At 41.8% G+C, this 72,089-nt stretch overlaps 3 long non-coding RNA genes across 3 annotated transcripts; 1 reads left to right on the plus strand and 2 right to left on the minus strand.

Moving 5' to 3' along the window:
* Positions 1-18,500: 18,500 nt before the first annotated feature.
* On the plus strand, positions 18,501-47,654 carry LOC307219666. The gene is made up of 3 exons (XR_013840501.1): positions 18,501-18,588; positions 38,115-38,225; positions 47,572-47,654. It is a non-coding gene; the product is annotated as an uncharacterized lncRNA (long non-coding RNA).
* On the minus strand, positions 32,344-34,092 carry LOC307219898. Its single transcript, XR_013840651.1, has 2 exons — positions 33,130-34,092; positions 32,344-32,895 (listed from the first exon to the last, which is right to left on the minus strand). It is a non-coding gene; the product is annotated as an uncharacterized lncRNA (long non-coding RNA).
* An 8,141-nt stretch (positions 47,655-55,795) lies between the features above and the next one.
* On the minus strand, positions 55,796-61,775 carry LOC307219829. Its single transcript, XR_013840590.1, has 3 exons — positions 61,580-61,775; positions 56,546-61,369; positions 55,796-56,499 (listed from the first exon to the last, which is right to left on the minus strand). It is a non-coding gene; the product is annotated as an uncharacterized lncRNA (long non-coding RNA).
* Positions 61,776-72,089: the final 10,314 nt, after the last annotated feature.

Genomic DNA, 72,089 nt, shown 5'->3' on the forward strand with positions numbered 1-72,089 from the left:
GGAATTGTTTTTAGTGGTAAAGAGCAGATTTTGTTGTTGTTGTTGTAAAAAAGGCACTTGGATATGGAGCTTTGCATTTCAGACCTGTTCCTAGAAACGTGACACAAAAGCAAGTCTTTCATAACGTTAAGTTGTATGTCTCCTAATTTAATACACAGAGTCCTTCCATCAGATTAATTAATTAAATGGAGCAACTGGATCACAGATGGTTGGCTCCTCTCAGAATGGTAGCATTATTTAATAATTTTCAGAATATGGTGGTAATTTGATGGATTCCCACATAAACACTGATTAAAAAGACACATGTAGTGACAGTTAAAATAATTATATGAATTGGCTCTTTTTCCTTTTCTCTATGTGAGGAAGGGGCTAAAGCTCCATCCTTCAGTTTGGGACCAAATAGCTTGTTCCCAAAGTAACTGTTTTTTAACTGTTAAGCAATGGAAGAAATTATAGGAAAGATCCAAAGGCAGATCTTCTCCTGTCATGTCAAGTTTAGTCCTTAGTTTAAAGAAAAGCCAAACTCTGTTCTTGAACATTGGATCCAATCACACGTAAGATGTAACGTCGCATGAATTCCATACCTTGCTAGGTTTAGTAATTTCTGCCTAGCAATGTGAAGGGTCCCCCCCCCCAAAAAAAATCCTTTTAAAATAGTCTCACTGTTCTGGCTTCTGGGATAGCCCACAAAGCCTCCGCAGGGGAGTGGGAGGAAGGCTCCCCGCTGCCCTGTGGAGGCTTTGCGTGGCTAAGGCAGAAGGTAGAACAGCGAGAGGGAATGTTGCGCAGCGCTCCTTCTTGCTGTTCTGGCTTCTGGGATAGCCTCGCAGCCTGCATACGCTCCATAAGACGCACACACATTTCCCCTTACTTTTTAGGAGGGGAAAAGTACGTCTTATAGAGCGAAATATACGGTAGTTAAGGTTTCTACAAAACCATAAAAATGCCCCTTTATAGATTTTTTTTAAAAAAAATTATAACCTTGAGTGTATTTCAGTTTGTTTTCTTCCCTTTGCTTCCCATTCTCCTTCAAGTCTTTCCACTTTTTTAGCACGATTCCCTTACAGCCTGCCCAGAGTACATCCCAATTCTCTTTAATTAACACAAACACACATACACACACCTACATTTAGGCAAATATTGAAGCAAAAGCCTCCTGCTGTTCTTAAAAAAATCCACACTAAGGCAAACCTCTTAATTTTTCATGAATGTGAATGATCCGCAATGTGCGCAGGGTAGTTTGCTTATGCACTTAAAATTAATATTTATAGGACGTCCCCAGCTTACAGTCTTCTACTGTATATGGCAAGTAGTCATCAGAAAAATGTCACTGATTATGTACTGTAGATTGGTTCTGGGCTGCAGTGGTGGTAAAGATTAACTGTCCAATAAAGCAGAAAATTGAAGTTTAGGTTATGATGTAGGACACCTAAGCTAAGAATAGACAGTATGGCATACTAGTTAGTAGGATGTCTGACTAAGACCAGAAAAGTTCAAATTTCTGCTCAGCCATGTAGGTGACTGAGGTGAACTGGAGCTTTGCGGATATTGAATATAAATTCACCGTCCAGTCACGCTTCCTCTGAGCCTTCTCTGCTAGGAAGCTCTGACCTGGTAGGATAGCAGAGTAATGCAGCGGTCCTGAGTCCATGTGAGAAAGGGATAAATCAAGTCCAAAAGACAGATCGGTTCTTATCTCTAGCGTTTATTTACAAGCCATAAATCAGTCCATCGGAAACCTCCGCCATTCCAAAGGCATTCCTCCGTGCTTCCCAAAAGCACACAGACACAGCCTGTCCGTTGAGCTGTGTCTCTCAGCGTCTCTCGGTAGAACTGAAAGTAACTCTCACAGACAAAGCCTGTGATGTAAGGCCCTGCTTCTGGCCCCTCCCAGATGCAGGGCACCACGGAGTTTTAACCCTGTCTGTTCCAAACTCCACACCCCCTCTTGTCCTGCATCTGGGGACAATAGCCAACAACGCTTTCCCCATACACAAACCCTCACAGAACTCCTCGTGCTTCTGGAAGGTTAATGGTTTTGTGAAACCATCAGCGAGGTTCTTGGTTGAGGGACAGTATTTCAGAGCAACTAGCCCCTCACGAACGCTCTGACACACATTTTGAAAACGTATGTCCAAATGTTTGGTCCTTGCCTTGAACTGCCTTGTCTCAGCCAATTTAAGACACGGTTAATTGTCTTCATGCACCACAACGGGCAGACAATTTTCTCCACAGATTTCCTCGACCAAACACACATAGAACTCCAACTCTCTGCAAGCATCTGATAGCGCACTGAACTCAGCTTCAGTAGACGAAAGCGCTATGAGACTTTGCTTCCGGGACCTCCACCCAACTACTGAGTCCCCAAACTTCACAACTAGACCTGACACTGATTTGCGATCCTCAAGGTTAGCCCAATCTGCGTCCACAAAGCAAGTTAATTTGACTTCTCCTTGAGCTGACAACCTAAGACAAAAGTCTTTGGTATCTTGCAGGTAATGCAGCACCCACTTTATACCATTCCAGGCCTGCACACTAGGACTTGAGGCCTCTCTACTGAGCAGATTGACAGCAAACACTATATCTGGTCTGCTCCACTGTGACAGATATAACAGACTACCCAGAGCTGACTGAAAGAGCTCAGTGTTTTCGAACACCACATGTTCTACTTGCTGACACTACTTTACAAAACCAGCCTCCATGGGTGATCTGGCACCTGCACACTCAGACATCCTGAACTTCTCAAGCAACTGTTCAATCTTACCTTTCTGGCAAAGCAAGAAGCTTCCATCACTTGCTCTTGTGATCTGCACGCCTAAATAGGATTTGACATCTCCAAGCTGCTTCAGCTTGAACCGCTTTCCAAGCTCTCTAGCAAACTTTTTCACCTGTTTACCTGTCTGTGCCATGATCAAAAGGTCGTCAACAAACACCTGGATCACTTCCTGTTTTAAGCCTGACTCTTTAATGTAAAGACAACTGTCTGCAAGAGATCTCTTAAAACCTAGCTCTTCTAAGGCTTCATGTAGGCACATATTCCAATTCCTGGCAGATTGACGTAATCCATAGATGGATTTGTGCAACCACCACACGACGCCTGGCTCACTGACTTCAAACCCTGGAGGAGGAAGCATGTACAACTCCTCCTTGAGATCTGAGTTCAGGTAGGCGACATCTACATCAAAATGGTTCACCTTCCAACCTCTCTGTGCTGCTATCGCCAAAAGCATTCTCAGAGTCTCCGCTCTCGAGGTTGGCGAATATACCTCTGTGAAATGGACACCCTTTTTCTGTGTGAATCCTCGGGCCACTAATCTCGCTTTATACTGTGGTTCTCCTGCTTCTGTGGGTTTCAAACGGTAAACCCATCTGCAGCTAACAGCTTTTCCGCCCATCGGCAACTTCGTGAGAGAGAACACACCTAGAGACTCCATTGAGTTCATCTCCTTCTGCATCGCCTCATGCCATTTGCTAGCTTCTTCCTGAGGCAACTTCTGAACATCCTCAAAGGATTTAGGCTCACATCTAGCCACACCAACCCAGACACTAGTGGCTTCATACCTTTCAGGTGGCTTTCCCTTGGTTGATCTTGCTGACCTCCTCAGTGTGAATTCTGGAACTGCGCCTGATTCACCTGGATCAACCCTACTATCTTCTGTGTCTGACACATCCCCCAATGACCTGCTGCACCGTTTCGGGCGTACAGCTGGTTCTGCTGGTGAGGATGGTGCACTCCTTAGCTCAGACTTGATAGTGACCTGTGGAGGGGTCCTGGGACTCCGTTTTGGAGAGATTCGAGGCCTCTCCCTTGGAGAACCCATCTCTGGACTCTGTGGCTGTGGACTGTGCACATCAGCAACAGGTTCAGCCTCACCCTCCTGATAGAACATCTGGGTTCCCGTGAAGACGCTTCCACCCACTCTGCTCGCAAAACTCAGCACTGCCGCTAATAAGCAGCTTAGACTGGTTGCCAGTAGGGTATGCGAAACGCCACGCCTTTGAACCCGGCTCATAGCCCACAAAGATCATCTTCCTAGACCTTGGCTCACCCTTTCTGCGCATGGCTTTTGGAATGAGGACCCAAGCCTCAGAACCAAAAACATGGAGAAACCCCACCATTGGCTTCTTCTGATGCAACAAGTAATACGGTGTGTTGCCTACACTGGAATTGTACACTCGATTTTGCACAAAACATGCTGTCTTATAACTCTCAGCCCAAAAGCGCTGTGGCAAACCTGAGTCTGCCAGCATAGCATTCGCAGATTCCTGTAATGTGCAAAACTTTCTCTCTGCAACCCCGTTCTGTTGCGGAGAGTAGGGGGCCGTCAATCGATGATTGATACCCTTTTGCCTGAAAAACGATTGCAGCGCAGAACCTGTGAACTCCCCCCCGCCATCAGATTGAAAGGAAATCACCCTGGTAGAGAACTGTAGCTCTATCGCTGTGATCCAATCCCTGATCAGTGTAGCCGCTTCTGACTTGCATTTAAGCGCAAAAACCCAACTAAATTTCGAAAAATCGTCAATCAGAACCAGAACCCACTTAGATCCAGGTAAAGAAGGTGTCGGCATGGGTCCTGACAAATCTGCATGGACAAGTTCAAAGGGTTTGCTAGTTCTCCTCTCTGATCTGGGATATGGGCAAGTTGTGACTTTCGACTGCTTACAGGCTTGACAATCTAGGTATTTGCCACAAGCCTTGAACCTACACCCAATGGTGTTCTCTGCGGCTTTTCACACAAGTGACCACCCAGCATGCCCGAATTTTCTATGCCACAAATGAATACAAGCATCGTGTGGTGGAATGTTTGCACACTGCACATGGGCATCTTGAATGGACTCTCCACTAGCCCCATTTTCCACCAGTCCCATTTTCCACTAGTCCCATTTTTCCACCAGCCCCATTTTCAACAGGCATCTGCACCAGAAAGAGCCTGTCTGTTCTCTCAACACTAGATCTTCTTTCCATCCCTGTAAAAGGAACAACAAGTGTTAGAAAAACGAACATCGAAACCAGCATCATTTAAGGCTGTTACACTTAAAAGAGAGTGCGCAAGCTCTGGGACAACATAAGCTTGCACCCAACAATCCAAAAAGGAACAATATAAAAACCCAGATTCAGTCAATGGTCTCTGAGACCCATCAGCTAACGTGATATGACGTTTAGCTTTTACTGCCTTGCAGTCTCTCAGGAACTCTCGAGAGTTTACTAAAGTGTGGGTCGCTCCAGTATCGATAATTAGAGATAAAGTGTCTCTCTGGCTGTCTTCCAAAGCTGCCATGGCAATGCTCGCACCCCCACCGGGGCCTCTGCAAGTGTCAAAGTCAGTGTCCTGCCTGGTTGCCATGGACACAGCCTCCCCCCGACCAAGGCTTTTGCCTTTTCCCAGGGACACCGTCGCAGCTGTGAGATGATAAGACAAGGCGTCTTTGTTTTCCTCCTGGCCAGCAGCTTTCCCACGTCTGGCTCTGGGAACCTGCTTTGTTGACATTCCACTCCAGCTGGTGTCCTTGTCAGCCTGGGCCTCTAGCGGATGCGTCCCAGCACTGTTGGACGTCGCAGCAAAGCACAAACAACTCTTGGAGACTTTCGCTTTCTCAGAGCTCTTGGATCGGCCTGCACCCCCACTCCTGGATGCAACAGTCCTTTTTCTAGCTCCCAGCCTTTCTCCAGCACTCAGTCCATCACACAGATGTGTTGAAGCATAAAAACAGCTCCCCAAAACAGCCCCAGCTTCATCTGGGCTTCTCTTAGCCCCCTCTGGGCTTTCTGGGCGCCCCACAGCTTTCTGACATGCAGTCTTCAGTGCCTGCCACGCGACCCAGGGCTTCTTCCCTTGGAGCTCTGGCAACAGCCAAACATCAATGTTGCCCTTTAAAATGGCTAGCACCCCCTGCTCTCTCTCTAGAGCATCAGCCACGTCTGCTTTGGGCTGGGTCTGGCCTGGATCGGCTTGCGTGCATTCCCACAGCTGCTTTTCCTTCAGCCAGTGGTACATGTGCGTACTCCAGGCCTTCCAGTTGTCCCTATTCAGCCTTTCACCGGGGTAGCTGTCTTGGCTCTGCTGTGCCTGAGCAGCAGCCATCTCCTCCCCCCGGGGCTTTCAGCGTACTCACTCTGCCAGCAAGCTGGTATTCCGAAGCAGCCGTCTCTCTTGGCTCTTGGCTCCGCTCTCCAGCATCTCCCACTGCCCTTCCTGGCAGGAGATCACAGCAACTCAAAGCTGGCGTTCTCCTCCCTTCTCACACTTATCAGGAAACACGTAACTTCCATAACCTTTGCGGATATTGAATATAAATTCACCGTCCAGTCACGCTTCCTCTGAGCCTTCTCTGCTAGGAAGCTCTGACCTGGTAGGATAGCAGAGTAATGCAGCGGTCCTGAGTCCATGTGAGAAAGGGATAAATCAAGTCCAAAAGACAGATCGGTTCTTATCTCTAGCGTTTATTTACAAGCCATAAATCAGTCCATCGGAAACCTCCGCCATTCCAAAGGCATTCCTCCGTGCTTCCCAAAAGCACACAGACACAGCCTGTCCGTTGAGCTGTGTCTCTCAGCGTCTCTCGGTAGAACTGAAAGTAACTCTCACAGACAAAGCCTGTGACGTAAGGCCCTGCTTCCGGCCCCTCCCAGATGCAGGGCACCACGGAGTTTTAACCCTGTCTGTTCCAAACTCCACAGTGACTCTCTCTCATTCTACCCTATCTCACTTTGCTGTGAGGAGAAAGGGGAGGTGGGTGCCATGGGTTCTAGGATTCTGTCAGTATCTGCAATAGTTTGGCTGTCCCGAATGGAGGAGGAGGAAGGCCTTTTTAGAAATGAGTGGAAGTAATGGCCCTAGAAGCTTATTGTCCATTTCACGTGTTTTGAGATTGCCTGAGATATACTTTCAAGGGCATAGCCTTTTTTCCACATGTCTAGGACCATAGTGGCCTGCTAAAAAACTATTGTCGAAGGACTGACATAAACTTGGAGCTGATAGCCCTAGGCCTGACCGCAGTGTGCAAGGGCCAGAAGGAAGCAGAGCAAACTACAGAACAGTTCAACATCTTCTTTTCAATGATTAGATGTTTGTGGGAGTGATTTTTCCCTTTCCTTCTCTATTTGCCACCAGAAAATATTTCAACACATAGAGCTGATCCTGGGAACCACAGCTATGTCTTCTTGGTTTGATGGAATGGGTGATACGCACACATTTAATCATCCTGCAAAAACAAAAGGGAAAGAGGGAAAGAAGAAAGTCCGTATGTGTGTGTTTGCTCACTTTGGTGACTCACTAATATTAAAATAGTTATTGTATTAAGCACAAGAGAGTATGTAAGATTATAAAATAGTAAACAAATCCAATTTTGAAATAAGAGGTGTGTTGCCAACTCCTCTCCCCTCAAGTCTCATTCCCAATGGCCTCGTTTTGGCATCCTCCGTGCAACTGAGGATGAAAATAGGATGTGGTAAGCCACCTCTGCTTCTGGAGTCTCCCGGGAATAGGGTTTGTGTGGGGAACTTCTGTGAGTAGAGCCAGCTGAGATGTTCAGCTCCAATTCATGGGTCTGCCAGGAATTTGATAGAGAGGGTAAGGTGGGGTGGGCAAGTAAACCCCTTTTCTCTCTTTCAATAGTGGGAAATAGGTGAGGGTTAAATGTCAGGTGAACTCTTCTCTTCCTCACCTGCCATGCTTTGGTTGTGTCCTAATTGCAGACACTTTTTATCCACTTCTTTCCAGATTTGTTCAAGCTTTGCTGAGCCTCCAAAGGGTAAATAATTCCACAATTCCATATTATACCTCACAAGAGCATGTTTGTATTGTGTTGATTTCAGAAAATGCTCTATTGTGTGTGTATGGCGGTGTGGGGGGGGGGAGAGGGTCCAAAATATTAACAAAACAAATAGGGGAAGATATTTTCTAAATAAAATAGGTTAATTGAAATGTAAACCTTCAACCTTGCAAGCTAAACCAAAGTTTTAGTTTCATGAGCTAAAAAGATCAGAGCAAACTCTCAAATCAAGAGGGGATTTCTAGCCTAACTAGCTTACTGAATAAGCAGAGGAAAATATGAACCCCAAATGCTCAACAGCAGGCAAATTTCTGCGAAAAAAAAGTGTACAGGGCTTTGGGCATTTGAATGAGCTACGGAGCTGTCATGTAATCTAGTTTTTGCTGAATCTGTCTTGCTCAAAAATGTATCAATCTTCTTTTTTGCTTGCTAAATCAGCAGGGAAGGGGCAGGCAGACTGGTAATAGAGGTTAAAGCCTTGATATCTGCAGTTCTGAATTGTCAGGATGGTAGGGCGTTTTTTGTTTGTTTAAAAAAATATTATTAAAAGCTGAGCTGGCAGTACTGCTTACCATATGGAATTGCGAAGGCCAAGGCCTCAACTTCACACTCTGTTCATTGACCCTTATTATTCTTATCTTAACTCAATTCGTCCAGTAGCTTGTTCCTTGGGAAGTGGGGGGTACAACGGAGAATATCCACAATGTAATTTTCCAGCTACAGCTCTATACAACCCCCTGGTATCTAGTCTGCCATATACAGCAATTAATTGTCAGTAACACTGAAAGTCATGTTTTTAATACCCTGGGACTAATTCCTTATGGAGCTTGGAAACATGCCCTGTAATTTGCAAGCGATCGTGGCAGTTGGCAAACAGTGTTTGATTCACCAGTGATGCAGGCGTTTTATCAGTTACCCGCTACAGCTACAGTGAATCTCAGATGGTTTGACCTCATTAGGGCATTCCCCCAGCCAGGGTGCTTTGAAGATTGTGGCTTTCAGCTCCAAAGTATTCCATCTGGAATCTGAATGATCCACTTCAGTTATGCTCAAACTTGCCCTTCAGTATATATGCTGCTGTCAACAACGTCTGTATTCCTGAACATTTCAAGAAATGCCATTAAGCAGGGTGGCCATGTGTCCCCCTTTACAGAGGACTGCCCTCTCTTTGAAGGTGTCCTCTGTTTGAGGGCTGTCCAATCCAAGTCTGGTTTACCGATAAGGAACCATAAAAAGAAGGCTTGAAGTTGTCCATTGATGGTTAGCAGCACATGGTCTGTAGACTGAGCAGGCATACAAGTTGCCTGGTGTCTTCCCCACTATATAGCAAGATGTGTATTTCTATCAAAACTACAATAATAATTTCTAAATTTGCACCTATACATATACAATATCATATGCAAATGTTATGCAAATTGATGTCATCTTTTATCTTTTTTTGTGATGCACATTCTCCTTTGTGACAGTGCATGGCAACTTATCATTAAGTCTTATCCAGAGCAAACAAGTTAAGCCTTGTTAGTAATGGTGACATGGTTTTATGGGTTGGTTTGTAGAATATATATATATATATATATATATATATATATATATATATATATATATAAAATAGTGTGTGTGTGTGTGTGTGTGTGTGCCTACATAAGCGATTCTGACTGTTCCTGGATTACTGCTTATGTGGGCAAATGTACAAACCTGGAATTTTGAGATATAATAAGCAGTTCCATGACAAATGCAATGTTGGAAAATGCTGTGACCCAGTTCGCACATTGGATGTGTCCATCTGTGTGCCTACCGCAGGTCAGTTGGAACTGCTAAGCTGTTGGTATTGCTACAGTGCAGGGGTGCCATCTTGAACAAAACATTGGGGGGGGGGGCAAGTAAGCCCTACCCTGCATAACTGATCACATGTCATGGACACCATTTGAATGCCAGTGCCCATCAACTTTGGGGGCCCCTCAAATATTTTAGTGGAAGGGACCTCTGCCTCTAGGAGTTGGCTATTATTCTATAGTGTTAGTTCATGTTAGCTCAAGGACAGCGGGTGAGCTGGCAGAAATGTTGCTAAGGATATGAAGAAGCTTTCTGTGAACTGGATGTTTGGCTGATTATTTTGATGGGGAAGGGCTGTAGCGGAGTGGTCGAGCATCTACTTTGCAGGCAGAAGATCCCAGGTTCATTCCTCTTCATGTCTTACACAGGGCTGGGACTGTCTCCTGTCTGTAACCCCCAGAGAACTGCTGCCAGTTAATGTAGATAATACTGAGTGAGATAAACGAGTGGGCTGACTCAGCATAAGTAGTGCTGTTTTTCTAGAAAAAGAGGTGCCAGAACTCGCCGTGAGCAACTCCCTCATTCTCTTAAAATGGCAATGGTGCCCACCTGAGCGGAGCTGGAACTGAGTTCTGGTGAGTTCTGGCTGAAAAAAGCCTTGAATATTAGGTAGCTTCCTCTATTACCAAGACCATGCCTGCTATTTTGTTTTGAAGATCAATATATGTTCAAAAACCTGGCATACCCTGGCAATTACATAAATAGGTGATATATTTTTTTTTGTTCATTTTCACAGTGTTCTTACAGTGCTTTATTGCTTTAAAAAATGTCAGCATGAGAACATGTAAAGTTCATTACTCGGATTTGTGGGGATGTGGAGGGTGAAGGTGGGGGTTAAAACACTGGATTTTGTCATTATCTTTTCCTCCTTTTAAGCTCTTTAATACTTCACAATCCCTACAGCAGAATGACCTTTGCTGAGAGAGCTGGATGTCTGCCCTTGACAGAGCCTCGCAACCAGAACACTTTAATGACAGCTCAGAGATCAGCCAGGCATTGGCCAAGCCAGCAGAGAAACTCCTTCTGAACATTAGGGCAACCTCTGTGTAGCTCTGGGAGCCAACTTGAAGCCAAACCTGCGAGATGATTAATAAGAGTGAACATGCAGCAAGACTTTAAGGCAAAGGATGGGGACTGACTAAAAAAGAATTCCATATGCGGAAGGTGTTTTCTTCATGTGTGAAGGAAGTTATAGCGACGGGTGGAGAATGAATAGGGCATAGCAGAAATTAAAGTCTTAATCATGATCACTCTTACTAATGTATTACTAATGTACTAATGGTATCTGAAGAAGTGTGCATGTACACGAAAGCTCATACCAAGAACTAACTTAGTTGGTCTTTAAGGTGCTACTGGAAGGAATTTTTTTGTTTTATTTTGTTTTGACTATGGCAGACCAACACGGCTACCTATCTGTAACTTACTAATGTGGTTGATCTAATACCATATTTACTTGAATCTAATGCTAACCTTTTTAAGCCAAATTATACTGCGGAAATTAAGGTGCATATTAGATCTGATGGCACATTTACATTCACCAGCAAATACTTTTTTTGGTTTCAAGGTTCGGAAAACTGATGGTGCAATAGACACGAGTAAATATGGTAATATTGCAACTGAGAGACACCACTGCGCTCTGTGAATGGCCCTGACTGGTTCAAGAGATGACCTACCCTTCACACTTTCCCCAGACGGTAAAAGCACCATCTCTGAATGGTCTGTGGCCTGACTCAGGTCTGTGACACAAAACAGCCTTTTGTAATCAGCCTGACCTTTCATGATGCAATCTTGTGTAAAGAGGAGGTACTGCAGTTGGTAGGAGCATTATGGAACTGTGACTTTAGCTAGTCATGCTAAATTTCATTCACACCAGTGCGTGTGGTGTGACACCACATTGTTGGACTTCTCACCACTTGCCCACCATTTCCATGCATGCACACTTTTGTGGCCCCCGGGATTCACCCATGAAAACAATGGGTAAGAGCTGTATGCCTGTATCCTGCCCCAAATTTCACTCCCTGCGATCTCATTGGTTAATGAGAGTTGCAAATGGGTTTCTTTCCTGGAAGCAATTAACACAGAAATGAGTGCTAAACTTCTATTGTATTCTCCTAGAACTCCAGAAGTGGCATTTACACTTTACATTTTAAGGTAAAGCAAATTATCAGGCAAAGAAACACTGGAAAAATGGAATAAACTGCTGCCTGAATGAGGCCTGAGACATGAAAAAAGACTTTGAGAGTTATACCACAAGCAGTGGTAATGAGATGGGTACCTTCCATGTCACTTAATGGAAAAGTGTAGAGATTTGGAGAGGTCAAGTCTTGTTGCCAGACCATAACTATGTTCTCTGAGGTGCCTCTCTCTCATAGTGAGCTAGAACATTGACTTGTCACACTGCATATTCATGATTTTCTATACTGTACTGTCACAAGCTGATGATGTTAGCTGAGATACTACACACTTCCACAGTCCACCAAATCTTATCTAGTGTTATATGAGGATGCCAAAGTTTGACTTGCTATTTTCTGTTGGTCACTTTTAAAAAAACCTGTCGTTTTGGAATCCAGTTTGTCTTTTTAGAATTTGACCTGATTTGGCAGCTTTGTTCTCTATCTGTATCAAGTCAGAACAATGACAACTCCATTGTCTCAAATCTCTGTGCCGAGGGGTTATCACCTTGACTTGAAACTCCTTCAATGTGTCTGTCACAGTAGCTGAGGTAATTTTCAAGGATGTTTTCAATTTATTCAGCTGTGAGTATATTCCCAATGCTGCCTGCATTTCATAGTTTCAGAACAATTCAGCTTCAAGACTATAAATTATACAGTGAAGGTTGCCTTCATTGTGGCTGTTATTATTATTCATTTATTAAAACTTTCTACACAAGCATCTCAATGCGATGTACAATAAATGGCTGAAACAGTTAAGAACACACAAAAAATCCCAGCGGATGTGTTAAAAAATACAAAACAAAATAGACACTTGCAACAATAATTTACTAAAGCAATACTAACTGCTTAAGGAAAAGAAATAGGATGCTCTCTGACACTTTCAGATGTACTTTCCTCCAGTTCAATATTCATTGCTGTACCATCATCATCATAAATAGTCACTTCCACTATTATTGCAGCTACTACTACTACTAGTTAGTGATAGTAGTATCCCTGGAAAACAAGGTGGACATAAAGAAAAAATAGTTACGTAGCTCAGTCGGTAGAACATGAGACTCTTAATCTTGGTGTCATGGGTCTGAGCCTTACGTTGGGCAAAATATTCCTGCATTGCAGGGGGTTGGACTAGATGACCCTCGTGGTCCCTTCCAACTCTTATGATTCCATGAACCACATTCTATCCAAATGGTGCTTATTATTTATACACCTGCAGTATGTCCATGTGTACAAAATGGCCATGTGGTGAGAGACCTTGCAAAAATAAGAAACCATGTTGTGCATCTCAAGCTTTCTGCATACATTTGGGGCCCCTAAGCATGTTCACCACACACACATGGATCATGTGAAGAAGGCAAGAGTGCAACTTCTACCTCAAACTTCCACCTCAAAAGTTTTTCCATTTTGTCACTTGTGTTTAACATCACTCTTTCTCTAGTGTGAGAGCCAGTGTGGTGTAGTGGTTAAGAGCGGTAGTCTCGTAATCTGGGGAACCGGGTTCGCCTCTCCGCTCCTCCACATGCAGCTGCTGGGTGACCTTAGGCTAGTCACACTTCTTTGAAGTCTCTCAGCCCCACTCACCTCACAGAGTGTTTGTTGTGGGGGAGGAAGAGAAAGGAGAATGTTAGCCACTTTGAGACTCCTTCGGGTAATGATAAAGCGGGATATCAAATCCAAACTCCTCCTCCTCTTCTCCTCTTCCTCTAGGTGACTTAGTCATTCTCATATTAGACCTATGGCTTAAAGTTAAACACACACAAACACACACTTCTGTTTTACAAGCTTGCAGTACCTATGACGTGTGCTTTTCAACATAGCTACTAATGGTTGAGCCCAATTTCCAGCCCAATGCTCTTTCATCAGTTGGCTGTGCACTGGACCATCAGGCGGAGAAAAGTTAATGAGGGGAAAGTGGTCATAGCAATTGCCTGGTAAATGAATCATGTAACTGTTGGGTGACTAGGCATTCCCGTTTAGTTGGGCTGTCTGAACTGATTAGCCTGGAACAGGGTTTCTGTCAGCATTTTGTATCAATTGGCTAGATTTTCAGCTAGCATACTAGGCACGTGCTACTTCCTTAACTGCACAAGAGACCCTCTGAATATTAGATAATATTTTGAGTGATTGTACTATAGGCATCTGGAGAGATTCCTCCCACTCATCTTCCAGTATTCCTTTTTCAAAGTATTGGTCACATCTATACTCTACATTTGAAACACTCAAACCACTTTCCCCAAAGAATCCTGGCTTCCCTGAAATAATCCTAGGAACTGTAGTTGATTAAGAGTGCTGACATCACATAGCTACAGCACCCTTAATAAATTACAGTTCCCAGGATTCTCAATGACTGTTAAAGTGGTATAAGAATGCTTAAAATATATGGTGTGGATGTATCTTTCATCATCAGTTTAGCCTTAGGTGAATGGCTTTACTAGTTTGAAGGAATGTGGTTGCAAGCAGGGTGCAGGAGCCTTAAGACCTTTCCCCCTCTTCATTTCCTTCCTTCTCTGTACCACTGCATGCCACTCAGTAACATATCAATCATGGCTGATTGCTCTGAATATCTACAGGACATGCAAACGCTGTACATTTGCAACCATTGTTTTTCAGATGGCATGTAAACATGTAATGTTTAATGGTTGTCTCACATCAATAGAGTGATGAATGTGCTTAATTCCACAGCTCTGCAATCAGGCCTAGGTGAACACATTTACAGCCCTCTGTTAGCAATCACATTTCTCTTTTGCATTGAAGCACTGGTGTTTCCAAACACCACATTCATTCATTCATTCATTCATTCATAAATAAATAAATAAATAAATAAATAAAACATACACAATTTACAAGGGGAGATGGGGGTATTTCACTTCCTGAAACTCAAATGGTATGCTCTAAAACCCGATTATATTGCAGTCTTTTTTTCAAATTGAAGACATTTCCTACCCTGAAATCTAATTTTCACAGCCCCAACCTGATTTTCAAAGTGTTTTGTCTTTTACTTGGTGCATACAAACTCCCTGACTCACATCTCAAAATTTATTCATGTCATGAGTCCATGATTTCCTGGAAAACAAAACAGGAAAAAACCCATCACTAAAACATACTTCCTATCTATTTTTGCTGAGAAAGTTGAGTGATCACAGATGGCCAAAGCATGTCTTTCATGCCTGCAGTCCCCCACTACCCAAGCCAAAATATGGGTTGGCAGAGCCATGAGCCGAGTAAGGTGCTAAGCCAGCAGTGAGAATGGTGTATTAAAGACAGGAGAAAGCTTGCTAACTTCTCAATTGGGGAATTGTAGTGCTGAAACAGGAAGGAGGACCATGGGATTTGCAGTTTCCTCTGCTATTCAGATTTAATGGGAAAACAGGGGAAATGATACTTCCCATTCCTAGACAGGAAATTATGCTCTTGAACTCTCCCTATTCTGGATATGCCCCCATCACTGATTTGTTTGACTATATCTCATTTACATCTCATGGTTGTAGACACAGCTGAGTTGCACACGTAACAAGGAAGATGAAGAGACAGAAAAATGTGTGTGTATGTGTAAGAGAGATTGTTTATCACGTTCACACAAGAAAAAACACACCCTGTTTCTTCTTCTTTTCTTTGCACAGACTAAGTCTGACATAATTCCTCAGATATTAATTTCAGGGGAGGGGAGAACAGAAAAACAAACACCCTTCTGGCCCGTTACAAATATATTCACTGTAGGATCTGCCAAGGCAACTGCAGCTCAGGTTTAATTGTAGTTGGACAAATGGGGCTAGTATAGCAGTGAGGCAAGTGTAATAACAATAAGGCTGCTTAAATGAGATTGAATACAGCAGTGAGACTGAATTTAACCTTGCATTAGACAGTTTTAAAAGGGCCCTGGGTAATGATGCTTATAAAAGCTTCTGGACAATAATGGACACATTGGGAAAGTTCAGAGCACAAGTAGCTTTGGGGAAGTAATGCAATTCCAGCCTCTGCCTCATTGCTAATGGCTAGTTTTTGCCAAAAGCTTCACGGCCCCATAACTGAAATCAAGATGAATCAAGAGAATTACTCAGCAGCTTATAAAAAGGAAATTTAGAGAATATGACATGAACACCAAAATGGATTTTCCTCCTCCCTTCAAAATCTGGATTGGTTGCTCCCATTGGTAGCTTGAAATTAGACAGCAGGCAACTGATTCCTTCCTTCCTTCCTGAACGGACACTTTAGCACAAAGCTCACAGCAATGTGCTGCCTGGCATGGTTCTAATGCTCTGCCTTCTTTATGACATAATATAATTGATGGCATATATGCAGAACAAGTGCTAACCAACCAGATAAACAATTTGTCTTCCTGTTTACTTTGGAGTGTTGGTAAAGACTTCAAAACATCGTTCCCCGGTGCTAGCTCAGAACAAGAATGCAGATAATATTAAATGAACCAGAAGCTGTTTTGACATGTGTCTCATCCATTAGCTAAATAGCATTGCAAAGCCAGTAGCACACTGACCTTGTTTTGAGATGTTCACAATGATTCTGTCCATTGCAATGTAAGGTATCATAAAATGGCCACTCCTATTTATAAAGAAATAAGTAGTTTGGGGGACAGGAGAAGGGATATACCTCGATTGATTCCAAGATTGTTTAAAACACCCACCCACCCACCCACCCCAAAACAAAACAAAACAAAAAACAACACAAAGCTGAATTCATAATTATTTTTCTTATACTTCCATTAAATAAGAAGGGTGATGAAGGTTGGGCTTTCATGTTTTGAACCACCATTATTTCTACTAATTTGAAAACATGCTAGGCAATGCAATCCTAGATTTGAAAGCAAGTTAGGATGGCTCCTGTGCCCCGCTACAAAAGAGAGCATAGATATGCAAAAATAAATAAATGTATATGTTAATAGATAGAAATACAGTGCATCTCACTTTAGTGGGGAAGATTGTGATCAGGTGAGCTGTATGGCACTGCTTTCTCACTTTTCCCCACTTTTTTGTGCTGTTGATGGGAAATTTCAAGTCCTTTGCTCTCCTTTTTTATGGTTCTTTTATCTTAAAATTGGACTTGGACTTTCAAGAAGAGGAATCCCTCAGATGTCCTCTGAAAGTCCTTCCTCCTGTGTTCGAAGGTGTTTATTTCCTTCTAAGAGGGAAATCCTATGCCAAGATCCACCAGGATAAGTATCTGATTCCTGACTCAGCCCGGTTCAATCTGTGCTCATCCTGATGTTCAGGCAGGGCCAGCACACTCAAGAGACAAGGTGAGACGGCTGCCTTGGTTGGCAGGATACACAGGTGTGGCTGATCCAGCTTCCAAGGAATGTCTCACCTGCTGCTGCTGCGTGGTGCCCACAGGAGTGGCTGCCTCCTCTTTGGAGGCTGGGCCTGCCTCCTCCTCTGCAGAGCCCCCCAATGTTGCCTCCTCCCAACCCCTGTACCTGATGTTGATCTTTATTTCCTCCCTTTTTCTGATGTAGCTTTTCATTCCCCTCTTCTTTTCTGATAGGTAGGGGCATTCTGTGGTTTGCCTCAGGTGCCAAAATGGGCTCATCCTGTGTACTGGGCATGGTGGGGCTGGGACCAGAGAGCAAGGACTTAGGCTGGATTTTCCACTCATTCAGCTTGGTCACGTGATCTGGCAACTAGGCGTAGAACACTATTTTAAAGGCCTGCTTTTCCTCTGCCAGGGTTAGGTAGAGTAGCTGCTGTCCCACTGCTGAATGCAGTTTGGATCTGGTATAACTTTACGCCAGTTTAACTTACATCAGTGCGCCTTATGCTATCTTCTTGTGCGTGGGATTGCTCCCTAAATGTGTTTAGGATTGCAAGCAATTATTGGTGTAAGAAGCAACACTTTATTAAACTTTAGTACAAAACACTTCCATCTTGGTTAGCCTTCCAGCCTGTTCTGTCTGACTTCCTTTCTGAAGCTGGCCACACCCTTTTGTTCCTGGTCTATTTCTCCTTGTTTCTTCCAACCCATTTCTTACAGGAGCCTTCCGCTCACATAAACTTTCTTGGAGCGATAATATGGGATTGGTGACTATTTTTGAGAATAATACTACTGAAAGTTTCATATTTATAAGTCTTCTTAAAGGTATCACACTATTCTAAAACTTAATCAACTGATCAGAGGTTACTTAAATCCTGATTGAAGGTTTAAGCTGGATTTTAAAGTGGTTATGTTCCCATTATGTAAAAGAGGTTATATAATAGTGTAGATACATTTTATTATATAAATGTAATAAAAATCATGTTTGAACTTTGCTGTGTTGTTGTTGTTTAGTCATTTATTCATGTCCGACTTTTCGTGACCCCATGGACCAGAGCACACCAGGCACTCCTGTCTTCTACTGCCTCCCGCAGTTTGGTCAAACTCATGCTGGTAGCTTCGAGAACACTATCCAACCATCTCGTCCTCTGTTGTCCCCTTCTCCTTGTGCCCTCCATCTTTTCCAACATCAGGGTCTTTTCCAGGGAGTCCCTGATGTTGGGAACTTTGCTGTAGTAGGGCTTTATTGTGGCATTATCTGAGGTAGGCATATCAACAGGAATCCCAGGCATGCAATAGGTTGCTATCCAGGATAGTGGAGAATGAGTTGTACATTGGAAGCCGAATGGAATCTGTTCTGGAAGTCTGTTCGACTTCCAAAACATTCGAAAACCAAACAGGAAGCTCCTGCAGCCAATCAGAAGCCACAGAAGCCCCGTCAGATGTCCAGGTTCCCAAAGAACATTCACAAACCGGAACAATCAGTTCTGGGTTTGCAGCATTCGGGAGCCAAAACGTATGAGTTTCAGGGTGTTCGACAATCAAGGTATGACTGTACTGAAATGTGTTGCCAGAGTAGCGTGAATCAGCAGGGGTTGAGGGTATAGCCTCAGGGGAGGATCTCTTGCTTGGTGTCAAAACAGTCCAGGTATCCCATCAACCCTGAGGCCTGTAAATGTATTGTGATCTGATCCCTCTGATGGTATTTTCTCTGCCTCTTCTCGGGTTGGTGGACTTTTTCTTTACGTAGCCAGATTTTCCTCACGGCTCTCCTTTTCAGAAGAAAGCTCCTAAACATTAATCACACTAATTAATGCTATCAGTCCTTGTTAATTGTTTTGCCTGCCTGTGTCAAATAGCTAAGTGCTTGTGTCCAGACTTGATACTGTGGGGCTTGAAAAGAGATGCCTCTCGCTTAATGTAGGGTCAGGACTGAGCAATCATTCCAGACACTGTGTGATATATATTGAATAAATTGTTTTGCTGGTTTAACACATGAAATATTCAGTAGGAAGATGAACTGTAAAAACAACATGGGTGTGGGAATTCACAATGAGATGCCAGACAGGTCTGATAAGTAACTTGCAGTTCTAAAGCAGTAGGGGTGGTTACATGCACATTCATACTGAATTGCTTGGGATTCCATAGCATAATTACTTTTTTCCCTGCAAATAGAGACACACACAGATACAAACAGCCTTAAGGCACAATAATGATTTGTGTGAGAACTCCTATTAATTGAAGTCAAAACATTCCAATCAGTCATACAATCAAGCCACAGCAAAACTCAAATTTAATCTTCTTAAGTAGTTAAGAAATATTTTCATGTAGCACCTTATATTCTACTGCTTCATTGGTATGGAATAATAATAGTAAAAACAACAAAGCTTTGATGAAAACACACAATTCATTTCTGGTTGTAAATGAAAGAGCAGAAATCCTAATGGAAGCTATTGCTAAGTTAATTGTACTGGCCACAGCTGAGCATGTTGTTTTAGAAAGCAGTGTGGGCACCTTGCGGTATGAACAACAACATCAAAAACCCTGCAGGGAAATAATGCAATGCCTGGATATCCTGCCGTTTCACTGCATCCTTGTCTGCCCTGAAGGGAATTCTCATTTTCAAGTGATTCCATTTTACTTGTGGGGAGTTTGTGCCAATCTAATCATGGATGAATAACAGGCTTGAAACCTTAATATACAGTGACCATTCATCCATAAAACTGAAAATGTTAAAAGGCACCCTCTGAAACAACTGCGCTCAAGAATTCAAATACCTCAGTGTCCAAATGTAAGTGATGCCAGGAGCACATCTAATAAGGCTGATAAAATGTAGTTTGACGCTTTTAAATAGATGAAGCAGTTGCGAGACAACACACAGATTGGCTCAGTGGATAACAGTTCTCTGTGGAAATTGTCTGTGCACAGGCTCTGAGCATTATCATAACAGCCACCCCCAAGTTATAAATAAGCACTGGATGAAGAACAAGGGGCTTTAAATGAAATACTGGCTGGTTCTTTGGGGAGATTTATGCCAAGGTTGCCCAAGGCATTTTTGCACCTTGTGTGAAATACTTAAAAGATGATAAAGAAAATTAGACTTGTAACAAGGTATTGTATCCCCACTAGAGCAGTGCATAAGTGGCCTCTAAATTTTTTTCCACCATATTTGTGGGCAGAGAAGTTAGGGGACTGAATTTCTTTGCTGGAGAGTGAGAATTTTCTCCACAGGTTCCAAGGATGGAGGCTTACCACTTGCACAGTCTTCTGCTTTAATCCCTCCCCCCCCCAATGTTGGCAGCCCAAACACTGTTTTCCATCCTCCAGAATGTCCCAGACCTTCCTGGGCATTGGGTGTGGGAGGGTGAGTAATGGTGGCCTCCACAAAAAAAGTTTGAGAGTATTAAAGGAGAAAACACCTGCAAAGTGGCCTCCTTTTTCTAGGAAAATCTTTTTATCCAGGCTCATGTACAGGCTATCTTCTGTGGTGGTCCCACTGTCTTTCTGTTGCCTCAGTCAATTTGAATGTGCTATGGCTGTGGGCATGGACTACTCAAGCACTCTTAGCCCACCTTCATAACCTCAAATTTAGTAAGGTCTGAGAATGGGGCCATAGCTCAGTGGAAGATAATCTGCTTTGCTTGCAGAAGGTCCCAGGTTCAATGCCTTCCATCTCCAGGTAAGGTTGAGAGAGAGACTTGCCTGAAGCCCTGGGGAGTAGCTGCCAATCAAACATGGGCAATGGTCTGACTTAGTATAAGGCAGCTTTCTATGTTCCTGTGTATCCATGCAGAGCAAACAGCACACCTAGCTCAACTGCAAAAGTGATGGCACCCAGGGAAAAGCAGACCAGCCAACCAGATTATTTTCGTTTTCAGATTAGCATCACAAGAGCTGCAGGGGAATCAGCTCTCGATGTGGAGCTCCTGCACCTTTAGCTAACCTATATGGCTTGAATCCAAGGTATAAATATTCCAGTGCTTCTGCTTTAATGGACTCTGTATAACCATGTCAAATAAGGGCTGGTGCTTCTATGGAAACCATGGCTTGTAGCAGGATGGAAGACAAGAGAGTGCGAGATGAAATGGCTCTCAGATCGTTTGGGCCACATTTCTTGACATTCTAACTGAACAGACACTTCAGGTTTCAGAGAAATCATGTAGATTTTCCTTTTCCTTTATTCCTCTGTCATATGCAGTGCCCATTATTATGGCTTGACGCTAGGTCTTTCTGCAGCTATAATGAAAAGGCATGAATGTGACAAATCTGCAGGAATAGGCATGCTGTTAAATGAAAAGAAACAGTTTCTTCTCACACTGACTTTGATTAGAGGCTCTGGATTATTGATGCTCCTGATCAGATGGAGACAAAAGTCTTTTATAGTTGAATGATGAAGCCTCCTCCTCTTACATTCAAATGAAGATATTTCAAGATGTCTCATTGCTGAAGCTACATCTCTGCAAAGAAGGGGAAATGTTCCTTTTAATTACAAATGGTAGCTGGGATCCAAAGAGGTATTTCAGCTTAAGAGTGGTGCACTGGAAAGAGTGACATTTCCCCCCCTATGAGCAACTGATTGTGGTGCCTGTAACAGGACTAAGAAAAAGAAAATCTCCCAATTTCAATGCCACGCCCACCGTTTTTAGGCTACAAAACTGATCAGTCATTTTGGTGACTGGAGGGGACAAAAAGGAAGTGAAGGTGGCAGCAACAGCAGTTCCAGAAGTCTGGAATGCTGATGACCACTGATTTCTCTATCCTCTACAGAGGTCCTTTGTAGCCCTCACTGTACAAGTGGCTTCGTCAGCATGTGGAGTCATTCTGCAGCTAAGGAGAGGGAACACAATGTTGGGGTGTGTGTGGCGTGTGTAATTTCATCCATTAACCGGTAGGGCTGTCTGGAGTAAAGGGCTGCCATCACCAGGGCATACCAAGAAAGAATGGAAGAAAGGAGGTTTGCTGGGGAAAGGGTTTAAATCTTTCTGGGGGAACAATACCCATATGGGTAGATATGTCTTTGTCAGGGAGGGAAATGGATGAGCACTAGTGGACTGGGAAACAAGCAGGGCAGGTTTGAGCCCCACCAAGGGGAAATGATAGGAATAATGACAGCTCGTGTGTGGCCAGGGATAATCACATATCGAAGCACATAGCAAAGGCAGATTTAGGGCAGCGTGATTGGTTCCTCTGCACTGGGTGCTGAGCCTAGGGGGTGTCACAGGGCATCACTGCTATGACAGAGTAAATTCAGCAGAATGGAAGGTGAGAAGTGGGGGGGAGCACACACCGAATTTTAGCCCCTTACAGAGCACAGCTGAAATTTGAAAGACCAAAGTCTACCCCCTGCACTTAGCATTACCGTATTTTTCACTCCATAGGGCACACCTGACCATTGGGCGCACCTAGTTTTCAGAGGGGGAAATCAAGGAAAAAAATATGATTCCTCCCCCAGCTCTGGGAGCAGTGGACAGGCTGCGCGCAGCCTGCGCGCTTCTCCCAGACCTTCTCCCTGCTTTTGCGGGAGGTGGGGGAATTCCCCCATCTCTCCCCAAAACCCCCAAGAGCAGTGCACTCTTTAAAGGGTGCACGGTTCCTACGTGCTTTTCGACCAGGAGGGAGAAGGGACTGACACAGCCAGTCAGTCCCTTCTCCCTCCTCAGGGAAAAGCCTCAAAACCAGGTCAGGGAGCAGCGCAAAGGTGGTGCGCCGCCTTCCTGCTGCCCCCGGAGCTTGTGGGGCTGGCGGTGGGGGGAAGATCCCTTGGAGCGCAGCGGGACATCTGGTTCCTTTTGTTAGGATATTTCCATTCCACCTTAAAAGGGAGCAGGCTTTGTGAGTCACAGAGTCTGCGTATTTCCTGTTCACAGGAAGTTTATGTTTGTGTCTTTGCTTTCGTTTCTCTCTCTGTGTCTGAGACACTGGAGCAGGCAGTCATGTTTTCTTTGTTCTGACCAACGCTGAATAAAGTTGTAAATAATGCTCTCCTGCGTGCATCTTTCGTTGTGCGAATTCTACTGATAGAGTGTGCACCAGCTCTGGAATGTGGCAAGCTATTTCTGGAGCTCGTGTTGCTAATTGAATGATACTGCGTGTCTACGGGAGATTGATGGATCATCCGGAATCAATGTGGGGTCTTGATGGCTGATGTCTCCCTGGCAGTATCCCAACACCTTTCGCTGACCCAAAGCCTTTGGAGCGCAGCACGAGTTCCCGCTGCACTCCAAAGACTTGAGGCTTCCGGGACAGCCTTTGTAGCCTCCGGAGGCCAGCGGAGTGAAGGCACCCCACTGCCCTGTGGAGGCTTTGCGCAGCCATCCCCAAGCTATAACAGCGAGATGGGGCGCTCCGCAGCGCTCCGTCTCCCTGTTCTGGCTTTGGGCAGAGCCGCACAGCCTGCATTTGCTCTATAGTACGCACACACATTTCCCCTTAATTTTTGGAGGTGAAAAAGTGCATCCTATAGAGTGAAAAATACGGTATGTAGCCAATCACATCACACCCAGCCATAGCATAAGGAGCCTGATCCACAACTTATGAAGACCTTGTCTTCTTGCACCAGCCAGAGCAAGAGGTGTGGAGGGTCAATGCGTTCCTCTTTTTTGTCTTTTTTTTTGTTGGTACATCACACCAATGAAAATTGCCAAAATGTATAGATTAAGCTCCAGTGTAAAGAGAAGGAAAGCACTTTCTATCATCTGATGGAATTATAAAATAGATTCAGCAGATCTGGACTCTGCTGGTTAGTATCCTAAAGCTCTCAACTGGTATCAACGAAGCACTGCTAATTTAGGCGTTGTCTTTTCAAGCCAGGATTGAAAAGATGGTCTTACAATGTACACAAGCATGAACATCAGCTCACAGCAATGGAGTGAAGAAAAAGTGTGTGGGCAAGGTTGACTTCAAGCAAAAGATTATTTATATTTACTTATTTGTCATTGTTTATATCTTTCCTTCTCTCCCTCCCAAAAAGGAGCACAGGGTGCCTAACAAAATAAAACTACACGTTAATCATAAACCTATTTAAAACTTTATCATCAATATAAATAGTGACGGATAATACCTGCTGAACACCAACCATACCCCAGATACACAAACAAGCTCAAATCCAGCTTGATTTCAGATTAAAACTCCGAATCACCAAAACAATTTACAGTGAATTTATTTAACTCATTTTTCCTGTGTGGTTTTTTTTTCTTCAGCCAGTGCCTAGAGGGTCACTCTGTGTTTTACAAAGCTCTTATTGTCTCTCAAAAGAAACAACCAATTCTGCCAAGTTGTACTTGCTTGCTTGTGCAAGCAAAGGTTTCAGAAAGCAATCTCCGGGATCTATATATAAGGGAAGGCTTAACAGATAATGAGTGATGTCTTCATTAAAATACATATACTCTTAGGTTTAGGGTTGCATTATCTGGTTTCCATCTTAAGTTGAACGCTTGACTGCTGCTTCAATGGATTGTGGGCAAGGGGGTTAGGGGATCCTGTCTACTTACTGATCATTTGTTCTGTTTTTTTTTTAAATGGGGAGGCAGATGATGTTACATTAAACCATGGGCAGGCAAACTAAGGCCCGGGGGCTGGATCCGGCCCAATCACCTTCTAAATCTGGCCCAGGGGTGGTCCAGAAATCATCGTGTTTTTACATGAGCAGAATGTCCTTTTATTTAAAATGCATCTCTGGGTTATTTGTGGGGCCTAGGAATTCATCCCCCCCAATATAGTCTGGCCCCCCACAAGGTCTGAGGGACAGTGGACCCCTTGCTGAAAAAGTTTGCTGACCCCTGCATTAAACGGTAGTTACCCCACCATTTCTAGTACATTTTCTGATCACTTTCCTTATGACAAATAGTCCAGTTTTTTCGGTTTTTTAAACTAGCTGCACAAGAAAACCAAATCTGTTGCACTTGCACAACCATTATGCGATTGAACTCCACTCAAAATAGTATAGTTCGATGCATCTGAATTTCCAGATTTTAGGTCACCCTGGAAATAGTTCAGGTGCAGTGGTTCCTCGGGTTACAAACGCTTCAGGTTACAGACTCTGCTAACCTGGAAGTAGTACCTTGGGTTAAGAACTTTACCTCAGGATGAGAACAGAAATTGCGTGGCGGCAGCGGGAGGCCCCATTAGCTAAAGTGGTACCTCAGGTTAAGAATGGTTTCAGGTTAAGAACAGACTGCCGGAACAAATTAAATTCTTAACCAGAGGTACCACTGTATTATGCTTCAGAGGCAAGTAGTATAAGGCTTTGAGGTTCGATGTACCAGGGAAGAACACTTTAAGTGGTGATTCCAGTGTTTTCATTATTGGCTAGTGGGCAGAGTCAACAGGATCATATTCTTTAAGATTCTATGAAAGCACCCTAAGGTATGTCTAATGCAAGAGCTAGCAAGAAGAAGTGGTTAAGAGTGTTGGACTAGGATTGGGAAGGCATAGACTCAAATCCCTACATTAGTTTCCCAGCAAAGCTTACCTGGAGACCTTGGGCTAGTTATCTTTACTTCCAACCCAGCTCGTAGGATTGTTGCAGGAATAAAATTGAGGAAAACCATGCACACTGCTTTGTGGTCTTTGGAAGAAAGGCAGGATAGAAATGTAATACATTCTCACTTGTGCCTTTCAAAATCCACCTTGTAAAACTTACTTAGTGCAACTGAGCAATAACATCCCTCCCCATGGCAATGGCACCTTTTTCTTAGTAGGTGGAACAGTTCTTGCCATGTTGATATTATAGTTAGGTTTGCCTCTCTTTTTGTTCTCTGAAATAAAATAGAAAGGAGAAAAGTTTTGAAGCGCTGTGGTGGGAACTTATCAATATTGATGCTGTGTTCTTTGAAGATCTATAGTGCTAGTAGGACTGGGGAAAATATTCCTATTGAACCTTGATCTTGCTCAGAGTGAACCCTCTGCTCAGGTTCAATTTATCATGTGGAGGTGCATGGACTTTCCCCCTCGCCCTATCATGTGATCTCCATCAGCTCACTATAATCTGAGCTAGTCTTTGTTTCTTCTCAATTACTGCTTTCTTGATTTCCACAGTCATTTTTCCTTAGCTACTCCGTATATTATTTGACTGCATAAGTAGCAGGTGGTATTGCAGATGCAGTATTTTTCTGTCCAGAAGTTTTCAAATGCCTTTGCTTTCCCCTGTTATATTACAAAGGACTGGTGTTGGGGGTCAGCACCTGCCTATGTCCCAGCAGAGGGGCCTGCACCTGTATTCCCACTCCTTACCATCCTCACCACTGCCACCTGCTTGCTCACTCTCCCCTTTCCTCTGGTCCAGAAGAGGTAAGAAGGTGAATGACACCAGCAGTTGGAAAAGCAGCAGCTGCTACCACCTAACTGCTCACAGAGTCCTTTTTACCTGGCGAAAGCTCAAAGTGGTGGGTGTGAGGAAGGCTCCCAGTGACAGGCAGCTGACACTGAAAGAGGGGAATGCCTGATCGGGACTTGCTTAGGGGCCCCTGAAAGTGGGCTGGAGCTGACACTGAGACTTCATTAAAATGTTTATGCCCACAAGAATTGCCCTGCTGAATTAGAGAGAGAGCCAACTGGTCCACGATTTTATTTCCAAAGGTACCCAATCAGATGTCTCTGGAAACTTATAAGCAGGGCATGAAAGGAATAGTTTCCCTTTATATCTGCCTCCAGCATGTTCCGTTCACTTTATTACTCTACTTCTTATTTGAAGACCTGCAATGAGAAATGTCCATCCTTCCTTCTGAACCTCTAAAAGGGAACAAGTTGACTTTCCCTATCTAACTTTTGTGAAGTCAAGAGATGGACTCCACCTGGGAACAAAGTACAGTATTTTAATGATAACCCTGCTATACCATCACATTCCTTTAAAAAGAAATTTTGCATGCTCAGGCATATTTTATGGGAGACAGAAAGGATTAAAGAACTTGAGTAGGAATTTGGTCAAGTATCACAAAGGAAGACCTATATTCTTTCATAAGGTCAGTGAAATCTCACCTTCCCCTGCTGGAATTAACCATTATGCTACTCTACCTTTTTTGCCTGGAAACAGGTTGTTCATCCACAACAGTGAACATAGGAAGAATGATCACTGGGAGGAGTGCAGTGAGAAGAAATGCCATGGTGCATCTGCAGCAGCACAACTGGATGCTTTCATCTGCCTCAGCTACAACAAAACATGTCTCCCCTGTATTGGTCGCTACAGCAGACACTGTAACTCTCCAGTGCTTTGACTTCACTTCCAAAGGCGCACCCTCCCCAATGTCTCCTGAAACAGACGGATTCCAACAACAACAGGTACATCCAGTATTCAAAAGTTTCCCAGTCTGAGCCTTGTTTGGTTAACTTGGGCTGTAATCCTATACACGGTTACCTGGGATTAAGTGCTGCTAAAATCTGGGGCAGGGGGAGCTGTATAGGATTGCATTACTGGTTATAAGAAATGTAAATCTGACTCTGTAATGGTAGGAGGTCCACAGAAGTAAGTAGTTTCATCCACATTTAGGTGGGAAATAAATCACAGTGTTGTACTAGATAAAATTTTGGAAGTGGACCAAATTCCTACTCTGCCATGAGGCTCATTTGGTGACCTTGGACCAGTCCCTGTTTCACACTAACTCATCACTATCAACCTCTCGGATCTGTTGTGAGAATACAGTAGGATAATCTTCCTGGAAATCCTTACAAACGTTAGCCCAGGATACAAATGTAGTTATGCTTTCATTTCCTTTTTCAATGTCCTTCTGCTGAGCTTCACAGTGGCTTTTAAACATCAGGGGTTTAATAAAACATGGTCTGAGTATTCATCAGTGTTAACCCTAACCTCCTCTACCTGCCAATGTGACATAGGTGGTCAACCAATCCTAGGGATTTCTGATAATTGAGATGTGCATGCTAATACCCAAGCCATCCCAGATTTCTTTAAAAATGTGTTTGGGAGAAAGAAGAGACTCACTGGAATATCATGAATTGGGCTCCAATGAAATTCACATGTTAGCCTCTGTTTTATCATTAGAATGAACGCTAGAGACACTGTGTCCTTGATAGCTTTAGTTTGGTGTTCTGACATTAACTCTAACCAAGGTCCTTATTTAACCAGCAGAGAGAATGACACACGAAAAAACGCATGAAATCAAAGCTGCACTGAATTTAAGAACAAATGTCACCTACACAGGAAGAGCGCACTCAAGATAATTGGACTAAATACAGCTGATTTTTATTTGTTTCTAAGCTGTGCAAGGCTTTCTTTTTATTTTTATGGGGAAACCATGCAGTAATTGTCCTTTTGCAACTGTAGCCATGACTCACAACAGTGTCTGAGTCATAATGTATTATAGTATCATTGCATCTTATTCACACTTTTAAAAGATTATCATTCAGCACTGGTGTTATTATTTTCTAAAGGGTTTGAATGAGCAGTTTACTAATCTTTAAAAAAGATATCCCTAAATGTCATGACAGCAAGCAAGTTCACTGGTTAAAACACTTGTGATAAGGAAGGAGTAGGCTGGAATTCAGTGTGGGCTACTTATTTCCTGCTCTGTAAACCTATTAGACTCCACAATGTAACATTGATTATTTTAAGTTATTACAGTGGTACCTCTGGTTACAAACTTAATTTGTTCTGGAGGTCTGTTTTTAACCTGAAACCGTTCTTAACCTGAGGTACCACTTTAGCTAATGGGGCCTCCCACTGCTGCTGTGCGATTTCTGTTCTCATCCTGAGGTAAAGTTCTTAACCTGAGGTACTACTTCCGGGTTAGCGGAGTCTGTAACCCGAAGCGTTTGTAACCCAAAGTGTTTGTAACCCGAGGTACAACTGTATTATTATTATTATTATTATTATTATTATTATTATTATTATTTTGTTTGTTGTTACAATCATCTGAAGATCACAGGGAAATTTACAATATAAAAATACAAAGAATACTTCTCCACAGTTTAAAAGGCCATAGATTGTTTAATAAGCCAAAGGCCCAGAAGAAGAGGAATGTTTTGCCCGTTACTTAAAGATATGTAGTGAATGCATCAGGTGAGATTCCCTGAGGAGAGCAACAAGTGGGGAGCCACCACAGCAAAGGCCTGTTCTCATGTTTCTGTCCTCAGGAACTCTTGTGGATGAAGCACATGAATTATTATTATTATTATTATTATTATTATTATTATTATTAATTTATTATTTCTTTTTTAAAATAATATTTATTAATTTTAAACCTTACAAAAGAAAGAAGAAAGAGAAAAAAAAGCAAAAGCAAAAGAAAGAAAAAACAATACATTACAATATACACAACACAACATTAACACATTAAACTAAACAAAACAGAACAAAAACAGTTTAAAAAATACATCATACCATTTCAATGTCTTATCCTTCATTCCCTTGTTTCCTCGACCTCCTCTCACCTCCTTTTTCGTATTCCAATTCTATTAATTGTTTCAGCAATTCCTTTCCATCTTTCTCTATTTTCTGTCTTATAATTATCTTGACTTATTTTAACCTTATTTTCCATTAATACTATAATACTTATTTATGCTTAACTCCTTATGACATTTCTACTAAAGCCATATAATTTCATTCCAACATTTTTCTGACACTCATTAATTTTACAATATTTCTATAAATAAACTTTAAACTTTTTCCAATCTTCTTCCACTGTCTCTTCTCCCTGGTCTCGGATTCTGCCAGTCATTTCCGTCAATTCCATATAGTCCATCAACCTGATCATCTTCTGTCCGAGGCTCTTAACTCTTTTCCAAGTCCCTTCTGCATGTCTTCTTCATATTTATACATGCACTTTACTTTGTCTTGATCTTGTTCTTAATTTCCTTCCTTTGATGCTGAAGAGTAGATCTCGGGGAAGCTCCGACCTAGCAATGTTTTTATTCCTTCTCGACAGGTCAGCCAAATCTCCGTAGTTAAAACTAAAATCCAAAAGATATTTCAGGACGTGTTTCAAAATTCCTCCAAATCTGAAGGTCCCCACAACTCCAATCTACTCCTGACCAAGGTCCAGGTCCCAAAGGTCAGTAAATCCCTGCATGAGGGGATCTATCGAACTTTCCTTCTCCAGTCCAAGCAGGGCTCCAATCCTCAAAATCTGACTTTCTCTGAATTCACTCATAGAAGGCAACAACTTATAATCATCAAATTGCCTCTGTAAAACTGGGGCTCTCTCCCTCTCCCCTTGTATTACTTTAGGTTTAGCAACAACAACTTTCTCCCTCACGTTCTCCACAGTTTGCCATATCAAAATAGATTCCTGTGTCGATTCCTGAATAGTTTCTGTATAGATATTCACTTTTTGTCCAAGATTAGTCACTTTTTGACCCAAATTGTCAATTTTAATAGTCATCACGTCCATCTTCTTGTGGAGCTGTTCCAACGAATCACTTATCTTACAAAATGCAGTCACTAAGGCTTCTTCTGTCGACATTCTTAAACAATCCAAGGTCAATCCCTGGTTCTCACAATTTTTTATCTTGCAGCTGGAAATCCACCCAGATCAACTCCTATAACAGCTTCAAAGGCTCCCTCTAGAGGGAAACAATTTCTATTTGTATCAATCCTTTTAGGCACAGTTCAAGCAATAAAATTTGTTTCAATTTTCACTTACTTTTACTCCTTTTTAAACGCAGAAGGAGACAATGGAAACAATGTATTTCTCTTATTTAATTAGCTGTCAACAACAATGAACTTTCCCAAAACGTTGGTCTTACTAGCAGCCCGTTTCCAGGTTCAGAGCGGTGGTAATTTGACTTTCTCCCCTCTCTCCTGCAGGCTTACGCGATCCAAATTTCCCCCCTCTTCTCCTGCTTCCAAGGGGGTTTTAATGATTTTAGCTGATGGAAGTTTAATCCTTTACAGAGGACTTTCCAAGACTTTAGCTTACAAGCTCTTTGCTTCAATCTATTTACAAAAGGGGAAGGCGGACTTCCTGTTTAGAGCCTCCCCGTTTCGGTGCCAAATTAAGACGTTTAAGAATCCAATTTTCCGTTCTACTCACGGGTAGTTGTTTAGAATCAAATTGTCCACAGGAAAAAGTCAGCGCTCTCCGGCAACAGCAATGCGGCTTCACTCTGTGAAAAAAGCAATCAATTCAAAGCACCGCGCTGCTTACCCCACCTCGCTCCGGATCCCGAAACTGGGTCTCCCCGCGAGTAGGGGAGGCGCAAACGGTGCCAGCTGAATCCCACGTTCACAGGCTTCTCCCGTCTGTGATTTTAGTGGGTCTCCGCCTTCGCCGTGGCGGCCAGACCCTAATTTCCATGGAGCGAATTCCTCCCGATCAGAAGAATTCGCCATTGCCGGAGGCGCCAACCCGGAAGTAATAATTTAATAATAATAATAATAATAATAATAATAATAATAATAATAATATATTATTTCTACCCTGCCCATCTGGCTGGGTTTCCCCATCCACTCTGGGCGGCTTTCAACAGAACTTTAAAAACAGAATAAAACTTCAAACATTAAAACTTGCCTAAACAGGGCTGCCTTCAGATGTCTTCTAAAAGTCGGATAGTTGTTTATTTCCTTGACATCAGATGGGAGGGCATTCCACAGGGCAGGTTCCACTACCGAGAAGGCCCTCTGCCTGGTTCCCTGTAACCTCACTTCTTGCAGTGAGGGAACCACCAGAAGGCCCTCGGTTCTGGACCTCAGTGAAAGGGCCTCTGATGATGAAAAGTGTGGGAGTCATAAAGCCAAGGCAGAGGCTTTTAAATACTGCAGGGTGCCCCCTGACATTCCTCTGGGCAATGATTACCTTATATGGTAAAGGGGTAATAAAAACTTGACCGGATGAGGTAACATGAGATTGGCAAACGGCCATGCAGCTGGACAGAACAAAGGATAATAAAAAGTTACCGAGAGGAGAAGAAGTCGGAATGAGCTGCTCTCTCATATTATGGAAATATTGATGGCTTTCTGCGTCTTTGTTTTACCCTAAAGAAGTGCCACTTGTGATGGCTGGCTCCAACAAGTGGTGCCCTCTCTGAGGCTCAATTAAAAGACGAGGAGGCTCAATTAAAAGAAGAGGAAAACTTAAAAGAAAAGAGGCAGGCTAAAGGAAGCAGTGTGAGACTGACTTCAAACTTCAAAGAGAACCGAGAGAAGCAACTTAAAGGAAACAGTCTGAGGCAGACTAAGAGGATTTTAAAAGACACTGTGAGAGGACTTTCGATCCAAGCAGTGGATATCATCAGCTCACCACGTCCGGCAAGGATTTCAAAGTGCTTATACATCTTTAAAAAAAAAAAGATCCCTGGTGAGTTTGATCCCTTTTTTATATTGATTTTAGAAACATGGGCACCTCTTTGACTACTCCGCAACAGAAATTTTTAAGAGACTTAAAATTTCTCCTCTCCTCCAACAAATTGGAAGTTCCTGATGGTGATTTGATACAGCTCATTCTGGCCATCAATGAGCATTGCCCCTGGCTTGCTGCAAATGGGACTTGGGAACTAAAACAATGGGATAAGATTGGAGCACATTTTCATGGACATCCCAGCATAGGTGTTCGAATTTTAAATGCTTGGTGTAAAATTCGTTATGCTATGGGCTCTTTATCACCAAAAAATATCTCCATGGCTTCATTGCCAACACAACCTTCAGCTTCTTTAATTCAGCCTGCTGTTCTGCCATGTGTTCCAGCACTTGTTTTGCCAGCAGCCCCAGACCCCAAACCTCCAGATTACAGTGCCTCACCAGAGGACCCAATCCTGCAAAAATACAGTGGTCTGGCTGGAAATGACCCTGCTCTTTCAGCAGCAGAACAAGCTACCCCCTTTCAATGTGCAGTACTTGCCTGCTCCTTATCACAGGATACCATGGCATTCCCTGTTATTGTGCCCCCTGCTGGTGCTCCAGCAGGAACTCAAGCCCAGCACCAACCTTTTGACTTTAAAATCTTGAAAGAACTGCAATTGTCAGTTAGGACAAATGGACTGCAAGCTCCATTTACACAAGCTCTTTTGGAAGCCACGTTAGCCCAGCTTTTGGTTCCAGATGACATCAAGCTTTTGGCACGTACAGTGTTACCCCCATCAGCAGGTGTATTGTTTGCCAATGAATGGGAAATCGCCTGTCGTGCTTATGCTCCTGCTTTACTGCAACAAGCAAGAGGAAATAATCCTAATCTTACCCTCGCAGATGTGATGGATGCTATGATGGGGCGTGGGCCCTTTGCTCAGGCTTCAGTGCAAGCCACACTGCTGCAGATCTTATTGAGGGATACCGCTCTTGCTGCTCAACAAGCAATGAGAAAAATCCCGGAACCCACCAGTATTCAGTCTAGGTGGGGTTCAATCAGACAAGAACCTAGAGAATCATATTCTTCCTTTATGGACAGGCTGATTACAGCAGTGAGTAGACAAATTGAAAATCCTGAAGCCAAACAAATAATTATCAAACAATTGGCCTTTGAAAATGCAAATGAGGATTGTAAGGTTGCGTTAAGACCGATAATACACAATCCTGCCACAGACATAGCAGCCATGCTTCGCATTTGTCAGTCTGTAGGTACAGCAGCTCATCTGTTAGCAGCAGCGCAAAATAAAAACCAGCCTGTAGCCACCGATACAACGTTTCCAGCGTGGCAAACCAAGATCACTGATACCTCAGTGTGGGTAGGACAGTGGCCTCCACCAAAAGAAAAATCCGCAGCAATGGCACCATCTCGTTTCTGAACAGCTCATTTCTGAACAATTGACTTTCGGCCACATTGAACCATCTTCATCCCACTGGCCCCAGCAGACAGGAATGGTTTGCTTTTACATTGCCAGTATATAACAATTTGCAGCCCACCCAGCGATATCAGTGGGTTGTCCTGCCTCACAGCATGCGGAACTCCCCTACACTTTGTCAGCATTTTGTGGATGAAGCATCAAAACCTTTCCGCATGCGCCACCTAGAGGTGCTGCACACGAACTGCATCTGGCAGTGTTTGCCTTCCTCACCATTTGCCTTGCCATCCTTTCCTGCACCGTTATACAAGGAAGAGGAGCAGACGACACAGTCCAGTTGAAACCACCATATTTCACCTTATCAGCTGGCAAGCCACAGTCGTCGGAATCCTACTTTGGCTGGCAGCATCCACGGCTCAGCCACTCTTGAACTATAAGAACTGTGTTGTTGAATAAGACTTTTAGGGGAGAAAATTATCATAAAGTATGGAGGGATAATATTTTTGTGCAAGATATGATTAAGTTTACCAGTTTATTGCATGCTTCTAAATGTTGGGTGTGTATGCCTGCCCCCATTTGTTTCAAATTAAAGAGGGGAAAGAATCATGGGGCATAAATCCAAACTGTCAATATACATTGAAATTCACTTTTAATAGCTCTTGTTCTCTTACAGGAACGTACAGTGACCATTCTCAGTGCTGTAGGAGTGACACAAGTGCATGGCTATAAACTGGAAAGGAAGCCTACCATGCAGCTTGGAATCAGAATTCTTATATTCTTGGCTTCCAGATGGAAGTTGGCTTCGACATTTATTGATTTTAGTGATCATTATAGTAGTTATTTGTGTTATTTTGTGTTGCTGTATTCAATGTATTCCTTCTTTAATCTCTATATGTACTGCATAGTTGTCCAGTCCGCGGCCCGCTTCCGGTTTCACAAGAGTCGCTTATCGCACTCGATATAATCGTATTGGAACGGACATTTATGACTCTGATTAATAAAATAAAGAAAGAGGGCATGTGGGAGTCATAAAGCCAAGGCAGAGGCTTTTAAATACTGCAGGGTGCCCCCTGACATTCCTCTGGGCAATGATTACCTTATATGGTAAAGGGGTAATAAAAACTTGACCGGATGAGGTAACATGAGATTGGCAAACGGCCATGCGGCTGGACAGAACAAAGGATAATAAAAAGTTACCGGAGAGGAGAAGAAGTCGGAATGAGCTGCTCTCTCATATTATGGAAATATTGATAGCTTTCTGCGTCTTTATTTTACCCTAAAGAAGTGCCACTTGTGACGGCTGGCTCCAACAGAAAAGTTGTAGCCACATTTTATTTATCAATGCAACAGCTTTACCGGTATATTCACCTGAATTCCCCCCCCCCCAACATAATCTTGCCTCTTGCACCATTGCTATTTTCTAATTTTCAGAATGTTTGTGATACAGTTTTGGACATTACCAGATTCTCCACTGTTTAACATGGTGGTGGTGAATAAGGTCTACTTTCTCACTGTGGGAATAGCTTTCAAGTCTTTCCTTTCACCTGCTTTTCATATCTGTACCCACTGTATTCTATAGTGAATATAATGGCATACAGCAATTACTGTTTAGGTGGAATATATTTCTTGGATATTGCAGTGGTTATGTAAGGTAGTGTACCGTCTCTTCATAGTATGTGTCTTCTGAAATATCAAAGAAAAGAGCACGGTTGAAGTTTGATCATGAAATGACAATTAAGATGCACTAATAGCATGCACCTGCAAGCAACAGCTTGATCAAACTGACAAATCAAGATCTATCAGAATAATGCAAAGGGTGTCCAGTTGTGTGACTTTGAAATAGGAGGAGAGGACACTGGAACCCATCTGGAAAGCTCCCTATTGGGTATTTTTTTAAAAAAAAGAAAGAAAGAGAAATTGTGTTAACAATGCACAGCAAACTTTCAGAGGAGGAACAGGAATGTAACAATAGAGAAATGAACTGGTGCAGAACAAACAACGTAGATAACAGACTGATGTCTCCCCAAAGGGAAAGGGAAAGAGGATTAATACATAGTTTAAACATCTTTTTGGTGCCCTGGATTGCATAGCATTTAGAAATTATGTATTAGTAGAATATGTAAAAGCAGAACACAGAGGCTGCTCATGGAGGCTGTGAGAACAGAATGGTAGACTAGATGGGCCTTTGGCTTGATCCAGCAAGACTATTCTTTTCTTCTTAAATAAATAATAAATAATTTTATTATTTATACCCCACCCATCTGGCTGGGTTTCCCATCAACTTGCAGATCAGAATCTATGCTTAGCACTTGTCTTCAGTCCATTCTCAGGGGTTGAGGTATGGTGTCATTCTTTCTTTAAAAAAAATCCACATTTTTCTGTTTAAGCCATATGTAATACCTATCTCCTCATATTATGCAGAAATCCACTGAGCCCCCTCTCCCTTACATGAGAGGCAGAGCATCTAGGCCAGACATAGGCAGACTCAGCCCTCCAGATGTTCTGAGACTACAATTCCCATCACCCCTGTTGGCTAGGGATGATGGGAGTTGTAGTCCCAAAACTGCTGGAGGGCCGAGTTTGCCTATGCCTGATCTAGGCAAAGCATGCTGCTTTAAAAATAGCAAGAATAATGGGGGAGACATTAACTAATTTGTTTTCCAGATTAATTTATGTGAACATTGAGCTGCCATAAGGGTTTCCCAGTGTGAAATTTGCACATCTTCTAACAAAACAGCAGTGTCCTGAGGACTGACAAAGAGTTCTCATCTTTATTTCTGTCTATCATACTTTCTAGTTCTCCATCAAGAACTTCAGAGTGGCCTACATGGGTAGTCTCCTGCAAAAAGAGTTACACTAGGATATATTATCTTGCCAATAACAACCTAGTTGATGAGCTAGATTTCCTTGGGCCAAGTCCAACATACCACAATACTGTTTGTGGGCAGATCCTGGCTTAAAATGAAATTTGGAGTACATATATTTGACTACAAGTGGTGTGCGTGTGCTGGTGTTTTAGATGACGCAACTGAAATAATATATAGTCTCCAGACTGCTCCACAGTTAATACTCTTCACCACTTCTCCATGATTTATATAGTCTTGGGTAGACAGGGACAGTTACATCTTAGAACTTACATCAGAATTGCACCTGTGGGTCGATCAAATGGCTAATATTTACTTGAACTTCACAGCGGGATTTCTTTTTTGTTTCCATTTTGGAATTGCAGAAAACTGGGAACCATGCAAAGTTATATTGTTCAGAAAGCCCTTGCATATGATTGCTTCTGCAGCGGCATTATTTTAGGCCAACTCATTTTATTCTTTTTTTTTTTAAAAAAAAGTTCTCAGCATGGAACCCATTATGTCATGTGCTCAATCTCTTTTTAAAAGAGTCCACTACATCATGGCCTCAAAATATTGGTCTTCTTTCTGTTTTAATGTCAGTAGAGATCCACCCTGTGTCTAAAGATAATTTTAAATATAAGGAGTAAAGGTAAAGGGACCCCTGACCATTAGGTCCAGTCATGGCCGACTCTGGGGTTGCGGTGCTCATCTACGTAGATTTAACAACTCCATTTGGACATTCTGTTTTCAAGGAGGACGAGCATGTTAGGAGTGTCGTAGAAAGGCTGAGTGGGTTCTCAAGAGTGCCATTGGATATGCTGGGTGTAGCATCTTAGCTGGTTGTTGCAACTCTGGCACTACAATTGGTGCTGCCTCCTGCCAGTGAAGAGCCACTCCCTTCAGGGAAGGCACAGGGCCCAATATGACAGAGAGCCAGCCTGTACATCTGTGTCTGTCACCAAGGACCAAGAGGCGACTCTGCCGGCACAAACAGACTTTGTACGCTCAGCCTACTCAGAGGAGTGCTTCCTTGCCCACCCAGCCCTGAGTCTTGGGGTGCCAACTGTGTGAATGAATGAGCTCTCCTGTCGAGTAGGGTGGGCACAAGGGCCGTTTCAAACATTGGCTCTCATATAATACCTAGCCATGGACTTGTATAACCAAACTTATATATGGGAACAGTAGTGAATCTTGGAATAAGGCATTTAATTTTAACAGCTGAGTACCAAATCTGTGAGTGGGAGCCAGGACAGAGTACTCTGGCTCCACCCCTCCCTTGTTATTCAACATGTCTTCTATGAGTTGGACACTGACTGTGTGAAGCAGGAAGCCTCCGATATTCATGGAAGCTCCCTATGAGTTTTAGAATGAGGGGGAAAAACAGACATTAAACCACATGGGAAGCCTCCGTGGATCCAGAAGGCTGTGTGCTTCACACAGTCACTCAACAATCCATGGAAGGACGAGGAGGAGGGGCTCCTGGTAACATGGTTACTTTACTCCCAAAACACACGTGACTATGGCTAATGTGAGAAGACTTCATGTGCTTTAATCTGCTTTCCAGATGTTGCTGGACTACAGCTCCCATCAGCTATGCTGTGGAACATCTGGAGGGCAACCCCCTTGGCTACCCCTGCTTTCAGCATTAATATCATCTTGAGAGCAATGCTGGAAGGTAACTCTTCATGTTTATTTCGAGTGGTACATTCAAATACAAATACCTAAGTGGCTGAAGTTTACTTAAATTTCTATTGATTTTACCTGATGCTGAACTTCTCCTGACTGCATCTCGATATTGGGAAGTGATATGCTAAGTAATGCAATTAAGGTACAATGTTCCCTGAAGTTACAATTAACTATGACCTTTCTGTGGTTGAAAGTCACAGCACTGCCAAGAGCAGAGGGAAGGAGCTGAAATGTGGAAGATGATCCAACACCTTTAAAATTTTGACAAAAGCCTTTTAAATGCATTGGATTCTTTGGAGATGTTTTAATTAACTCTGTCTTCCATAATGGCCATTTTATTAAAGTCTTGGGCTTGGAATGATGTCAGCTGAGCTTGATCCACACGGCGCATCTGTTCTCAGCCGGATTCCTTCGTGCTTGGTGTACATTTTATGGAGCCATGTAAAGGAGGTTGGATCCTATCCAAACGATGAGAAGTAAAAATCTGCTGGGTTGCCTTTGAGCTTGTCATCACTCTGTTGTGTAAATACCTCAAAAAAGTGTGTTTTGGCTATAGGTCCTGTCTAGTTATGAGCAAAGTTAATAAACGGGGGGTGTTGAAGGAGCTGGGTATGATGACACAAATCATGACATGGTAAAAGAGACTGTGTGGGGGTTATTGTTGTTTTTGTTGCTGTTGTTGTTTAGTCGTGTCCGACTCTTTGTGACCCCATGGACCAGAGCATGCCAGGCACTCCTGTTCTTCCACTGCCTCCTGCAGTTTGGTCAAACTTATGTTGGTAGCTTCAAGAACACTGTCCAACCATCTCGTCCTCTGTCGTCCCCTTTTCCTTGTGCCCTCCATCTTTCCCAACAACAGGGTTTTTTCCAGGGAGTCTTCTCTTCCCTTATTGTTGACTACAGCTGGGAGCAAAGTCTTGACATTGAGCACTAAGAGTTGTAGTAGCACTAAGCAGAATGTTCTGTCAGCGCAAGGATTTCTCCTTGTGAAATGGAACGTCCTACTCTCCTCTCCTGTACACCCCCTAAATCCGTTCTTGGGTCCCCGTACCCCCACCTTCCAAAGCAGATGTGAGGATGGCATGAGTTGTACACAGAGGGAGGAAAGTATCAGGAATCACCTTGTGCTAGTGCTAATTCTTGGAAGTGTGCTGATAAAAGGAGCTGAGCACTGGTTCATCTCCCATAATGAGCACCACTGCTTAAACACATTTGCAGGGGGGACAGGATGAGATGAGTGATGGGAGGTAGCAGCAAGCAGCAGCAATACCACATCATGGCTCTGGAGGTCTCAGTGATAGAGCAGGGTGGCAGTAGTGGGACATTAGTTCTGGACCTCAGCATGTTTTTGACAACGATGACCCTTAATTTTTTAGAAAGCTAAGGAGGCTACTAACATTGTTTCCTAACCTTGAGAAGCAAATAAGGAAATATGCTGCATCAAATATGTTCTGCAGTTGAAAGAGGGATTTTCTGGGTCAGGGTTTTCCCCCCTCCCCAGTGTTTGATAAGAGATGTGAGGTAAGATGCAGCTTAATTTCCCCTCATGGCTTTAACAATCTTTTAGTATTGACATTTTGTACCCCCATGTGATATAAAGTTGTTATGATTCCTTTTCACCCAGCCAGAGTCATTGCTAATTCCGAAAGCGCCATAGTTGTTCGTTGAGTTTTTTCATTCTTTCTGTGGCTGATTGCTAGATAAGAGCAGTTTTCTAGCACAAAGCAAGCACGATTCCCATAAAACAGGTAATTATATTGATGCTTTTAAAGCACAGTGACTTAAAAGTACAAAGCCTGGGCATATTCTATTTTTATTGTATAGTTCGACTTCCTACATCTTATTTCATAGATTCTTCTTTTTCTTTTCTTTTTTTGTACTTGCAATCACTTCACCACTTTAAAACTGTAATGTAAAAAGTTTAATATGACATTTTTAAAAATCACTGCTTCCAACACTTTTTCTGTGCAGTTCTTTCCTGCACTCTTGCCCAAGTATAAATTTTAAAAGTGAAAATATAATAAGTAGACCAGCCAGTGAATGGATGTCATGTTATTAATCCAAACATCTGGCCTTGCACACATTGCCAGTTCTCAAAATGATAATGAATTAGTGGCAATCAACTTGACAAAGTTTAAAGAACAGAACTTGATAGTTGAGTGGATTTGGATACATTACTTTTTGAAACAAATGGAAGGTTCAATATAGAGATTATTTTCTTTTGTCTTTGGGTTGCACAGGCCAAAAGGATTACCGTATTTACTCGAATCTAATGCTCACCTTTTTTTGGCCAAATTAAGGTGTGCATTAGATTCTATGGGACATTTACATTCACCAGCAAATACATTTTTTGGTTTCAAACTTCTTAAAACAGGTGCGCATTAGATTCAATGGGACATTAAAGGTAAAGGGACCCCTGACCATTAGGTTCAGTCGTGACCGACTCTGGGGTTGTGGTGCTCATCTCGCTTTGTTGGCCGAGGGAGCCGGCATACAGCTTCTGTTTTTTTGTTTTTTTTTTTTACGACGATTCTCATTTTATTTTTTATTTTTTTATAATAATTTTTATTAATTTTCCACACAAATAATAAAGAACAATATAAAACAATACAACTTCGAGCTCATCAGTTCATTCCCTTCTTTCTTTGACTTCCCCATATCTCCCCATCCCTGCATCCTTGTTTAATAATTCTTTAGCAACCCTTAGGTCCATTATCTTAATTCCCTTTCATAAAAAATTTCTTAAGTTTTTTTGTTCCGGCATACAGCTTCTGGGTCATGTGGCCAGCATGACTAAGCTGCTTCTGGCGAACCAGAGCAGCGCACGGAAACACCGTTTACCTTACCTTTACCTATTTATCTACTTGCACTTTGGCGTACTTTTGAACTGCTAGGTTGGCAGGAGCAGGGACCGAGCAACGGGAGCTCACCCCGTGGTGGGGATTCGAATTGCCAACCTTCTGATCGACAAGTCCTAGGCTCTGTGGTTTAATCCACAGTGCCACCCATGTCCCTCAATGGGACATTAGACTCAAGTAAATATGGCAATCCTTATAAATTATAATTTATGCTACTGGTTTATTGACTGTGTTTTGCTAATTGGAAAACTATATCTGGAGCTTTGTACAAATGGCCTTTCAAAATTCTCTACCACATTTATTTGCAGAGAAATGGTGGGGAAGGGAACAATTGCATCACATTTCTTCATGGGGGAAGAAAAATTCTCCCTCAATAGTTTCTTGGAAATGGGGCTTAGCATTATGGGTAGCAGTTGTGAGAGATTTGCAGTCAAACCTAACTGTGTATGTGAAGGAGTTAAGGACCACAGAGTTCTAATTTGCTAGAGTAGGCTCCGTGATGCAATGTCCCCTCTTCTCCTGAGAGCCAGGAAGCAAGACTTGTTTCTTGTTGCTTTCTCTCTCGCTCGCTGCATGCAACAGAGGCAAACATGCCTCAACACATCTCTCTGCCTCTGAGGTTGCCCTGGCTGTATTTTTCAACTAAGAATATTTACCTGCATTTTAACATTGCTACTAAGGACAATGCATCACTGTAAGTAAAGTCTATTTTAAACTTGCTTCGTTGTGTGGTCTGTTTCTCTGCAGGAGGGGGTCAAAGGAGTCAAAGTTGGCTCAGTTAGCTGGAACATATTAAACAAAGGTTTAAAAGCCTAAGCCTATGCCTATGCTTCACTAAATCTGCTTAATGATGGGATTGAAACTCTGTTACTGGGGCTCTTTATATGCAAGCTGTGCATTTTTTAAAACAAGCACCAGCTGGTTTTCTTTTCTTTTTTTTCTAACCTGCACATATAGGTCCGCAGAGAATTAAATGTAATTAATATATCCTCTTACGGAGGCCTATTGGCAGTAGCATAGTTTTTCCTTTTCCTGATGTTGAGCAGTCTGACCACCATTTTATATGCTCCATAGTGTACTGCCCCCCTAGCATCATTCTGAAGCATGGGGTGGTAGGAGGGGGTGAGGAGAAGGTAGACATCACAAAATGGTGAAGAATATATAGAGAAGATTGAGTGGTCTTCTTTTTCTGTGAATGTAAGCTGCAGAAGAAACTCACAGCTTGGAGCTTGCATGAGTTTATGTCTGAATTTAGATTTGAGCCGATAACCATTTTATGGGCTGTGAAAGAACCATTTAATCCTTAGAGAAAACTGCTACCAAACCTTTATGTAAATGTTCTAATAAGATTCCCCATGCTGTCATTAAAGGCCATTTGGTAGGCAAACTGTTAAGTTTTTGAGGTAAAAAGGTTGCCAGATCACCTTTAGCTTGAGGTGAAGCAATACAGTGCACATGTGGCCTGCCTGTCAAAAGTCAATATAGTTACTATGTAGAAGGAAGTTATCTTTAAGGAGTGTTCTCATAAAGATAAGGGATAATGCGAGCATTTACTACATAAAGTAGCACAGTGGTGGGTTTCAATAAAAGGACAACTTTAACATTTGGTCTCAGTGCAGTGGAACTATAATATATTGCTGCAAGTGGTGAGAGCAGTAGAAATAAGATATAATTACAAAGAGCAGCTAATCTATCACATGTGGTGGCAGGATTGCTGCAATTGACTCCTTTAAAAAATACAGGGTGTTGAGGAAATGTTCAACAGGAACTGAAGGGTGCTTTTTTTTTATGAGGACATTTGACCTGAAGTTCTGCTAAACAAGAATTTATAAGATAAGACAAGCACATTGGAAATCTTTACAGCCGTGTCAAGCTGTCTGCTGATATCCCAAAATGATCAGTTTATCTCTGAGCACCAAACACATCCAACAGGCAAATAATCACTTTTGAAATAATCTGAAAATCTGGGTTTCACACACCTTGGTGGAATGTGAACTGCAAATCAGGAAACAGTTGTCATATTTGTATTTTTTTGCTCTGATGAATTCCTTGACATCAGCTTCTCCTCATTTCAAGACAGCATGTTCATCCTAGATTGGGTTTTTTTTATTGATAAGATTTTTTAATGAGGTTTGAGTGTTTGGTAGTGAAAAGAGTTCACTGGCCATTTAAGCTTCTGTGATTTAAATAGCTGCTTCTCTGTGAATAACGCTTTTACACGAAATTGAATAACACTTTCACATTAATGAATATGAACTGGCTAGACAGGTATTATATGGCCAGCAATTTTAATACATAAGGGCACCTAAACGAAACACTAAACCTTCAAATATTTAAGATTATAGACAGCTATACGCAATATTTTCCTTTTATTGGGAGATAATTTTCCAATTAAAGATCTCCCCTTACACTGGATTATGTGAGTAGGGGGCCTGTGTTGAGAAAAGGGCTTATCATTTTGGGTCTACAAAGGTCTATTAACTTTTCCCAGCTAAATTTGAGATCTACTCAGCAAAGCAGGCAGGAAGGAAAGTGTCCTGTAAGTTTGTTTTTTAAATCCCCCAGTCACCCAGAGCTCATTTTGGGGTAACTTGGAAAACTGTAAGAGTGAGGGGAGGAAGAAGCCCCATTGTGCAAGTGGACATCCACTTAAACTACATTGGATTTCAGCCAATAGTACTTACTTCTGGGAAGACATAATAGAACTGCACTGTTAATGCTTGTCTTCAAGTCAAGATGACAAGATCTATTTATATGACTTACTTTATATGAAAGTAAGCACCCTTTTAAAGGTGGTCTTCTTTAACGTACAAATGTAGTGTGTTTGATGGGGAGAAGAATTAAGCAATACACATCTTCCCTTTTGTCTGTTTGATAACACAGAAAATATTCCAACTGGAACTCAGATATTAAAGATTCATCTCTGCTCCTGTATTTAAAGATTACATTATGTGAGAGCATCAAAAGTAAACAAATCAGGAATCAAAGGGTGGCATTCAACTGAGTTTTACTCAGAATAGACCCACTGAAATTAACGGGCCTAACTCAGTTCATTAATTTCAGTGGTTCGGTTCTATCCTGAGCAAAACGTAGCTGAATGTCCTCCTAATAATTTCTTGACAAGAGAAATTATGCGCACGCACACACGCACACACACTCACACTTCTTTTACTCCAAGAATTTATGTCCTTGTTCAAACTGGAGCCTTGGCAGTTTGAAAACTAACATGAAGTAGACATGCAATGTTTGCTTAAGCTTTTTTAAATGTCAAAATGAAAAGGTCATAATATTATGTTCAGGTTGCTGAAAATGAGAATAGGGCATTATAAGTGTAGTCAGAAACTAGTTTTCTGTACTTGCAATTTATAAAATGAACTGTAACCTTGCTACTCTGTTTGTTGCCCTTTAAATAGAAAATGTCTTCCTTTCCTGCAATTTCTTGTGCTTTCCATTGCTCCTGTATTGGGCAGACAAATGTTCTGTATTGTACCTACTGGTATGTTATGAAATACAACAAATCCCAGATTTTTAGAATGATGTGTATTATTATTATGAAGACTTTTCAGTCTAATCTGAGATCTGTTTTCCCCTGAGTACAGTTTGGATAGTGCAGACTTTACTGCAAACAAAACAATTGTCCTCTACCATTATTTAGGAACATCACCCAACCCCCAGTAATGCTCATTGCCAGGCTAGTAAATTCAGTCTCTATACTAATACAATAAATAAGGCAGCAGCTTTCACAGGGGAATAACTTGAAACTGCTGGTGATGGATGATAGAACATCAGGTACTGAAGAAGCTGTATCAATATGATGAGTGCAGCAGAAGAATTCCTTGCATTGTCCTTTGTTAAAAGAGAGTACCGTATTTTTCGCTCTATAAGACGCACCAGACCACAAGACGCACCTAATTTTTGGAGGAGGAAAACAAGAAAAAAAATATTCTGAATCTCAGAAGCCAGAAGAGCAAGAGGGATCACTGTGCAGTGAAAGCAGCAATCCCTTTTGCTGTTCTGGCTTCTGGGATAGCTGTGAGGCCTGCATTCGCTCCATAAGACGCACACACATTTCCCCTTTATTTCTTAGGAGGGAAAAAGTGAGTCTTATAGACCAAAAAATACGGTAAGTGTTTTTGGAGAATGGAGAAAATGATGAGACAACTTCCATGAGTACAACGCTATGTGTCTGCAGCACCCAGCTTGTGCTTGGGGTTTGTGATCCTACTGTTCTCCCTACGCTTGTCTAAGCAGTAACATAACAACCCAATGCTGTAGACATGAACATACTTTTCTGTACATCTCTAAGTTCATCCAGATGGCTGCCTACTGGTTATCCTTCTATTCCCCATTTCTACTCTTCTAGATGAATAATGACTTCTACCTGGTATTCAGAGCTATTTATTTTAGAAAAAGAAGTGCCAGAACTCACAATTAATAGCAATGGTGCCCACTTGAGAGGTGCTGGAACTGAGTTCTGGCAAGTTCTGGCTGACAAAAAGCCTTGCATACCCCTACTGAGGCAAACTCTCCCCTACAATTTCATCAGTGATAGTGTTTAATCAAGCCTTGGATAAAAAAAGGTAACATTTAATGTTCCACAGCTATTTAAAAGGTTAAAGGCATTGACTCTTAATAGCTTTATTATACATTAATTTTTCTGTTCTGCTGCTTGTTTTACTCAAAAGCTACAGTGACTAACACAGATAAATTTGAAGTCTGCCTACTTTCAACTCCTACTTCTCCTTGACATATTCAAAATGTATAGTGGCTAAATGTTCCTGGTAATGCTTGTCCCAAGAGTGACAGATGACAAGTGCTACCACTGCCTTAGGCTGCTTGAAGTTATAAAAAGATTCCTTTTAGCTTCATCATTACAAATTCTCCTTTTATTCCAGAGAGCACCATTTGCATAGTCGATCCATCAATAAGTCAAAAGTGCCAGGCTGACACTTAAACTTGCACAGAAGTCCAATTATTGCAATTTTGTCTGAGGCAATGATATGGATTGTATAAATGATGGTGCCATAAATATTCCAATACAAGAATATAAAAGGAATATTTATTATTTATGCCATGTCCACAGCACAAAATGGCACAATGGCTTTGAGAAGATGGGCATAGATTTGCTGTGCATTGTCCCACATCTGCAATCCACATGTCAAACAAAATGACAGCAAATGCCCACTTGATTTTAAAGGTGTTTCTCTGAAATAAGCCCTTTGTGTTGCTAAAGCACTTCCATTTTGTCCCTACACCTCCATTTTGGTTTTGTAGCTGGCAAGGGTTAGCAGCTCATGGTGCTTGTGCTGTTCTGTCAAGACAACCACCTCCCAATAGAGAGGAATGTAGCTTAGCCTAGCTCATGAATGGCTGTAGCTCAATAGCAAAGCATCTATTTTAAATGCAGAATGCCCCAGGTTAAATCCCCATTATCTTCAGACAGAGCTGAGAATGCTGCTGGTCTGAAACCCTGAAGAGCCATAACCAGTCAGTGCAGACTGTATTGAGCTAGATGGACAAATTATTTGACTCAATATAAGGCAACTTCCTATGTTTCTATTCTAATGCAGTTGGGGCAACATGTTATCACTCAGCATAGTGTTGGTCCACAGCAGCTTACGCCAGGCATAGGCAAACTTGGCTCTCCAGATGTTTTGGGACTACAACTCCCATCATCCCTGACCACTGGTCCTGTTAGCTAGGGATGATGGGAGTTGTAGTCCCAAAAGATCTGGAGGGCCGAGTTTGCCTATGCCTGGCTTACACCATAATAATGTTTTTGTTGCCAGTCAAAATAGGCAACAGTAACAGGATGGCAAATTGTCTGACCTGCAAGAAGGCAGGGGTTTTTTTTTTGTATTCTTTTGAGAGCCTTGTCCAACTTGATGCCTTCCAGATATTTTGGACTGCAGCTCCCATCAGCTCTAGCCAAACATTTCCAACAGTCAGGGGTGATGGGAGCTGAAGTTCAACACAACTAGAGGACACCAGGTTGGGGAGGACTGATCCATCACAACAAAGGCTTTGGAAACAGGATCTCCAACGGGTTTGCATGAGAGAATGTGATTCCTGAGATTTCCGAGATACATTGGTCCCAGCTCATTCAGGTCTTTGTCTTCTGCTCATGACTACAGGGTGCTTCTAGACTGTTACCATTTCCAAGTGGCCTTCAATCATAGATCAACCAGTTCAGGTTGTACAATTAGATTTTGAGCTCTTGTGTAACAAACCCTCCCCTTAAAAAGAGACTTTTTTCTAGTAAGGAAAGTGTTGGGAAAATGCATTGGAAAGTGTGGGATAACTCTTGCTTGACACTAATTATTTAACCTCTTCACACACAAATCAGGGTGAATGTTCAATAAACATTCATCAACTGTGGCACCGTGGTTGGTTTAGATATAGTGTTCATATCTATTAAAGTTACGTCCACTTTTTGCTTGCATGCTTTTTGCTTACATGACCTTTGTTTTGTTTAAGAATTCTTAAAAATGAACCATCTCAGGATTTAAAAGGCAAGAAAGCAATTCTGCGTGTGGGCTGAAACAGATGGAAAGGACGGAAACAATTTGATTTCAATTTAGATCAATAGCCATGTAAATTATACCACTTATAGTCATCAATTTTAGCATAAGACTGTAGACATAAAAACTAATCCCAAGGAAAAAGATATATATCAAATGATAAAAGATGTTAACTGTATAATAAAATCTATCCATGATGTCCATTTTATGGGTCTTTTTTGTAATCAGTACTTATTACTGTAGAATAATATGAATGTATTAGCATAAATATTCTGAACATGCAGTTGGAAAAGTGTATAGATTTATACTGGAAGATGGTCAAAAGTATACTGAGGGAAAGGAGACAAATATTTCACTGCTATGTGCACTCAAGTATTTCTATAGTTCTGGGGTGGGTGGAATGTAGTGGTGGATTGTGAAGCCCTGCTGGTTTACACTGGCCAGAGTGGAGGCTGAGGAGGGCTGTGCAGAAGAAGGGCTGTGCAGAAGAAGAGTTTGGATTTGATATCCTGCTTTATCACTACCCTAAGGAGTCTCAAAGCGGCTCACAATCTCCTTCCCCTTCCTCCCCCACAACAAACACTCTGTGAGGTGAGTGGGGCTGAGAGACTTCAGAGAAGTGTGACTAGCCCAAGGTCACCCAGAAGCTGCATGTGGAGGAGCGGGGAATCGAACCCGGTTCACCAGATTATGAGTCCACTGCTCTTAAGATTTTTCTGGGCTAAATACACATATTCTGTGGACCCACTCACAAAAAAGGGCACCAGTCTGCATATCCTTTGTGTCACATGCAAATTTGTGTTCTATTTTCCATGTTGTCTGAAGGGCTCCAAAATAAATCATGGCTGCCCACACTTCCTCCAACCCCCCCCCTCAAAAACAAACAAACCCATGAGGGAATTCTTTGGTTGTCTTTCCTGGGGCTTTAATTGCAGTGTTGCCGCACAGGAAAGTGGCAATGTGAAATACCACTTCTAAGATGATTTGAAGAATGAGAGGATGCATGAAAACACCTCTTGGTCGCCTTAAAATTTAGGCAAGCATGACAAAAAAAAAAAAAATCCTTACCTCACTATTATAATTTCACCAGGATGCATTTCCCCCCATATTAAATGTTGGAAAACAGTAGAAAAGAGATGGGACAGGTTGGGGTTTTTTTTGGTACAGTATTATCCAGAACAGTAACTAAATAACAGTCTAAAAAGTTGGATGTGTCATCTTCTCACTGATTGCTTGACAGCTTGCAATGTGTTCCCACCTATACAGTACAAGTTGGAGATATGTTCCAGAATTAATTGCTAAACTAATATTAGCCATTAAAAGGATAATGTCCTGAAACATTTAATGAGTTAATATAATTGCAACAAAGTAGATTTTGGTTTCTTATTAGATATTGCCTTCCAACTGATGGAACAGATGGATCGTTGACTTAGTCCAAATTGCACAATGAGTTAAGAATGCCAGAGAGGGAGACCTGGGCATCCAAATGACAAAGATATTTCACTTAACGGTTCAGTTTTGGGACAAAGAGGCCTTTCCTTTTCCACATAGAAAAATAGTGAATGAAAGCAATGACTGCTCTAAGATAATTTTTGTTTCAGCTGTGCCGATATTTCTCAGACCTTCATGAATTAGCTGTGAAGGGGATTTCTATGCATGTTCAACTGGAGGAGCTTAGAAGTCTCCATGTGATTGAGAATCCTGATAAGGATTCCTGATTCTGCAGAGGCATAGAAACACCCTTCAGACCCTCGCAGGCTCAATTCATGACAGTCTGCATGAATGGAAACTCTGAGAGTGCGGATTGTTTATATGTGCCCCCCAACTCTTTTAACTCCTGTATGTTCAGATGAATGACTGAAGATGTGAGTGGCTGCTTCTCTCTGCTGCTGCCCAGAATGGTGACTGTTGTATAGTCAGCTAGAAAACATTGTTGATGAAGTTGCTGCTGGGAGAGAGATCAGTCAAATGATGACTTGTGGTAAAATGGCTATGATTTCAGAGCTCAGCCAGTTGGAAGTGTCCATCATCAAGAGGTGTGGCTAGAGAGGGGGTGTAGCACAGGGACATTTCTAAGAGCCAATCAGAGATGGCTGCATTTTTAATCTGTTTATATTGTTTGTACTGTGACATAATTAGTTGTACCCTGAAAGCTTTCAATAAATAAAGGGGTGAGTAAATGGGGTAGTTTTGACCCTGAATTCCAAGAAACCAACTTCCTAAAACATTCCTGCTTACTAGTCCACCACATGAACTAAAATGCTTCTTAGAATGTGCTTCCTAGAATATAAAGACACAGGGCTCCCCTTGGAAGCTCCTTAGAGGTTCTTCAGTGAATCATTATATCTATAAAAGATTCCCTCAGAAAAGAAAGTTCTCTTAGTATCTCAAGTACCCTCTTTGCCGCATCATATGCGGGAGAAAGTAGCATAGAGACAGGATAAAGGATATGAAGTAACCACTTGAGAAGGCAAGCTTTCTTTCTTAAAATATTGAATTTTGTGTGTGTAGTAATCATAGTTTTTAGCAAGTTGGTTTTAAATGAGGCAGAGAATGCTGCTTTAAATATTCATCCTAATGCTTGATTTCTATCTAAATCTAATTTTGGAGGATAGCTGCTTTATACAACTAGAAAATTTATGGAAATCCTTTATATAAATCAGATGATTTAGATTTTAATCCCTTTACAATCAGCGGGAGTTTTTAAATCCCTAGCTGTTGTTTCTGGCTTAGTCCCTGAACCCCCAGCTAATTATCCTAAAATATAATATAAAGGTTAGAAAGTCTGAGAAAACATGTATAGGATTTTTAAAAAGTGTAATTTAGGCATATTTAAAATCAAATCATCCCTGTGGTGTTCGAAATTCATACATTTAAGTACTTCATTCTTGATCCAAAATATATTGGAGATTTGCCTTGAGGGTACTTAATGCTCCTTTGTAAATAATGTCTAGATTTTCCTTCTCATCTTCTCAAAGCTTAGAGGCCTTCTTATCTTCTCTGCTTTCATCTTTTCAGACCTTGTTCACATTATGCTGTGGAACATGTTATCCCCTAGTAAACTAATGAAAGAGTATTTTAGTTTGCAACACTTTTTATGAACATGGAGAACTTCTCCCTTGCGATTCCACATTCCTCTTCTATCACAGACTATTAGTGAGTGTTTTGGTATGGAATATATTAAAACTGGAAAGAAATACAACAGAGAACAAAAGTGTAATACTGATTTTGTTATTTATCTTCGTAGTGCTGATGTAAAGTTAATACCGAGTCAAAATCTATCCATGCTAATTTCTTGGTTACTTTTCCCCACAGATTTCAGCACTCCAGATTTACGATCTCTTCTTCAGAGATTTTACAGTGCTTGTTGACCTTTTGATGGGGAAACAGCCTTTCGTCCTAGTTGAGGTCATGATATATTTTTAAAAAATATTTCTATGCCGCCCTTCCAGTATATCCATATTGTTCAGGATGGCTTACAAGAACAATTAAAATACAAGCCTGTAATAAAATAGAAAATGAACAGTTAGTGTCATATCTTCTATGATGTAATGTTTTTGTGTTGGGGCCACTTTTGGAATCCCCCCAAATAGCTCCTGGATAGGACTTATAGCCACATTCTCTGAGCTTCCTTTTGGCTCAACTATTTTCACCACTATCTTGTCTTTTAGATACATGGCTGTTTTGAAAAACAGAACAGCTGCTAGAAATTCATTTAATTCTCTTCTCTCTGAGCAACTCTGAACCAAATTAAATTGGAAACAACAGAGAAATATTATACTCCATTCTGAAGTTCCATAGCTCCTCTTGGGACTCATTCACACAAAACATGTTTTCTGTAAAGGGACAATTTAATTTTGCAATGATTCCCCTGACAGAATTCTTATAAAATAGACTGTAGTAAGAGTATATAGCTAGGAAGCTGTGCACCATTAATTCTAGGAAGGAAAGTAAAATATATGTTCTAGGGAATTTTACTATGTAATTTTCATAGTAATTTCATAGTAATTTTCATGAGATTTTCTCATGTTGTATGGGAGCTCTGTCTTGAGAATTATCATAGGAGTGATTTTTTTAAGGGTGGCAGAGTGTTTGCTTTTGAGAAAAATAAATGTTTTTATATATAACCCTGTGCATTTGTCATCAAAATCCACTTACAGTATTTATTTGAAATAAGCTCAAATTACAAGAATAACTGCTGTATTGTAAAGAGTTGATCGAAAGCAAGCCAATGGGGCACATCAAAGGAGGCATATACCATATATTCAATGGGCCCTGTCTCATTAAGGGCTTAAGGAAGGCATGAATTTATGCCTGGTCTACTATAAATAAGGCTTTGTTTCATGGATGTTGCTTCATTCCATGTAACAGATGACTTTCTGCAACACGTAAAGTATTTCAGTAGGCTGCCTCTCCTGGGATAACTGCTTACACCTTACCCTAGGGCTTCTGATTCCCTCTCTTCCACACTTGTTATCAAGAGTAAATCTAGGGCTGCCATATGTCCAGATTATCCTGGACATTACCAATTACAAAGGCGGCACATTGTCCTGGTTCTTAGGCAAGTCAATCGAAAAATCTCAATCTTGGGGGTTTCCTAAAAAAAGCAACCCTAAATCCCAAATCCTCAGATTCCCCCAGAGTCACCTCAGGGGTGTTGGGGAGACCATCAGTAAAGGGCATAAGGATGCCCTGGTTCCCGGCTGTTGGCATGGGCAGGCTTAAGTCTGGGAACCCTGTGCCTTCCTGTGAAGGATAGTGGCTGGGTCAACCCAAGATGCTGGAATTCCCTCTCTGGCCGTACCCACTGGGGCTTAGGGAGGTAGCTTGCAGGTGGCATGGGAGTGAGGGCTGAGTTCCCTCCCATCTCAGGGGGCTGGCCAGTTCAGTCTTTTCCCTTCCTCACCTTGGGGCTTCTCCATCCAGCCTGTTCACTGTCTTTGAGAGTTTCTATATCTTCCCTCTCTCCCCACTCTTTGTTCTGCCTGAGGCAATGCATCTAGGCCCCTTCATCTCCCATGGGTGGAGTCCCCTCAGGTGGTGAAGATTGGGGCCTATTTAAAGGGGCAAGGTCTGGCAAATAATCAGTAAACCCTGGCAGCCCATCACACTAAACCAAGGCTGGTCAATGTGGTATCCTCCAGGTGTTGTGGACTACCACGTCTAGAAGGGAGCAGATTATGGAAGATTGTTCTCAACAATGTGGATCAAGATTTTCCCAGGGAATGCCATCTATATTAAGCTCCATCCTGAGTTTTGAAAGCAACCAACAAAGTCCTGATCGTACTTGGCAGTGACTGAAAATAATTGTTTCGCCCCACTCATGTTTAGGTTTTCACTTTTGATTTTAGGCATCTGGAATAGGGGCTTTCCTGCTGACTACACTTTGATTGATCACCTAAGATGTTTGTTTAGCACTGGTTATGTCAGCTGTATTTGGCAGATCTGACTGTCATGGTCTCAGTTCATGCAGGGACTCATTCTGCGGGCGAAGGTTGTTTTTTATTTCTGTTGCATGTGGAAGCTGAAACGCAGCATTGAACTTTGCCAGTGGTGATGCTTCAAGATACAAGGATCGGATATTTGTGAGACAATGCCCAATACAGTATATATATGACGAATTTGTAGTCTTATGAGTACCATTTTTAAGTGATGCTGTTGTCTACTTTTTTATTCGGTGTAAGCATTTTGCTGGTTGTATACATATATTCGAAGGTCAAAAAGTGACATAATAGATATGTTTGAATGCTGTACACTTAGGCAATAGACATGACAATAATAACTTTTCAAGGACCTGGCATTGAAAAAATCAAATGAACACATTGTTGGTGCTAACTTGATTTGCCATTCCAGATAAATACATCCACATACTGAATTTCTGGCCCTGGGCAAGGAGACACCAAGTTTTTTATTTGAACAATGTCACTGATGCATTTTGAACAAAACAGAATAATGTAAAGGTATGGAAAGTACATTTACAGAAAGAACACTGACTTTAGGGAAGCTTTTAATATCTGAAGGACTAATGTATTTTAATATTTTGTTGGAAGCTGCCCAGAGCGGCTGGGGAAACCAGCCAGATGGGTGGGGTATAAATAATAAATTATTATTATTGTTATTATTATTTATTATATATCATTGCAGATGTCTTACATTAAGGATTGCTTCTGAATTTTATTTGATGTCAGTCACAGATCTTAACCTGAGAAACCCCTAACAGTGATATTGACATAGACAATCCTTTGTAATAATGGGTTTCAAGAGCCTCAAACTGCTGGCCCTTCTGGAAGATGCCCTTACAGCTTTTATCGTCATTGAACATTTTGCCTGTTTTCTAATTCTGGAGACAGGTATGATTTAGCTCTATACACACACCAGCATCACATGGCTAAATCCAAATGTTTAGTATATTCCCAGGGCTCAGTAGAGACCACGTTCTTTCATGAGTTTCTATAAACAAATGGGTTTAATGAATGCATACGTATATTTTCTTCCCTTCCGATTAGATGACTCATGAGCCTCGAAAAATTACTTATTAACATTTATGGCAACTTCCTTCTCTGACTAAAGGCTTTTACATTAAGAAGTCATTAACTTTAATTTCCTTTTCCATAATTAAAAGTTTATAATACCGCATCACCTAACAAGTAAAAAAGCCATGTGCCATATTAATATTGCATGATAACGATTCATTACATGATAATGATTCAAAGCATGCACACTGGAAGTCAGGGTCTCCGGAAAAAATGACTCAGTTTAATTCCTAAGCTTGCTCATTTCTTGCCTGCATTTAGTATTACCTTTCTGTTGTATCCCCATGTCTCTGCCTTTTGCCTTAATTATAAAATTTGCAGGGGGGTGTCTAATAAAATTAATCCTAAATTTCATATTTTAGTAATATAGCCCACATCAAAGAAAAATATGAAACTTCTGACTCAAGTCAATCGCTCTAGTTACAATTAGATAAGAAGAAATGAGAGGCTAGGATTTGCTTTAATCATAGCCTGAATCTCTGAAAGATTGAATAATAATATACCTGAATTCTTAGTAATTGTTGATGAGAGTGGGAAAAGATCTTTATCTGCAAATTGGTCATGCATTTGGACAGGAACTGCATTCCACCTGAGGGAAGGCAAAGCCAAGCCTATGCTGATGGAGCCGCTCCAGATCTAGGGGCTGCACACGTCCACGCAAAGGGCGCCCCCCGTTTTAAGCGGGGAGCGGTCATTCTAAACTTGCTTGCATCCATTTCTATGGTATTTTCTAAATCTGGAACAGCTTGAGGGAGACCATGGGGTGGTATTCAACTGAGTTGTACTCAGAGTAGGCCTGCCAAAATTAATGGACCTAAAATGATTACTTTCAGTGGACCTACTTTGAGCAAAAAAAGGGTCGTGGGTGGTGCTGTGGGTTAAACCACAGAGCCTAGGACTTGCTGATCAGAAGGTCGGTGGTTTGAATCCCCGCGATGGGGTGAGCTCCCGTTGCTTGGTCCCTGCTCCTGCCCACCTAGCAGTTCAAAAGCACGTCAAAGTGCAAGTAGATAGATAAGTATCGCTCCAGCCGGAAGGTAAATGGCATTTCCATGCGCTGCTCTGGTTCTCCAGAAGCGGCTTAGTCATGCTGGCCACATGACCCGGAAGCTGTACGCCGGCTCCCTCGGCCAATAAAGTGAGATGAGCGCTGCAACCCCAGGGGTCCCTTTATCTTTACCTTACTTTGAGCAAAACCCAGTTGATTACCACTCCCATAAAGGAAGGACATGTTGCCAATTCTGAATCATTGTGCCAATGTATCTTAGATCAGATCAGGGACGCGGGTGGCGCTGTGGGTTAAAGCCTCAGCGCCTAGGGCTTGCCGATCGGAAGGTCGGCGGTTCGAATCCCCGCGGCGGGGTGCGCTCCCGCTGCTCGGTCCCAGCGCCTGCCAACCTAGCAGTTCGAAAGCACCTCCGGGTGCAAGTAGATAAATAGGGACCGCTTACTGGCGGGAAGGTAAACGGCGTTTCCGTGTGCTGCGCTGGCTCGCCAGATGCAGCTTTGTCACGCTGGCCACGTGACCCGGAAGTGTCTCCGGACAGCGCTGGCCCCCGGCCTCTTGAGTGAGATGGGCGCACCAACCCCAGAGTCTGTCAAGACTGGCCCGTACGGGCAGGGGTACCTTTACCTTTTTATCTTAGATCAGTGGGATGGCCTCTTTAAGAAGTTAGATCTATTTACAGGAGGCCCATAAGAGCTTCCCAGCATACGTGCAGTGAGTATGGTACATATCTAACCTTTGTCAGATTGTATTATATCCATTGTTTCATTATCCTCCCATTTCCATCATTGCTGATCAACTGAAATGTTTAATTACATCTTAATATGGTTATAAAATAGTTTCATCAGAAGCTTTTTATGATCAAAGGCCTGAAAAGAAACTTGAAGAAATAAAGCTGTAAGTAGCACCCAATTTTCCTATTACTATCAGGAGCGCTGCATTTCATATAACAAAATGCAATAATAAATTATAAAACATTGATATTACATTTCCTTTTCACATTCTGCATGCTTTGATATAAGGTTTTGATGTTATTTTTGTGGTGAAATATGACATTATTTGCTTGGCAAAATACACATGACTTTTCATGCTCAGCTACGTTGGAAGAAGACCAATATTTCATTTATAGGCTATGAAATAGTTTGTGTGCATTGTAAATGGGATTTATCTCTGCCCTTCTATTTATCATGTAGAAACGGAGCATCAGTATTCAGGACTTGCCATTTCCCCTTTATTGGTTACAGAGAAACACAATGGCATTTCACTGAATTATATCCAAATGTTATATGTGAATGGAAGGCTGCTCATGCAACATGCCTTTCTCTCTCTCTCTCTCTCTCTCTCTCTCTCTCTCTCTCTCTCTCTCTCTCTTTCTCTCTCTCTCTCTCAACTTGAGCCCTTCTTTTCTACTATACCTGCTGAAAAGTCTCTCTTGAGAATGGAAATGGGGGGCTGCACTGGAAGTGTGTGTGGAATTGCTGAAAATAGGGCAGAAGTAGCTTGCAAAATTTCAAAAGTCAGCCAATTTTGAAAATTTGAAATTCAACATTTGTCAAAATTTGACCATCAACATTTGATGTTGTGATTCGAATTGCAGAACTGAATTTTGACACCTAAATTAAACATTCACAGTTATGGTTGAACAAAATTCCATGTCAAGTTTTATCCATCACAACATGTCAGATACTGCGAAATGCTAGCTACCAACTGTCAACTGCTGATTGCTACATGTCATATGCTGCCCAAATACTTATCGCTATTGTCAGATATCACAAAACGTAGATGCAGATGCAGTTTGCAGTCAAATAACACAAATGCCCCATTCCATTTAGGAGTGCCACAGACATGCAACAATCAGTGATGCACAAACTCCCAGCTGCATAAAAATCATTTACCCAAGCAGGTTAAATGTAGGATTTTGTGGGATTTCCCTTTTTTGGTTGGCAATACTCATGTGGAACCCTTTCAAACAAGTTGAAATTACATTGACCATAGACAGAAGAGGAAGAGGAGGTTGAATTTAATCCTACCTCCTTTATGGTCAGATTTTAGCTATTCTGAAGAGGCTCCAGTTATACAGAGGCTTTGCAAATTCTCATCTGGTTCTGTCAACTGAAATGTTCATAGCTTAGCAAATTTGCACTCACAGAGAATATTCAGAGAACAACCACACAAAAGACTTTTTTTGGGGGGTGGAATTCATTTCATTCTATTATCTATTTTATATTTGAAATATTTGCTTCTGCACTGAGTGCTGGGGGGAAGATTTTACAGCTCCTGCATCACAGATGTTGAATGAAGGATACCTGGAAGCTTTAAAATATTTTGATAATCCTATTGAGTGGCACTTGGTTAAATCCCTGCTGATAAGATATGAAGTAATCAGATATAATTTAATCCAGGATTATCTTTATACAAATGGTTTTTAATCACACAAACCTGTTTGTGTCTCAGTCCCGAAGGAAAACATGAGGCAAAACTGAAGTTCAAGATAATAGTTTAAAGCAAACAGCAACTGCACTAGCAGAGATATGCAACTGGGAACATATTATTATTTTCTTTCAGGAAAAAAACCAACCAACCATAGTGTAGCAAAGAGGAATTGTTTGCCAGCTAATCATGGGAAGGAAGAAATATCCACAGGACAGCCTCAAATCACACCCTTTTGTAAGCAGGCATGGGTTGTTTTTTTTTTTAAACACAAATGCAAATGAAGCTGATCCTTTCCTGATTGCCCCTAGTTTGCATCTGAAAGAGATGTGACTATAAACCACACATGTGAAAATAATGTTGGGGAGGGAAATCCTTTCACACTTCTGTAGGAGTTTAAGCTTGGAAAACCTATGCACTTGCAAGATCAATTTAAACATAATCAGGGCAGTCTTTAGCATATGCGGCGCCAGGGTGCAAAAATTCGCCCAGCGCCCCCCAATTTTTTTGGGGGGGGGGGAGGCAGGTCAAAGTTGTTCAGCTTTTTTTAAGAGGGGCAGCTCAGAGTTTTTTGCTTTTAAGGGGGGACAGCAAGAACCACAAACATAAAAAGTAAAAAACATCTGCGATACCGCCGCCTTTCCATTTTTGCAATCATGCTAAAATGAAAGACACCACTAGGGGCACCCCTGGATATGTTGATTGTGCAGCTATTTCACAATAGAGAACGGAAATGAGCCATCAAACGCAATCACCCGGGGGTTGCAGTTAACAGCTTAGGCGGCTTCAGAGGCGGGCACCCCACAGAATTCGGCGCCCTGGGGTAATGCACCCCTAGCACCCCCAGGAAAAGGCGGCTCTGTCACAAGGGCAGGGGCTACATGGGGAAGGAGGAATAATTGATAATGATCTTCCCACTTCCTCCACTGGTGTTTGGCATGAGGGCAACACTATTCATCGCAAGTCTTCTGGACCCACCCCAATGTTTGATCGTACACTTCCCAACCCTGACAACCATTGTCTAAACTGAGAGTGAATCTACACCAGAGCATTCCTCCTCCTCCTCCTCCTCCTCCTCCTCCTCCTCTTCTTCTTCTTCTTCTTCTTCTTCTTCTTCTTCTTCTTCTTCCTATACTGCCCTTCATTCGAAGATCACAGTGCGGTTTACAATATAAAAACACAAAAATGCATACCAGAGTAGAACTAACCTCCCCAGCTTAAAAGGTCATAGATTATTTAATGAGCCAAAGGCTTGGGAGAAGAGGAATGTTTTTGCCTGGCACCTAGAGATATGTAATGAAGGCAGATTGGAACCTGCCCATTATGTTTGCTTGTTATATGTGTTTCTTGAAGACAAATTACATCTAAATCTTGTTTGAGAATTATATGTTCAATTTTATTTGTCAGGGAGTCTTGGAAACAAATGAGTGTGGTTAATTAGAAAGAAGATTTATTGCAAAAAACCCCAACAGAGTTCATGGAGCAGTGAACGCTGCCGTCCGTCCATCAGTGAAGATGTTCCTACTGAGGAGGCTTCTTCTGGTGAAACCAAAAGCAGCCCAGCCTCCTCTTGTGACATGATCTGTCCTGAAGGCCGCCTATTTGACGAGAGCGGGATCTAAGGGGGTCAGCCCCCTCCCCTTTCTCATTCCCAGACACGGAGCTTCCATCTTCGTTCCCCCTCTCCCAGCTGCAGCTGCTATGCATCTCTGTAATTTGAACTCCACTGGTTGGCTGGCAAATGGCTGTCTGTCTGCCATCAGGGCTGTTTCCAGTCGACATTCCTGAGGGTTGGGGAAAGGACTCCTGATTGTACTCATCTAGTCCTGCATTTAACCCCCTCTCTTCCTGTCTGCTTTCTCCCTCTGCCTGTACTACTTCCCTGGGAGCCGGTGTATTCATGACATTCTTTCTTTTTACTTTACTGTTTAGACCGTTTACGTTCCAACTCAGTACCTTTAAGTCTGCCGTTATGTTTGCTTGTCTTCCCCCCTAAAGTCTTGTCTAAAGTTTTGTGTTGTCTTGGTTCTCTAAATTATCTATATCCCCCCCGTTGCTCCTTCCCCTGCTCCTCCTACTTCTTCTAACAGGTCCTGTGGAGTGTATGGGTTGTCAAAATCTCTGCCATGTCTTAGCCAGAATTCCTGTGCCTGCTCTTCATTTACCAATCTATATCTTTTTTTCCTTGTATGTAAAGGAAATTCCTTCTGGGACTTTCCACCCAAATTTAATATTGACTCTAATCAAGACATTTTGAAGCAAACGGGGAGGTATCTCTCTAAACATAGCCACAGGGTTTCTGTCCACCTAGAGTCTGTTTTCATAATTGTTCTGGACTATAGCGTCCTTCAATTTCTTAAGAGTTAAAAGTTACCAAACAGTCTCCAGGCTGTTTCTTAGCCTTTAGACTGGACACTGTAGCAACTGTCCATAGATCCTTTAACATACTCCTGTTCCTCTCCCAACCAATCCGCAATTGTCTTGGCTATGTATTTTTAAAGAATCTGTTCCCCCTCTGCCTCTGGAAGGCCTCTTATTCGCAAAACATTAGATTTTTGTCTAATCTCTAAGACTGCGAGACAATCCTCAAATTGATCCTGTCTGGCAGCTAAATCTCTCATACCCCCTTATTATCTCTTGTTACCCTCTAATTTCTTTGTTCTCTTTTTCAATTTTTCTAAGTTTTACACAGAAATGTCCAAAGCTTCTAATTTGCTAGACATTTCTGTGACCATTTTTGTGTTCTTCCCCAATTCCACTACAACTTTTTCATTCTGCTTTTGCATTTGTGTCAGTATCTCATTTTTAAAATCTGACAGAATATACTCTATATTTTACTTTCTTCAGATTGTTTTACTGATGTTTTAATATTCTGTAAACCGCTTTGAGATTTTTCTTAAAAATATAAAGCCATATAGAAATTAAATACATACATACATATCTGGAATGCTAGGTTAGGAAGCACCCACATGATCCAGCTGGTGGTGCATCAGGGGAGCTTCGTTAGAGCAGCAGGCACAGTGCAAAGGTTGCTTGACTTGGTCCTTTGATGCCTTGGCAGAGTTCAGAACCAAGCTTATTCACTGAAATCACGACCCAAAAATCCTCCCATGCTAATACTTTGGGAAGTTAGGGATATAGGGAAGAACAGAGGGGCATGAGGGTTGCATTGGAAGTTAGCAAGGACACCACAGGGATTTGAACCCCATCCTGGGAACCAGGAATGCCGACCACCAGTGTCTTTTGCTTTTTTTTTTGGAGCAATGCAACAAGGTGAAAAGCAAAACCTGAGGGAACATTCTGCGAATGTTCTCTCAGGGAAAAAAAAACCCTTACGATGTTAAGAAGAGCTCTTTGGAGAGACCTGTGAAGAGACCAGCAGAAAAGAAAATGAGAAAAAGGAGAGGCCAATACAAAAGATATTGTCTTGAAAACAGACCAGTGAGTGGTGGAATGTGAACTTACCTAAAGCAGCACAGTCGAAATGCAGGTGACTCTCACCTCAGGTAGAGTGAACTCTGGGAAACCTGAAGAAAAGAGGAGCTGGAACAAAAGAAGAAGTGTTCTCCTACCTGCAGGTGAGCCTCATTGTGGTGACACAGAATAGGGCCTATTCTGACAACTGAGTCACCGCAACCTGAAAGAGTCTTAGCACACTGAATTGCAGACGGAACACAATAGAGATTTTCTCCCTAGCCAAGCAAGGCACACTCACCTAAATGTCCTTCAGTCATGGAATACCATTTTGACCGCCATTTTTGTTTGAAGCTGGATGAGCCATTGATCTATAGGGGCACAACAGAGAGATGAGATTCAGACTTAAACCTCTGTGTGGAAAGAAGGAAGATTGTTCACCCTTTTGTTTGTCCATCTGAGAGTGTGTCATGCGGTTTCCCCTTTTTTGGTCTGCGATCTAGAGTCACTAGTTAGTCCCCAGCCACCTCCCACCAATCCTAAAGAGATTTTTTTTATTAAAAACCCCCTGCTTTTCTTACCACCATGACTTCTGGGACTCTGCTGGAAGAGTTGGCTTCAGTTGATGGTTGGGAGCTCTTTGGAGAGACCTGTGAAGAGACCAGCAGAAAAGAAAATGAGAAAAAGGAGAGACCAATATGAAAAACATTGTCTTGAACAAAGACCACTGAGTGGCGGAATGTGAACTTACCTAAAGCAGGACATTCGAAATGCAGGAGCCTCATTGTGGTGGCACAGAATAGGGCCTCTTCTGACAACTGAGTCACCGCAACCGGAAAGAATCTCAGCACAAAGAGTTGCAAAAGGAAAACAACATAAATTTTCTTCCCAGCCAAGCAAGGGATACTCACTAAGATGTCCTTCAGGCATAATGTATACAACTATATTGCTGCTATCATTGTGATGTAGCGTTTAGGGTTTACTTGTGAGGTATCTGAGCCTTTCATCCCCTCTGAAAATACAAGAGTACTTGATAGTTACCTTCCTTCAGCTGTGATGATCGCTTCAAAGTGAGAAGTTTGTATATTTTTGTTTGCATAAAGTCAACACTTTGTGTTGTCTGAGCTGTATGCTAAATAGCTGTTCCAAGAAGACACTTAGCAAAAATCAAATAAAATCCCGAAACCTTGGTTATTACCACCAGAGAGCCACATTACGCATCACAGGTAATTTTGCCTGGCCTGTTCCATAGTTACCTTTTGAGCTCTATTTCCCATATCTTTTCATAATCTTGCTGGTTCTGTTGGAAAGGCTTAGTGGAGTTGATGTTCTAGTCTGCTTCCTCATTTGATCTTCACAACAACCCTGTGAGGTAGGTTAGGCTTAGAGATGGAGAGTTTCATGGCAGAGTGAGGATTTGAACTCTAGTCTCCCAGTTCCTAATCCGTCACTCTAGCCATTCTACTCTTTCAGGAACTTCCCTCAGAGAAAGCACTTTCCCACAGGATCCTGGACTTGCCATGTCTCTGAGCAGTCACTATCCAGCCGCCATCAGCAGGTTCATCCTCAAAATACTTTATTTGCCTTTTCAGCAAGTTTTTTATCTTACCTGCCTTTCTCTCCTTCCAAGGCATCCTAAGTCAACATGAAAGCAGAAGGAGTGGATTTGTCCTCTCCCTTATTCTTTGCTTCCTGCCCTCTCCACTTGCATATTTCTAGCTTCAGCAACAAAACCCCCCAACTTGCCTTTTAAAAGAAATGCCTTCTATTTTCCCACCTCATTTTCTCTCTGCTTTAAGCAGGCTTCATATCCATGTGCTCCTTCTTTTCATCCAAAGACTAATTAGTCTGAAAAGTAAATAAAACTTGTTTTCCCCGCTTCACATTCCTTCATTTAGCTTCATTTTCTCTTGGCTTTTCCAGTTAAGTTTTTTTTAAATTTCCTTGATTCTCTTTAACATCTCCATCTTGGTATTTTTCTGAGTTTTCAGTTTAAATTTTGCTTGGCTAAACTCTTTTTTGGGGGACTTTCTCAAGGTCCACCATCTGTCTACAATTTACTGTCCCTCTGTTATTAGGATTGTCTTTTTTGATCTTCTATTTTCCTTTGGTTTCCTTTTAATTTAGAATTTAATGCTTCTCCTAACACTTTTTAGGGACAAATACCTGATTAAGGTATATCTGCATAGTATTTGAAATCAACCACAGCAGAGATCACAGGTGAAAATTACCCGTGTCCCTTTTTAAAGTTGTAAATGATGATTTTCAGCAGTGAAATCTCTTCATTTACTCTAAAAAATAAAATCCCAATAGTTTTGAAAAGCAATCTAACCTAACCTGATTTGTTGCCTTTTGAAACCTGTTTCATCTTCTCCAGCCTCCCTCTCCTAATCCCTCTGCCCATTAGCTCCTTCAGCTCTGACTAGTGAGAGGGTTAAAACCAGTACAATAGCCAGGGACAGGCTCACTCACTGGAATGCGGCTCGCTCCTTCCACCACCTGTTGGTCATAAGAACACATAAAAAAGTCCCTTGCAGCATTAATACAGTGGGTGTAAATGTCTTTTTTTTTCTTTTTAAAATAATTTTTATTAAGTTTTGAAGTTTTATGTTCACCACAATAACATTGTCTCAAACAGAAAAAGAAATACAGTTCCCTGCCCGCCCCCTGCCCCCCACCCCACAACTTCCCTCAACTTCCTTTTTTTTTTTTAAAAAAAAATATTTATTAAAGTTTTAAAGGTTACAAAAAGAAAAAGAAAACACACCAAGTTAAACACAAACTTGTAAAAAATAGAAAAATAGAAAAATAGAAACAATTAAAAAAGGAACAAAAAACACAAAAAAACCCAACAAACCTTCCCATAACTTATCTTTCATTTGCTTGTTTCCTTGACCTCCTCACACCTCCCTTTTTTGTATTCTAGTTCGGTTAGCTATTTCAACAAATCTTTTCCATCCTTTCCAATTTTTATCCTATAATTTATCTTAATAAAATGTAACTTTAGCTTTCCTCCTTTCATCCATTAACAGTCTATTTTTACTTAGTCCTTTATCATATTTCTGCTAAAGCCACATATCAGCTTCCTCTTCTGGTTTGTTATGTAATAACATCTCCTGCTTATTTTCATACCTTACATTCTTCCAATTGAATATCTTATATTCTTATCATTTTTCCCGTACTTATTTTTAAATTACTTCTAATATTTTTCTATTTTCCAATTATTATATCTTACTCTCTATCTTTGTTTTGTTGATTGTGTTTACTCAAACCCTGCTAGTGAGTCCACTTCTTTATAATGTTTCTGTAGATACAACATAAGTGGCTCGCAATCTTTTAAAAAGTCTCTATTGTCCTTACTCTCAGTTTTCCAGTTAGCTTCGCCATTTCGGCATATTTCATCAGGTTTTTTTTGTCATTCTTCTTTAGTTGGTATCTTTTTGTCTTTCCATTTTTTGGGCTAGTAATATCCTAAAAATCATAAAAAAAAGATATGATTTGTGCACAAAAGTCATTTGTGCCCAGAACTGTGCCCATAAAGGGTGATCTGAATTCCAGAATATGGATAGGAACTTGATAAATCTCCACTTCTCACCAAAATATTTTCTTTGCCCTTTTGGCTGTATGCCAGGGCAGTTTTGATGCCATAGCTTCTGCCTCATAGTTGCATATTGCAAACTATCTTACACTGTTGCCATCTGGTTCCAAGTTAATGAAGTTCTAGGAATTCATAAAGATTCAGAATTCACATCCTGTTTGCTCCAGCAGATTTATTCAAGTCAATGAGAGCCAGTGTGGTTAGAGTGCTGGTCTAAGACTTGGGAGACCTGGGTTCAAATCCCTATTTAGGTAAGAAGCTCACTGGGTGACTTTGGGCCAGTCACTGCCTCTCAACCTAACCCACCTCACAGAGTTGTTGTGGGGATAGAATGGGGAGAAGCTATGTATACAGTGGTGCCCCGCAAGACGAATGCCTCGCAAGACGAAAAACCCGCTAGACGAAAGGGTTTTCCATTTTGGAGGCGCTTTGCAAGACGAATTTCCCTATGGGCTTGCTTCGCAAGACGAAAGTGTCTTGCGAGTTTTTCCGACTTTCCCCCCCTTCCCCGCTTTTTCTAAGCCACTAAGCCACTTATCCGCTTATCCGCTAAGCCGCTAAGCCGCTAAAAGCCGCTAAAAGCCGCTAAGCCGCTAATAGCGCTAATCCGCTAAGCCGCTAATGGGAGAAGGCACATGCAGAAGGGCCTCAGATGATGATTGCAGGATCCAGGTCAGTTCGTATGAGGAAAGGTGTTCACATCCCTGTCACATGGCAGGACAGTCTTAAACAAAGATGTGCTCTCCTAAGCCCACATTCTCAGCATGTTCACACTGTTGTCTCAGCGATGTCTAAGCTAGCTTGTTCGTGTCCACAGAATGGAAGGTGGTAGGATCCCCAATGATGTTGTCTATGGGGTACTGGCTTCATGTACCAGATCTGTTAGCAGACCAACTCTGCACTACAAATATGTCTGCAAATGTGACATGAAGGCTGGCAAAAGCAACCCCACCATGTGGGAATCCCTTGCAGATGACTGCAGCATCAGTCAGACAATCAGTCAGGCTGTGTGCTATGTATTGGGTTGAACACAATTTATGTTACAAGGCGTGTTCTAACCAATCGTATAAGCATTGGTAGTTGAACATTCTAATGGCAAGTAAGCACATGCACTTTCAACTGTCAACTGTCAACCATCAGTTTATGCTTGGCGTTATTATTGTGTTGTCCAGTCAGTTCGGTTCTTGTTTTCCTATCAGTGAGCTGTTGTCACTGACAAACATTGAATAAACATAGTTGAGGAACTTATACTGCCTTGGGCTTCTGACTTTTTCCAAACATTTAACACTAAAGTGCATGTGCTTACTCGCCATTAGAATGTTCGACTACCAACATTAAACGATTGGTTAGAACGAGCCTTGTAACATAAATTGTGTTAAACCCAATACATAACACTGTGTATTCTCAGCAGTGAGCAGAGGAGGAATGAACACTGGGAGGAGCGCAGATAGAAAAAAATGCCATGGTGCATCTGCAGCAGCGTAACAGATGCTTTCATCTGCCCAGCTGCAACAAAACATGTCTCTCCTGTATCGGTCTCTACAGCCACAGCAGGCGCTGTAAGCTTCCAACAGTTTGACTCCAACTGCAAAGGTACATTCCTCCATTGTCTCCTGAGACACATGGATGCCGACCACAATACCAGCAAAAGCAGGATGGGAATAATGATGCATGATGAGTAGCAGCTGCAAGAGACAGTGATAGAAGAATAATTTAGTGTTGTTAGCCGCCCTGAGCCCGGCTTTGGCTGGGGAGGACCGGATATAAATAAAATTTATTATTATTATTATTATTAATTGACCGAGCAACACACTCATTAGGAGGATGAGTCTAGCTGATGCATGGGAAAAAGCACCCCGTTCAAATAGCACCTCTCTAAATAAGCTAAATAAGTAGCAGCAGTTGAAGCATGTTTGTTCAGCACAGGCAGCGTTTAGTGTTCATCGAGATAGACAGGTGTGTAGTTCCTGCTTTTCCTAGTGCATGGCGGGGTTAGAGGTTTGTGGCTGCACGGTATATACTTAACCTGTGTTGAGTCGCTGCAACCTGTTGAGTTTTTGGGAGGCAAATCATTGGCCAGTTGGGTTTATCCAGGAGGGGAGTCATGTGCTCCCTCTGGCTTCTTTCTGGTGGCAGTTTGTGTCAACTGGGGTTTCCAGATGCTGTTCATGGGTGGCCTGTTGAGCTTGGGGCTGGACTTGATTATGGGATGCAGGGAAGAGACTGTGGGGAGATGTTATGGCCATCTTCAAATATACGGGGGGCAGTCAAATGGAGGGTATGGCTGGCTTGTTTTCCCCTGCTCAGGAGGCTGGGACCTGAGCTAGTGGATAAGTTGCAGGAGGTGAGATTTTGACTGGACAGTGTGAGGAATTTTCTGACAGTGGGAGCTGTTTTGACTCCTGCAAAGGGTGGTAAACTTTCCTTCCTTGGGGGTTTCTCGGCGGAAGTTGGGTGGCCACCTGTCATGTGTAGTCCGGTTGTGGTGCTTGCATAACGGGGAATTGGATGGATGGCCCTCAGGTCTTTTATGCTATATCATGGTTGAATGTCATGAGAATAAACCAAGGCTCAAGTTCACATACGTCTTCTCTCCCCTACCACTCCCTTTACACACAAGGGGTGGAGAATAACAGCATCTGCTTTGGGTCTTGACTAAACTGCAGTTTTTGTCTGAAGTTGATAAACTGCTGCTTATTTTAACTGCAGTTAGTTCAAACAAACCAGAATTATAGTTTCCTGGATTGAATCCAATCAGCGCAAGGATTTCTGCTTGCACAATGGGACTTCCCCCTTCTACTCTTCCTATATGCATCACACATCTGTTCTTGGGGTTCCCCTAATGCCCAAGAAAAGATTTGGGGAGGGTATGGGGTGCATGTAGTAGGAGGAGTGGGGGGAGTCATGCTGATGGGATGAGGGAGTTAATTATTGTCTCTGGAACTATAACACGCCTTAGGCCTACCGCCTGCAGCTCTACTGGGCTTGGGCGCTCACATCATCTCTATCTTTTTTTGGGGGGGGGGGGGCGGGAGGGATTCTTGACACTTTGGCTAACAATCCAAAGATGCACCTGTTCTTTTTAATCACCATGGATATGTTGGAATGTGAGTGAGTTAATATTAAGACTACATCTCCAAATGCAGTGTGTGTGTAAAATTGCATTTCTTAGAAGAGGGAAATGAAGCTTAGTCTTTTTCATTCTTCAAAAATGTTGTGATAAAAGCTTTGTGCTAGAGCGAGGATGACTCAGGTTTAAATTCCAACCCGGCCATTTAGCTTATTACATTATCTGTGCTAGTTACTTTCTGTCCACCTAGTCTACTTCACAGTTGTTATGAGGTTAAGTGTGTGTGTGGGAGGGAGCTGCTTGGATGAATGGAAGGGCTCCATACGTAGTTTTATTCAATGTCTAGTTTAAGTTGATAAACTCTCAGTTGCTATGAGCCACAATGGCTAAGTTCTGTGCCCACTGTCAGAGTCAGTATTCATCTGAATATCAGTTTCTGAGAAGGGGAGGATTGCTGTTGTGCTTAGGTCCTGCTTTTGGGATTCTCCTAGGCATCTGGTTGGCTGCTGTGATAATAGATCTGGACTAGATCTTGGCCTGATCTAGGAAGGCTCTTCTTATGTTCTTAATCCATCCAATTTCATGCTTTCTCAGAATCTTGTCCCCTCTTCTGTCACTCCTGCCCAAAGACTGTGTTTTCCATCTACGGCCTATCCTTCCCTCTCTCCCTCCAATTTGATCCTGTTTGACATCACTGTTATGGGATGTGTACACTTACAAACCCACACACCTTTCACATCATCTCAATAACAGGCACCCTCACAAAATCCATGAGTTCCTTAACCAATAATACTATGTAGCACTGAACCAAGAAGTATCATATGACACTTATTTTAGGGCCAGTGCTTGGATTACACCAGCTACAGTACAAACTTGTCAAGGAGCTAATTTTACAGGGTGAGCATTTTGCATATTGGGCTTCCCACAATGATCTGCAAATATTTTACCACACCAATATATGTTAAAGGATCCCCCAATGGAGAAAATAGGGTGTGGGGGAGAGGAAGTTCTTTACTGGGGAAAGTGCCAATTTAGGGGCTGGGGGTGGAGGAGATTTACTTCACTGATGTTGCAGTCTTAATTTCCTCTGCAGAACTGGACAGTACACCTTTTTAGAAAGGCACAGACTATGTTTTGTTAAATACCTAAATAAATACTTAAAAACAAAATCTGACAAACGTTACTTCAACTGAGCATTTTCTCAGTCACAAGACCCCTGTTACCATATCACATTGTGGATCAGTTTCCAAGATAAAGAAAAAATAGATCTATAGCTTTGCAGTGGAATTCACCTGATAACCATTTGTCAGCTGCTGCATATGAATTATTTTCTGTTTGGTGACATATTGCAAGTCTGAGTGAGTCTTGTGGATCAGCTGTAATTTCCGCATCAGCCCTTAGACTTTTCTGAAGGAGAAGTTTTATATTTGGCTTTTTTCCAGAGTTAAATCGTGCCTACTTCATTCATCATATGAAACCTCTTGCATGGATGCATTTTCACAACTGTGTATAAATTATCTTGCGATAAGCCTTAATAGCTCTTTAAATCAGGTTTAAATCAGAATAAAACCTTGGATCTAATAAAGTTGTGCCCTGGGGAAAATAAATAACTTTTTGAGACAAAGAACCTATTACACCAATCTGACTGAAACAATTAGCCTTGAATAGAGCAAGTAAATCTTTAACTTTCAAGAGAAAAAGAGAGGTGTTTCATGTATTTTTGGAAGAAATACGTTTCTTCCTATGAACATTTATTAGTTTTCTAGCTAAAAGGGAAGCCATTAACTTTTTCACCTAATGATTTTGATCACAACATTGAACATGCTGTACAAGTTCCTCCTTTTCCTTCCTTCACCATTCAGTGACATGCATCTCTTCATTGCTTATATCAATGTGCCAACCTTTTTGGGTCACAAAATGGCTCTACCAATGATGTAGTCTAACACAAAATGGCTGTCACCTCCAAAAGAGTAGAAAAAGAAAAGAACCAGGAACATAAAATGGTTGAAATATGGGTTGAAACAAAATATTGGTTGAAATATTAAAAAAAAAAATTTGTAACAAAAACTGGAAAAAACTTCATTTCCCCCCAAACATTGTTTAGTCTTAGTTGTTAAGTTGGCTGTTGCTGGTGTAGTAGAGCTTCCTTCATATGACTGTATTCACAGGGCATGGGTGATTGTTTAGACCTTTGACATTTTATGTGAAGGAATTTCAAAGGTTTAAATCTATCTATGGTTGGATGGCCCACTGTCTCAGTGTTATTTTACGGAGTCCTAGCTAAACTGAACATTTCATTTCTGGTACCAATAGCTTACTGAGTAGTTAGGTGTGGAGAGTGTTGTTGCATTCAGACAGCACTTTATTCTGTTTCCCCAATGTTTCCTTATCTGATCACTTTCATGTTTAATGTGATCTTGACATAAAGACCACTTTTGGAAATCTTAGTGGAAGTTTAGTGCTCATTTCCATGTTAATTGCTCCTTGAAAATATCTGTTTGCAAACCTGTTAATCTAGAAAATTGTGGGACAAAATTGTGGGTGGTATACTTGCCATGCAGCCCCCCTCGCTGCTGTCCTGGAAAAAGAGGACATATGCACATAAATAGTGTGTGTAGGGGTGTTCAGGGCTTTCTACTGTTGTGTCAAACCCTATCCACTGGTATGAATGAAATTGAAAGTACGTACATAGAGGTATATCCATCAAAAATATACAGTTCTATAATAGGTAATGCATTGTAAGGTAATGCATTGTAAGAGGAATGTTAGAAGCTAGGACAGAAATGCTGGCATTATAACCAGGAAAACTAACACAATAGTTGCCATATCTGAATGTATCTGTTGTCTCCTCTGTTCCTGTTGCCCAAGTTCCAAAAATGAAATTTGACCCGTGGCTTCTATATCAGTGGTGGGTGGGATATTTTACTGTACATACTGCACATCCTGAATCCTGATGTCCTAAAACTCTGAGCACAATCCAGCAAATGTGCTATCAAGACTAACTGATCACAATAGGCATGCCATTTTGAATCTCTGCCTGTGATTCTAAACACTTACATGGGACTTAAGTTCCATTTTTGTGAATCAGGTTGTTTGCACAAGCAAAGGGTGATTAGGTAATGTAAGTTAAAAGTTCTGTTTTTATTCATTCTGAACCCTCTTTAACTTTCATTGAGTTTCACATCCAGGACGTTAAAGAGGAAATAGATGGGTCCCTAATAGCTCATTACCACTATAAATCTAAAAATGTGACCATTACAGAAATCCACCCACAAAATGGTGACATTTGGTTATTACCTCTAATAATACCAGGCACTTTAATGATTGATCTTAAGCCCTAAGGGTAGAGTATAACTATTTATTAAGGGACCATTAGGAAGTTATGAAATAAATGAACTTATAAAAAGGCTCTTTCAGGGCCAACAATAACAGAAATGAGTGATACATTACCAGAAGCTATATTATTATTTTGATAAGGCACCATTATAATTTTACAAGTTAATGTGACATATTCCCTTGAAAAGATAAATGTTTCCATTTATTTTGAAAAAAAGTAACGTAAAATGTGGAAGCAGTGACTGTCTAGTCTTCTCAGTCAAGAATGAAATATGACAAATAGAATTATTGCTAAAAGATACCAAATGTTAAAAGACGACAACCTTTTAAGTGCCTTTGCATGGATGCACCGCCCCTTGTTAAAGTCCTTAGTTTGTACACATTAGTTATATATAAGAAGACACCTGTTAAAACAAATGGTTGCTTTATTGTATTTAGACAACTTTATATACCTCTTAATTACAATTGTCTCTAAGCGGTATACAAGCAACTTAGTGTAATAAAGATAAAAACTTTAGAATTCAGTTTAAAAGCCTTCTGAAATAAAGTGAGTATCCAGCAGGCATTGCGAATTCAGTGGGGAGGTTAGCTGAGCAGAATCCTTGTATTTCTTGCATCTAGCACAGCCTCTTCCCCTCCCATCTGCCAGCACACCACAACCTGGTCCCTAAGCCTGTGCCTAAGAAACAGACCCTCTTTAAGTTCCAGTGTTTCAGAAGTGTCAGATCTGGAGGAACAAACTGAACATTAATCAAAATGTATCACTTGGCATTTTCCCAAATGATACATTGAGTTTTATGTCCTATCTTGACCCTGAGAAAGACAGCAAGCTACCTGTAGGGTTACTAAGATCACTGTTGGAACACTATCTCCATACTTTGGGTTTGTTGTATCCAATGCTACTCAGGCAGAGGGTCAATGACTGGCCATTGCCTGGTAATCACACCTTCATAGCCCTTCTCCCCAGGCAAGTGATTTCTTGGTTTATCCTGCATTTTACATCAAATGTCTGGCATCTTCCCTTCAATACTCTAGATGTTATCTAAATTCTAATGTTCATTAACTTCTAACATTCCCTAACTTTAGC

The sequence above is a fragment of the Podarcis cretensis genome (assembly GCF_951804945.1).
Source record: "Podarcis cretensis genome assembly, chromosome: 7".
NCBI lineage: Eukaryota > Metazoa > Chordata > Lepidosauria > Squamata > Lacertidae > Podarcis > Podarcis cretensis.